We start from the raw sequence: 72,089 nt of genomic DNA on the forward strand, positions 1-72,089 counted from the left end.
TGAAAAGAGTTTTTTTTTTTCAATGACATTTTCCTCTGAATCTATTATGCAAAACGGCACTATACTCCTGCGTGCTTTGTTTGTCTGAGTTGATCTGGCAACATGTACTACAGTCGTCTTCTGTGCATCATTTGTCAACTTGCGAAAAGAGAACATGCAAATAATCTGTTAATAATTTTTTGCAGTTGCTGTAGAGGAAGCGTTCCAGACAAAATGAGTGGAGGGGAGGAAGGAGAGCGAGAAGAGGTGTTTAGCAAGAAAGAGAAGAGGAGGGTAACAAAAGAAAAACAGCTTGAAGGCAGATTAGGGGCTCCAGAAAAACGAGAGAGAGAGAAAGAGATATAGCAACCTAGTCGTGTTCATGTCAGAGGAAGTGTGAATATCTTACACTTGTGGAATAGTTCTACGCTCTTAAAAATAAAGGTGCTTCAAAAGGTTCTTCAAGCGATGCCATAGAAGAACCATTTTTGGTTCCACAAAGAACCATTCAGTCAAAGGTTCTTTAAAGAACCATCTCTTTCTTACCTTTTTGGAATCTGAAGAACCTTTTTTCACCACAAAGAACCTTTTGTGAAACAGAAAGGTTCTTCAGGTGTTAAAGGTTCTTTATGGAACCATTTAGACAAAAAGGTTCTTCTATGGCATCGTGAAGCACCTTTATTTTTAAGAGTGTAGCAATAATATTAGCAGGGGAAGCACAACAGTTTTGTCTCTCTGGATGCATAAACTTACATGAAGGCTTAATGAGTCATATCAATATGAATATTCAGACATCATAAGATGTTTGGTCAGATGCATGTGGTTAGAATCTGATCTGGTCATACAAACTCAGCTCTCAGCCCTCACTGGCGGGTTATGTAACAGCAGGTGTGGGGGTGGGAGGGTTTTGACTGCAGTGGTCCTCACAAGAATAGTAAAATCTGAAATAACCTGTTCTGTGGACCAGCCAATGGCCCCCATGAGGAAAACGCATAATGAACATACTGTTTATTAAATGTTTTAATGAAAACCTGAAAATGCACAGGTTTGTTTGAGGGATACATTTAAAGGTACTGTAGATGATAGAAAATCATCAATCATTAAAAAACATTAGATTGAAGTGGTATTCATAGTGAATTTACATTAATGACTTTTTCATTGAAACCTAAATATTTATTAAATCATATTCAAAAGATAAAAAGAGATAATTTAATAATTTATGCAGACATTTTATCCAAAGCGACTTAAAGTGCATTCAGGCTATACATTTTTTATCAGTATGTGTGTTCCCTGGGAATTGAACCCACAACCTTTTGCGCTGCTAACCCAATGCTCTACCACTGAGCCACAGAGATAATACATATCTTTTATTTCATAACCAAAAAAAGAGAGATTACATTACACAATTATTAGATTTTTTTTATTAATATAGTCAATTTTGTTTAGTATTGTTCAAATATATTTAGCTGCAGTTTAAAAGAATTTTAAGAAATTTTCTCCATTACATATGATCTTACATGTATAAATCCTTTTGTTTCATGCTGTAAGCATTCATTCATTTTATTCATTCATTTATGTGAATGGTTGGGCTTTAAAGAACCAAAAATGTCCTTCTTAATGTATGTTAATGATAAGTTAATAATAAGTTGAATGTATGTTGGGATGCATTTTTTTGTCATCATCAAATTCTTGTTTTAGTGGAATATTGTTTATTATAAAAGATTTATCCATGCTCATCCATTATAATTTTTTATTTTTTTTAATCATGTGCCCTCATAATCTTTCATCAAAATAACTTTCCTCCCCCTTGCAACGACATCTCTTTTCTGATTACGTGTTCACCAGTGCAAGGGCAAGACAATAACCTCCCCCTCCAGCAAATTGTCACTCACATGACATGACAAAATCAAATGCCACCCACGTTTTTTCTCATTTGAGAAGCCATTTCACTTGGATATATGCCAAAATAGGGAAGAAAAGGTGATTGCAACTTCTGTTTCATGCTGACTTTAATGACAAAATGTGGCCCAATTTACTTGAATTACACTCATGACAACATTTGCAAATGTGGTGGTGGTTCAAGGCTCTTCAGAACTCATACGACACTACTAATTTGCTGTTTCAAGTCACAGTCACGACACCCAAGCTGATTGATTAGCACCAGAGAGCTGTCGATGTCTTGAGCTGTTGAGGATGGTGTTGCGTCATTAGTTGACATCATTTCAACCCTTACCATGCTTGCATGAAAATGTATCCTTATAATTAGAGACTAAATATGAAAACAACTAAGTAAATCTGAAGTTCTGAAGCACAAATCTCGTAAAGATTGACCAAAATGTTTTCTGTAAGTCTGTAAATCCTTTTGTTTCCTCAAGAGTGCTCCTCGTGTTGTTTTAGATTTGGCTCCACTGTAGAACTAAAGGTGCTTAAAATATTCCGTTGTTCACTCAACTTCAATAAATATTTAAAATGCCTCAAAAACTTTTCCCTAACATGTGGATGAGCAGTCATAGGCCTTTAATGTTCTAGTATGGGATCCATTAAGCACTTAGCTTCAGTTCCAATTTCTTGTAGCCACCATGAAATTGGTCTTCAGAAAGCTTTATAAGTTATTCAGGGAGCTGCCCTGTTTGTGTACTTACACCGGAAGTTGGTTTTGCTGGTTTTGCTTCAGAACCCAACACAGAATTCTTAATTTCAAAAATCCTTAAAATGAAGACTGAAATGTATTCAAATTACTAAGGACTGCACATGCCCAACAATATGCTGTCAAAAGTCTGACTAGGAAAACTGATTATTTGGTGTTTAAATATGTTCTCACCACACAAAACAAACTGCAATCTGCAGAAACAATTGTGATCTACATCATGTTTACACACACACTACCTGGGCAAAACAAAATCGCCATTTGAATTTAATGCTGGCATATTGTATGCTTTGCAACAATTCTTTTAACCCTAACTGATACAGTGCGTAGCTTTTCATTTCTTAAACAACCAAACATACCCATGTCTATATTCCAGGATGACAAGATTCTTCAGTCTCAAATTGTGAACCAGTGGTTCAGTGAGCATGAGGAATCATTTTCATGTAAGAACTGTCCACCACAGAGCCCTGACCTTAGCCCCATTGACAGTCTTTAGGATGTGCTGGAGTCGCCTTTACAGAGTGGTTCGACTCTTCCATTGTCATACAAGATCTCAACTACAAATGAATGCAGCTCTTGATGGGAATAAATGTTGTGATGTTGCATGACATTGCCGAAACAATGCCACAACTAATGCACAATATAATGCACAATATAATCAAAGCTAAAAGCAGTACTAACAAAATATGGACTTTGTGGTGGTCAATCTTTTTGACAAATTGAGCCTGGTGAATATATGTTATGTTAACTGTGAGTATATGGTTATTTGCATTGTATTATTTGCATTTAACATTGTTTTTTCCCTACTTTCCTAGATCCTAGAAACAATATAGGCTCCTTGCCCATTTTTGGGTTGCAACCCACCAGTTGAGATTCACTGCTCCAGAGTTTCACCAGTCTGATGAACCCCAGAGGATGCCTTGAGTATGCATTCACTTTTACTACATTTATGACATTTTGGTAGATATAAAAGCCTGAGCCGTGTTTATAAAGCCATGTTTAACGTATGTGGACAATACATTATTGCACAGTTGCAATGGGCAATTAAATTAAGAATGCAAGAAGCTGCATATAAAACAGCAGGTGGAATCCAACTGGACAAATGGCAAGATGTTTAGGCATCTACAAATGTACAAACTTTGACAGTCTTGAATGCACATGTAGACAGAGACAAAAATAGATGTAGCAATGACTCATGTTAGTTGAGTGTGTATAAGGAACACTGTGGTTCATGATAGCTCAGTGTGTCAAGCTCTAACTGAACTCTTATCTCTTATGAAGTAAATACCATTACATTTCATCTCAGGGATCGATAAAGCATTTATCTATTGCATAAATATATAATGTGCCACTAGCTGCAGGGTTTTACAGAGTGGCAAAAGAAAAAGGAGAATAATGTGAGCCAATAGTCTTAGGCAACGGAATGAGTGCACTTCAGCCAAAGGAATATGAACAGAAGCTGTTTTTAACTGCACTTTCATGCTAAACCGAATGATTAGCCTCATTACCTGAAACGTCTACAGCAATCAAAATTCAGAAGTATTTGCTTAAATTAGAAGTTTTGGTTTGGAGAGGTTAATTAAACATGTCCTTCAGCCCCCCAACTGCATCTCCACATATCATTTTCTCAATATCTTTCCAGCTTGATTAGGGGGCAAGGTTACATAGCAGCCGTTGCTATGGGGACCTGATGGAGGATGAAATGAGAAAGAGGTTAAGTATAGTGTGGTTTGGATGCTGTCAGCTAATTTGTTCTCTGAAAAAGAAGAACTTTGTTTACCAGACTCAATGGGACATAAACAGATTATGTGAATGGCAAGCTCGGGTTGCTATAAACAACTGTAAAAGATTTATTGATTGCAGCACTGTGCATTCTCATGTGGCCTTGAGAACACAGTTGGAAAGTAATGTTATTGATTGCACAGTATCTTTCGGTTAATCTTATGTAAATACAGATTGACCACCACTAGCACTACTTATATTTTTTGAAGAAAATATGTTCATCTAAGCATTGAAGGGTTAGTTCACCCAAAAATGAAAATTAGCTTGTGTTTTACTTACCCTCGAAGCATCCTAGGTGTATATGACTTTCTTCTTTCAGATGAATCCAGTCAGAATTATATTAAAAATTGTCTTTGATCTTTCAAGCTGTTTAATGGCGCTCAGCGGGTGTTGCAGTTGAACAGGCCACAAGTCGTCAAATAAAGCTTGCGCATTCATAATAAAACATGTCGCAGACGGCTCCGGGGGATGAATAAAGGCCCCCTGTAGCGAATCCATGAGTTTTTGTAAGAAAAATATCCATATTTCAAACGTAATAAACACTTTTCTCTCACTTCCGTTATCTATCATACGCGGATCCGTTCCGGCGGAAGGCGTATGACGTATACGCAGCACGCGCGCCTCTGTGATGTTTTATTAACAAATTTCGGGAGGAGCACACGCAGATAATTTACACGGCCAGGCCATCATCAGTAATTACACCATCTATCCAACCAGCACAAGAGAGAACCCCTATAAATAATCAAAGCAGCCTTACCTGCATTATCTCTAGTCTTTCAGCATCCCTCCACCTCCCCGACTCCTCACCTTCAGCCCGTTCCTACCCCAGCACGGTGGGGAGCACTCTGGGTCCGGGCTTAAACCCGAGCTCGGACCCCTCTCCCCGGACAGGGGGAGTACCCCGAGCTCGACAGTTATTACCGAGCTCGGAGCCCTCTCCCCGGACAGCATGCCAAATACACATAACCTTTACTCTGTTCATTATATGTAAGTGTGAACTCGTGAAATGCTAGTCTCACGAGTTTGTTTAATAGGAGCAAAGGAAGCAACGTTTCCTTACTTTAGCAAAGGAAAACCAGTCTCCTCTTGGTTTATATCGAAAAAAATCTTTGCAAATCTTCGGTTTGTACTTCTAATTCGTGACTGGCGTTTTGTTTTGTTCTTTCTCCGCATTCGTCACTAATCACGCAACGCCGACATGCTACGTCATCCGCCGGAACTGCTTCAGTGGATGATAGTCAGCGGAAGTGAGAGAAAAGTGTTTATTACGTTTGAAATATGGATATTTTTCTTACAAAAACTCATGGATTCGCTACAGGGGGCCTTTATTCATCCCCCGGAGCCGTCTGCGACATGTTTTATTATGAATGCGCAAGCTTTATTTGACGACTTGTGGACTGTTCAACTGCAACACCCGCTAAGTGCTATTAAACAGCTTGAAAGATCAAAGACAATTTTTTATATAACTCTGACTGGATTCGTCTGAAAAAAGAAAGTCATATACACCCAGGATGCTTCAGGGTAAGTAAAACAACAAGCTAATTTTCATTTTTGGGTGAACTAACCCTTTAAGTAAAAAGTAAGATCAGGTAAGTTTAACCAAAAATATAAAATGATTTACTTGACATCTACTACATTGTGAGGTTTGCTATGAAAGCTTGTTTTCTCCGTTGAATAAAAATAAGGTAATGCAACTATTTATCTCACAGTTCTGACTTTTTGCACAGTTGTGATTTTACATCTCTCAATTGTGACTTATTTTATAAGATTTGCGAGAAAACTTGCAATTGCTAGTTATAAAGTCAGAATTGTGTCATGCACGTTGCAACTGTGTGTTATAAAGTTAGAATTGTGAGATATAAACTCGCAATTACGGGAAAAAAAAGTTGCAATTACGGAAACGGTATTCCATAGGTTCCTGACTTAAGTAAATGAGCTGATTAAATAAATATAAATATTAATAACAATTATTTGATATCACTGATGGTGATAAATGATGCTGCTGTAGTAAAGTTTTCTAGATCCATCCTGGAAATGTGATTCTCAGATAAATGGTGTGACCCTGATTGTTTTAGGCCTCATTAATCTATTCTTAGCACCTGCATGGTGAAACGCGTGAAATCTCCTATCATCCTGAGCTCGTTTCATCCATTTTATTCTGTCTATACATCTTTTTTATGTTTATTTCCTCTCTCTCGATCCAGACTCTGATTAGATGGCCGACTCATTTTGTCTCTACAGCTCAATTATACCTCTCTCATTACCTGTGTTTGACTCACTTTTTCTCGCTGCATTTAAAAATACCTGATCGCTGTATCTGTTTGCCCTTATCTGCCTTCCCCCCTCATACACACAATCACAAATATCTTCTTTATGACTAATATATAGCATCATCTCCTTTTCACTGCAAGAAACATTCACTCACACACAACCAACACTGCCTAAAAAACCTTTAGTCCATCATAACTGATACAGTGCGTAGCTTTTCATTTCTTAAACAACCAAACATACCCATGTCTATATTCCAGGATGACAAGATTCTTCAGTCTCAAATTGTGAACCAGTGGTTCAGTGAGCATGAGGAATCATTTTCATGTAAGAACTGTCCACCACAGAGCCCTGACCTTAGCCCCATTGACAGTCTTTAGGATGTGCTGGAGTCGCCTTTACAGAGTGGTTCGACTCTTCCATTGTCATACAAGATCTCAACTACAAATGAATGCAGCTCTTGATGGGAATAAATGTTGTGATGTTGCATGACATTGCCGAAACAATGCCACAACTAATGCACAATATAATGCACAATATAATCAAAGCTAAAAGCAGTACTAACAAAATATGGACTTTGTGGTGGTCAATCTTTTTGACAAATTGAGCCTGGTGAATATATGTTATGTTAACTGTGAGTATATGGTTATTTGCATTGTATTATTTGCATTTAACATTGTTTTTTCCCTACTTTCCTAGATCCTAGAAACAATATAGGCTCCTTGCCCATTTTTGGGTTGCAACCCACCAGTTGAGATTCACTGCTCCAGAGTTTCACCAGTCTGATGAACCCCAGAGGATGCCTTGAGTATGCATTCACTTTTACTACATTTATGACATTTTGGTAGATATAAAAGCCTGAGCCGTGTTTATAAAGCCATGTTTAACGTATGTGGACAATACATTATTGCACAGTTGCAATGGGCAATTAAATTAAGAATGCAAGAAGCTGCATATAAAACAGCAGGTGGAATCCAACTGGACAAATGGCAAGATGTTTAGGCATCTACAAATGTACAAACTTTGACAGTCTTGAATGCACATGTAGACAGAGACAAAAATAGATGTAGCAATGACTCATGTTAGTTGAGTGTGTATAAGGAACACTGTGGTTCATGATAGCTCAGTGTGTCAAGCTCTAACTGAACTCTTATCTCTTATGAAGTAAATACCATTACATTTCATCTCAGGGATCGATAAAGCATTTATCTATTGCATAAATATATAATGTGCCACTAGCTGCAGGGTTTTACAGAGTGGCAAAAGAAAAAGGAGAATAATGTGAGCCAATAGTCTTAGGCAACGGAATGAGTGCACTTCAGCCAAAGGAATATGAACAGAAGCTGTTTTTAACTGCACTTTCATGCTAAACCGAATGATTAGCCTCATTACCTGAAACGTCTACAGCAATCAAAATTCAGAAGTATTTGCTTAAATTAGAAGTTTTGGTTTGGAGAGGTTAATTAAACATGTCCTTCAGCCCCCCAACTGCATCTCCACATATCATTTTCTCAATATCTTTCCAGCTTGATTAGGGGGCAAGGTTACATAGCAGCCGTTGCTATGGGGACCTGATGGAGGATGAAATGAGAAAGAGGTTAAGTATAGTGTGGTTTGGATGCTGTCAGCTAATTTGTTCTCTGAAAAAGAAGAACTTTGTTTACCAGACTCAATGGGACATAAACAGATTATGTGAATGGCAAGCTCGGGTTGCTATAAACAACTGTAAAAGATTTATTGATTGCAGCACTGTGCATTCTCATGTGGCCTTGAGAACACAGTTGGAAAGTAATGTTATTGATTGCACAGTATCTTTCGGTTAATCTTATGTAAATACAGATTGACCACCACTAGCACTACTTATATTTTTTGAAGAAAATATGTTCATCTAAGCATTGAAGGGTTAGTTCACCCAAAAATGAAAATTAGCTTGTGTTTTACTTACCCTCGAAGCATCCTAGGTGTATATGACTTTCTTCTTTCAGATGAATCCAGTCAGAATTATATTAAAAATTGTCTTTGATCTTTCAAGCTGTTTAATGGCACTCAGCGGGTGTTGCAGTTGAACAGTCCACAAGTCGTCAAATAAAGCTTGCGCATTCATAATAAAACATGTCGCAGACGGCTCCGGGGGATGAATAAAGGCCCCCTGTAGCGAATCCATGAGTTTTTGTAAGAAAAATATCCATATTTCAAACGTAATAAACACTTTTCTCTCACTTCCGTTATCTATCATACGCGGATCCGTTCCGGCGGAAGGCGTATGACGTATACGCAGCACGCGCGCCTCTGTGATGTTTTATTAACAAATTTCGGGAGGAGCACACGCAGATAATTTACACGGCCAGGCCATCATCAGTAATTACACCATCTATCCAACCAGCACAAGAGAGAACCCCTATAAATAATCAAAGCAGCCTTACCTGCATTATCTCTAGTCTTTCAGCATCCCTCCACCTCCCCGACTCCTCACCTTCAGCCCGTTCCTACCCCAGCACGGTGGGGAGCACTCTGGGTCCGGGCTTAAACCCGAGCTCGGACCCCTCTCCCCGGACAGGGGGAGTACCCCGAGCTCGACAGTTATTACCGAGCTCGGAGCCCTCTCCCCGGACAGCATGCCAAATACACATAACCTTTACTCTGTTCATTATATGTAAGTGTGAACTCGTGAAATGCTAGTCTCACGAGTTTGTTTAATAGGAGCAAAGGAAGCAACGTTTCCTTACTTTAGCAAAGGAAAACCAGTCTCCTCTTGGTTTATATCGAAAAAAATCTTTGCAAATCTTCGGTTTGTACTTCTAATTCGTGACTGGCGTTTTGTTTTGTTCTTTCTCCGCATTCGTCACTAATCACGCAACGCCGACATGCTACGTCATCCGCCGGAACTGCTTCAGTGGATGATAGTCAGCGGAAGTGAGAGAAAAGTGTTTATTACGTTTGAAATATGGATATTATTCTTACAAATACTCATGAATTCGCTAGAAGGGGCCTTTATTCATCCCCCGGAGCTGTCTGCGGCACGTTTTATTATGAATGCGCGAGCTTTATTTGACGACTTGTGGACTGTTCAACTGCAACACCCGCTAAGTGCTATTAAACAGCTTGAAAGATCAAAGACAATTTTTTATATAACTCTGACTGGATTCGTCTGAAAAAAGAAAGTCATATACACCCAGGATGCTTCAGGGTAAGTAAAACAACAAGCTAATTTTCATTTTTGGGTGAACTAACCCTTTAAGTAAAAAGTAAGATCAGGTAAGTTTAACCAAAAATATAAAATGATTTACTTGACATCTACTACATTGTGAGGTTTGCTATGAAAGCTTGTTTTCTCCGTTGAATAAAAATAAGGTAATGCAACTATTTATCTCACAGTTCTGACTTTTTGCACAGTTGTGATTTTACATCTCTCAATTGTGACTTATTTTATAAGATTTGCGAGAAAACTTGCAATTGCTAGTTATAAAGTCAGAATTGTGTCATGCACGTTGCAACTGTGTGTTATAAAGTTAGAATTGTGAGATATAAACTCGCAATTACGGGAAAAAAAAGTTGCAATTACGGAAACGGTATTCCATAGGTTCCTGACTTAAGTAAATGAGCTGATTAAATAAATATAAATATTAATAACAATTATTTGATATCACTGATGGTGATAAATGATGCTGCTGTAGTAAAGTTTTCTAGATCCATCCTGGAAATGTGATTCTCAGATAAATGGTGTGACCCTGATTGTTTTAGGCCTCATTAATCTATTCTTAGCACCTGCATGGTGAAACGCGTGAAATCTCCTATCATCCTGAGCTCGTTTCATCCATTTTATTCTGTCTATACATCTTTTTTATGTTTATTTCCTCTCTCTCGATCCAGACTCTGATTAGATGGCCGACTCATTTTGTCTCTACAGCTCAATTATACCTCTCTCATTACCTGTGTTTGACTCACTTTTTCTCGCTGCATTTAAAAATACCTGATCGCTGTATCTGTTTGCCCTTATCTGCCTTCCCCCCTCATACACACAATCACAAATATCTTCTTTATGACTAATATATAGCATCATCTCCTTTTCACTGCAAGAAACATTCACTCACACACAACCAACACTGCCTAAAAAACCTTTAGTCCATCAAATTTACTGTTCTCAGTCCGTTATTATATTTTTGAAATATTATTTGTTTTCTCTCTGTTTCGTTCTGTCTTTCTCTATCTGTAATACACCCACACAGCTTTGAGATTCAATCCATTTCGGGGATCAGATAATGCAGTTAAATTGGCTGATCTTTTGGAACATGTGCTGAGAATCAAAATAAGTTTGAGAAGTCTTACAGAGCTTATTGTCACGGTTGCTTACTGTGAGGAGCAAGGAACGCAGAGATGAAGGAGATTCAGGAATAACAGTCTTTAATTAACATCCAAGGGGAAACACAGGCAGGCAGGAGACACATGTAGCACCACTAGATGTATAACACTGAACAAAGGAACCATAGAACAGACAACATTTTAAATACTAAACGAGGGTAATAGACAAGACACACCTGAATCAAATTAACACAATCAAACAAGGGAGAAACTGGGTCACGGGGAGCACATGGGGACAAAAACACACACAGACAGTCCAGGGGCATGATAATTCGCCCCCCTCCCGGATGGCGCGTCAAAGGTGGGAGGCGAAGGCAAGGGATTCTCCAGCCATGCCAACGATGGAGACGGGCAGACCCGTGGTGCTCGCACCGAACAGATGGTGGGCTGAGGGTGAGCAAAGGGGCTGCCAGACGACTGCGGTGGAGGAGGCAGGAGGAGGCAGGAGCAGGAGGGTGGGTGGGCATTTCTGAGCCTCCGGGCTCTCAGGGCTGGTGTGCGCTGCCCACACACACACCAAATCGCGACTCCCAGCACCGGGAGCGTGTCAGACAGGGGAACAACAAGGCTGGCAGACTGGTAAGTCCGAGGAAGGTGGGAGGAGAATGGGCATGTCCGCATATATATCTGCCTCCCAGTCTATTAGGGCAACTTCAAAATCCCAGATCCTTTGTAAGCTCACCCTCAGCCATGGTGCAGTGGGCGGAGCTTCTCTCCGCACTCTCCCTGTCCACGGCCTTCTCCCTCGTGGCGAGCGTTGTAGCTGGCTCTCGCACCTGGTCTGACGTCACTTGAAAAGCTCCGGCTCCGCGGCGATCCTCAGCTCTGTCGTGCCATTGGGTGATGGCTCGTCAGTCGTGGCGGTCTCGGGCTCTCCGTCATAGGTGGGCTCGGGCTTTGGCTTCGCACAGCGGGGTGATGGTGGGCTGGGCTCTGGGTTGGGCTGTGTTCTGGATCGGGGCCGGACACTCTCCAGATCAACGGGGCAATGGTAATTTGCCCCGATCCAGAACAGTGAGTTCAGCGCAGCGTCGTCAAACGCCATTAAAACGGCGAGCTGGCTGAACTCAACAGCATACTCAAAGATGGGAAGGTCCTTACGGGCAAGGGCGGTGAATTTAGCAGCGAGGGGATCCATAGGGTAAAATAAAACACTGTACAAAACACAGAAAACAAATGGAGGGGAACACGCAATATACTTATTTTTTGTTGGTCCAGTGTTCTGTCACGGTTGCTTACTGTGAGGAGCAAGGAATTACGGAGATGAAGGAGATTCAGGAATAACAGTCTTTAATTAATAGCTAAGGGGAAAGACAGGCAGGCTGGACAAAGGAACCATAGAACAGACAACACTTTAAATACTAAACGAGGGTAATAGAGGAGACACACCTGAATCAAATTAACACAATCAAACAAGGGAGAAACTGGGTCACGGGGAGCACATGGGGACAAAAACACACACAGACAGTCCAGGGGCATGACACTTATAGGCTGCTTTGGTGCATTGGCCACAGACAACAGTGCCATCCATAAAATTAACTTTTGATCATTTGTTGAACTTATTTAAAATAAGATGTGAAAAGCAATGTACACTTAAAAATAAAGGTTCCAAAATATTTCCACAGCAATGCCATAGAACCATTTTTGGTTCCCCAAGGAAGCTTTCAGTGAACAGTTCTTAAACTAAAAATGTTTTCTTAGTGTGAAGAACATTTTAATAATCTAAAGAACCTTTATCCACTGTAAATAGCCTTTTGTGGAATGGAAAGGAAATTGTGGAATTCTTCATGGAACCATAGTTGCCAATAAAGAAACTTGATTTTTGAATATATCGTAGCAGCATCTCAGTATAAATAACAGTATAAATGACAGTCCTTGACAATGGGAACTTTTAGGATGTGTTTTGTTAAGTTTACGGACTCCACAAACTTACCACATTCTTTTGATGCCAAAAGCATCACTGTATAGCACAAGGCTACTAGTTGTTTGTGAAATATTATGTCCATTAGCCTGTCCAGTGGTTCGGCCATGATTCAGTATAATAATCCATCTTAGAATCAGGTAGGCAATCAAACAAATGTCTGCTGATATTGTTCTTTGGAGATGCACATTTGTAAAATCCTCTTAATATAACCAGATTCTTCTGGAACATTATCTCATTGGCATGTCTGTACATTACATGCGTTTATAGGGCTACTGTCGCTCGCGGAGGGATAAGAAGTGCGTGCCGCGGCTCGAAGCACTAGCGGCGGAGGAACACAGAGAGGCAGAGTGGGCGCGTCGCTCTTCATCTCACCGGCATCATTCTCAGCCAGAGACGCTTTATAATCCTCTGCGCTGCATATGCTCTTCTATCATTATATCAAAGGCTGCCACATGTGCTTTTAGAAACCAATGTAGCTTGGGCCATTCTTTAAGTTTTTTCTTCATGTAGACCCCCTGTAATACATTACTATGCATGGTATCTTCAAGAATATATACATTTAATTTATAGACAGAGGGTCGTTCAAACGCTGGCCGTCGTTGTCCGTTCAAGAGCTTAATTTTTCTTCTCTCCCGCTTGACTGAAACCAAACGTAGTTTGACTGACTGAAGACACAGCGACTGACGGCTCCAAAATGGGGGTAAGAATCTATTTTAAAAGCTTGCCCATTTTGAATGCCATGCATCTTCAGAATTATTCGGGGGTTATGAGATTTGTGTGTGAACGTGTCTGTATGTATTTTGGCAAAACATTGCATTAAACGGGTGCATTTATCTCTCAATTAACGTATTGCTTACTACTAAAAACATTGTAAATGTTAAGCAAACATTTATCAGTTATACTGTGGGCGTTTTAACCCTAGACTGCGGGTTTAACATCACTGACATTGTGAAATAACGCTGCTCGATCGTTTGGCAATTGCGTCAAATAATGCTTCATTTTTGCACCCAGTCCGATGCGTCATGATGCAGTTCAATGGAACAAATGAAGAATAATGGTGAATTGACATGCACATATTGGCATATTAGGTATATACATCATAATATCATAATCTAAGTCGTTTGGAATAGATGCTAGAAATGGAATATATAGGCGCTACTCTCATTCAATGCAAAAAAGGCGCACGCACTGAGGTAAACGCAAAATTATATCAAATATCAAAATTATCATTGATAACTAATATGTTTCAAATACATACCGGTAAGATATCATAATAACACATATTCAGAAGCACTTTATGATTATAACGTTTCTGCTTGCGCCTCTGTTCGTTCTGTCAAACGTGCCATGCCAGCGCGTCAGGAAAATAACGTTGACGACCGCAGTAATGATCGTTTGAGGTTAGCAACTCGGGATTACGCCTGTTTTTAACTCGACACCAGAAAGTTTACATGGCCATAAAGTGATCATTTTTGGTAGTCGTGATTTGTACATTTGCTATACCTTTTTAGAATCCACCAATTTATAAATGGACTATGTTTGCTTTTAATGAATGACGGCAGCAAAGTTTACTAAGTAGGAAAATAAAATCTTAACCAGGTGAGTTTTCCACAATTATTTCCTGGCTATACGTCGTTTGCAAGTCTGGAAAGTCTGAGGAGAAATTCAGTCTCCTAAATGAAAGGCGTTAGCCACAGATAGGGGTGGGGGAGCGTATGGATATGGGATGACTGCGTCTGGACTGACCCGTTTCAATAGTTTCACAGCCGACTATCCAACATCTTATCACATTTATGACAAGAATTAAATCCCAAAGAGAGTCCAATTGGTCAGTAGACGCGCGGCCATCCGCGTCAAAATGGACGTCTGCTGACGACTGAAGCGCGAATATTTCTAATTTCTAGTCACACCAAGCGCCTTTCTAGCTTGTTATTTTGCGACCTTCCAATAACCAGAACTGGAAATCTGACATTCAAATGAAAAGAAACAAATCATTCGATCTGGAATTGAATGGTGATGTTGTGACGCAAAGTTCTCTTTCAAACAATACCTTTTCCATCGCACGCGAGGTTCTGTATCTCGATTTCTGTGTTGTTTTGACATGCTGATATCGGTCGTGATGCCCGGAGGGGTAACCGGGCTCGACGGTCGGTGACTGCGTCAAAGTGGAGGTTGATCAACGAGAGTGGAAATTCCCGAAGAAGTACCGCGATTGGTCTGTGTAGCGCCACGAGGGCGGCGATGACGGGAGGGCGGGGCCGTATTCGCAGTCGCTGATGATTGATTGGTCTTTGAGCCAATCAATCAATAGGTAGAGGCTGCGTGATTGGAAAGATGCGCTGGGCCAAATTGAAGGTTTGGGTACTGAGAGGGTGGTGGGGATGGAGTGATGCTGGAGGAGAATAAAATGGGCATGGAAAGTGAATGATGGGGTTACAGGAGGGTGTTACCTGGTGTCACCTTGAGAGAGGCTTGTGTGAGTCAGGAGGCTCAGGTGTTTGGGGTTGCTGGCAATTTGTATGAGGTGAATGTCTCTTGGAGACTGACTGCTTAGAACAGAATATGCATAATTTACTTTAAATTACTTTCACTCAGTAAATTTTACAAATAATTCATGTAGACAACTTGGGCAGTTGTGGTTGTGGTTCGAGAGTCAGACTTGTAACCCAAAGGTTGTGGGTTTGATTCTCATCACCGCAAGGAAATGGAGGTGGGGGAGTGTAAGTACAGTGCTCTCTTCCACTTTCAATATCCATAGTTTTTTTTACTAATAGTATTTATCAAATGTATTCCAAAAATCTTTGTTTTATTTACAACCTCAAAAAAAAAATTTTTTTACAGTGTACAGAATGTAGTATATACAGTATAATGTGTGTACAGTATTCATTTTCGCAAACATGGAACACCTGTACACACATAATAATGTACAGTTGTTCATAATACTACTTGTTGGCAGTTGTTTGTATTTATAATCAATATGAACAAAAAACCTGAGAGTAAAAATTGATTACTGTCTCTATGTAGTTCGGTAAGTATACCTATTATTGTTTACTTATTATCTCCATACAGCACTAAATGACATTCACTATGTAGGGAATAGTGAGTAAGAGAGCAATTGAGTGATTTCAGACATAGTAAGTGCAAAATATAGTATCCCACAATGCACATACAGTGTGTGAAGAGTTCATTTGCAAAAACCGATAACTCCGTTAAAAATGTTTTTTTTTTCAGAAATAATTTTTTTTTTATTGCGCATTCCAAGTAATATAAATCAAACTTCAGTTGGGTTGTTTTGATTAGGTAATAATAACTTAAACAAATACATGTAATTTACAAAATTATAGTTCATTGAAAGTATGTTTTTTTTTACATATTAAAAGTTTGTTTTATAGCAAAAGCAGATAACTCCAATAATTGTTTTTTTGCAAAAGCCGATAACTCCACATTGAATGTTTTAGAGTTTAAAAAAACACTCGTTTAATCTTTGTAATCTCCTCAGATGACAATGTAGATGCCTGACAAACGTTGTTGTTGTTGTGATCATTTCATTCAATATGTTCCTTGCAGTGTCTTTGTAATTAACTGTGAAATTTGCTAGCAATTTCTGAGTGAAAATTGATTCTACACCAAATTTCTTAACGCATAGTATGTTTTTACAATTAAAAGGTAAATTACTTTTATTTCAGAAATAATAATTGAATTAATTAAATTAATTGAATCAAATTTGAATTAAATTACTCCCGAGTTATTAATGCAACATAATGAACGATATGTTTATAGTTCCATAATGTGTTCTGTTTCACTTGCTAGTTTTTATTTATAGAATGCAGTATACAGTATAGTGCAGTATGATAATATTCCACTATAGCCAATGTTCTGAGCTTTGAAATTATGTCACAGATGGGCTGATACAGTAAGGGAATGGGGTGTGCAGGGCAGGAAAGGTGAACAGCAGGCTGTTACCTGGTGTCACCTTGAGAACAGCAGTGAGGCAGTTGTAGGAGGCGCAGGTGCTCGGGGTTGTCTGCAATTATTATGACGTGAATGTTTCTTGGAGGGTGACTCTGCGATGCCCTTGGGACATGCAGCCAAAGACACAAGCCTGTCTGAAGGCTTCAAGGGCACTGCAGGTGATTAGGATGCTTAGAATAGCAGAAATGTCATCTGCTAGTGTGAAATCGGGTTTGAAATGTGGTTTCTTTTGCTTTTGGTTTTCTAAAATTTCACTGTGGTGTCTGTCACCATTTTGTTTTGATAATAAATCACTTTTTGTTTAAGTAAAAATGGCAACAATGGGGTTTAAATAGCTGTTTAAATAATTTTACATGTTGCATGACTGATAATTGTGTATCTGTGAATGAGAAACAGACTGGTGGTGAAAAGTCTTATAATAGATGGTTGTGTAAAGGACGCTGTTCAATAGATCTTTCTCACTGAGTGATTTTGGATATGTATGTGTGTGTGTGTACTTTCCACTAAAGCACACAATCAAGCCTTATTTTTGTGTCAAAGCCCGGGGTCATATGAAGCAAAGCTATAGCAGATACGCAATCAGTCAATTTGCCAGACGCTGATGTGATGTCATATCCTGTGAGACCTTCAAGGTCAGACAGCAAGCTTATTTGATTGGCCCTCAAATGTCAATAGCAGGTTTTAATCAGTTTGTTCCATGCCAAGGTTGCTTTCCTATATATTTAGCAAACCACAGTGACCACGACTGTATCAACTGTCTGGTGTTTGTGGTGAATGAATTCACTTTAAAATTATGCATTTAAATTCGAATTACTTAAGACTTTTAGTATCGAAACGTATTATGGCATTTTTAGCGACACGGAAGTTGTAAAACATGTATGGAATAAAAATATAACGCACAAGTAATTTCTTCTCAAGTTTACATCAAGATTTGTTAGTACAATTTCACACTTCATATATTCAAATGAGCACATTTATTATTATTCTCAATTAAAATGTTCATTAATTCCCATTACTGTAATTCAGTCATTTTTACTGTATGACTGTAAAACGTATGCAAAGATTTTTATTAACTGAGCATATTTGTGCTCATCTATTTATATTTATTCATTTATTTATATGATTTTTTTTTTCATTATGGTAATAGGAATTTGAGGGGAGAGCTATTATCAAAATAATGACACAATGCAAAAAATTATTTTGAAAGTTGAACAAATTTGGTGTCAAAATAATTTTTACAGAGAAATTGCCAGTAAATTTCACGAACAATTTACAAAAATTGAACAAACAAAAATAGCAAATAACACATTGAACTAAACATGACATTTTGAAGTAGAACGGCGTAAATAGTATATTCATGCAACATGTACTCCAATAATCTTTTTACAATCTGTTTTATGTACAAGTTTGATCTTTTACAGTGTTCATCACATTTGTTATCAGACACATTTTTGCTAAAGTAATATTTCACATACAGAACAGAGACGTTTTGATTCACACCCATGCTTCAAAATCAAGGCTTTGTAAAAGAGCATAATAGGACCCCTTTAATGACAAATAAAATCTGCTAATAAAAGACAAAATATTTATGACTATATGACTATTCAGTGTTCATGTTCTGTCAACAGTAAAAGTAAAATATGAACTACTTTGGATTAAGTTCATTCAGACATTGTCAAATCTGCAATCATATTTTATTCCTTTAATAATATTTATATATATTTTTTTTTATATAATATTATCAACCAGCTTTACCATCAGAATCATTTATGGATTGCACATTATCATGTGAGCACGCTGGTGTGCTGTAATGGTGGATTTGACAGTAATGCCATCTGGTTGTGCATGCAAGCTAAAATAGGTCACAGAAGCACACATGGCAAATCGGGATGCCACATCAATGAAAAGCCCTAATGTGGATTAAAGTGCACTAGACCCCCCTCAACAGCCCCCGCGCTCACACTACCCCCCGTATCCCGCATGGGGTTCCTGTTAAAGCTTCACGGTTTCAAAGATAAGCAGGATAGTAGATGAAGCATTATCCGGCTGGCATTTCCCCTCTCATCCTCAGTCATGGAGAGCATCGGTTCCTCAGTTCCTGCCCCGTGTGTCTCTCGCAGTGCGGCAGAAGGTGCTGAGTGATGCTTAAATATGAGCCCATCTGTGTGTTCATGGTAGTATTGCAGTTTCAGCTGAGACACATTTTGTTCAAGTTCTCTGGTTTATGAAGCTGAACCTGTTTGTGTCATTTGTGGGAAATGTCCTGCTACTCTTTGTGCCTCAAAAATATAGTATGTAAAATATAGCCATTGTTTTTTATTCTTTTTTATAATGTCATCATATACTGTATGCTAGCTATGTTTTGGCAGTAAATATGCTAGAATAGATTTTATTTGACTAATAAAAAGGTTAACTATAGCTTTTTTGAAAGTTCATACTGCCTGGCTTATGTGTTTTGAATTGGTGGGTTTTTGTTAAATGTGAGCCAAAATCATCACAATTAAAAGAACCAAAAACTTAAACTACTTCAGTCTGTGTGCATTGAATTTATTTAATACATGAGTTTCACAATTTGAGTTGAATTACTGAAATAAATGAACTTTTTCACAACATTCTAATTTATTGAGATGCACCTGTAAACAACATTTATGCAAAAAATCTGACTAAGTATGTTTTTGTAATAATGTTCTCAAATACATGTCTATCTTTTGTATTTACTTATATATCAACATGTTTTGATGGATTTTAGAATGGATATGCATGTACATGACATATATGTCCAAAAATGTATTGCATGCATAAACATACATGTTTGTATGGGCTAGATATATATATATGTTAATAGATTAAATTGTTCTAATATCTAATAGGTTTCATGTATGTTTTTATTTCATTTACATTATGTTAACAAATGGGTTCCATTGCCAGCTGGCTTTATTTTAGGTCTAATTTTGTAGTTGAAAAAAATAATTCAAATTTTTTTTCCTGCAGTATGGACGGTCGGACAGCTACCGCGTGGCGACCACGCAGGAAAAAGATGAGAAGGAGTCTCCTAAAAAGGGAAAGGGAGGGAAAGACCTGGATGACCTGAAGAAGGAAGTACCGCTGGTAAGACACATCGACACATATCATACATCTTCAAGTTTTTGTATCAAACTTCAAATGCATTATGTATTTAATACTTACTATCAGTGACCTATAGGGAATAATTTTATATTCTACATACTGATTCGGTTATGTAATTTAGCCACAGTGCTTCCTAGGATGAGCAGTTCAGTGCCTCTTAAATGAATTTTAAGTGCACCATACTGTATTGAATTTCAAAAACTTCTTTGCCTTGAATCAAAAGGTTGTGGTTCAATCTTTGTGGCCGGTTGACTCTATAGAAACTCTTGTTCCCCCCCAGACAGAGCATAAGATGTCAATTGAAGAAGTATGCCGAAAATACAGCACTGACATTGTACAGGTGAGTTTCTTAAATCATGTCAACAAGCCAGATGTTTCATATGATGGCATTGTAGCGCAATATTAAAATAAATCTTAAAACCCAAAATAGTATTACAAGAATGATGTTTTTAAAAATAGTCTCACAAAAGGCTTTTTACTAGAATAAAGGCATTATTTTGAGAATAAAGTCCTAATATTTTAGTGATCAAAGTAGTAATATTTATGGAATAAAGTTAAAATTATAAGAACGTATGAAAGTATTATGAGATTAAAGTAGTAATATTCTGAGAATCTTATGAAAAGGAACATCAAAGTGAAGTGGAGTTGAACACTGGTTGTCATTTGAGATTGCAGAAAAGAGGCTTTCCTGACTGTCTGTCTGGTTCTTTCTCCTGAATAAATTAAATTTCCTTCATAATTGTGGATTTGTCTGGATGCTAAAGATAACTTGATGCCGATGCACCAAAAGACTAAGGATTTCTATCTTGGTAAATCTTATGCTAAAGTTTAGTTGAACTAAATCGTCCATGTCCTCACTGATGAGGCTACTCTGGTGTCCTATTCTTATAATTGCCTATATTGTTTTTTTGTTTTTGTTTTGTTTTCTCAAAATATTTCTACTTTTTCACATAAAATGACATCTTCTGGTCATCTCCTGGTTTTTGGGATAGTTCACCCAAAAATAAAAATAAAACAGTCATCATTTGTTCACACTTATGTTATTCCAAACCTGTATGACTTTCTTCTGTGGGACGCAAAAGAAGATATTTTGAAAAAAATCTCTTAGTTTGTTTATTACATACAATGTCAATGGAGATTTTTATTTTGCCCGCATTTTATATATTTTTAAATATTGACTCCCTTTAATCTTTAATGCCACAATGTTATTGTAAATCTTATGCTAAAGTTTAGTTGAACTAAATCGTCCATGTCCTCACTGGTGAGGCTACTCTGGTGTCCTATTCTTATAATTGCCTATATTGTTTTTTTGTTTTTGTTTTGTTTTCTCAAAATATTTCTACTTTTTCACATAAAATGACATCTTCTGGTCATCTCCTGGTTTTTGGGATAGTTCACCCAAAAATAAAAATAAAACAGTCATCATTTGTTCACACTTATGTTATTCCAAACCTGTATGACTTTCTTCTGTGGGACGCAAAAGAAGATATTTTGAAAAAAATCTCTTAGTTTGTTTATTACATACAATGTCAATGGAGATTTTTATTTTGCCCGCATTTTATATATTTTTTAATATTGACTGACTCCCTTTAATCTTTAATGCCACAATGTTATTACTTCAATTCAATTCAAGTTTATTTGTATAGCGCTTTTCACAATACAAATCGTTGCAAAGCAGCTTTACAGAAAATTACGTTTCTACAATATATTTAGTTGTAGCTTATCAGTGGTGACTATGTCAAATTGATGTACATATGGCAGAAATGTATGGTAAAATTAAGTTAATGACATAATCAAATAGACGATGAACACTATCAACAGCAATGATTATATGTTGAAATCAAACTTACAGCAAAGTTTGGTATAGTTCTGTATGTTGTTTCAGGATTGGCATCATCTGAGGTCCTCTGAGGGGTTGCATCATCTCTTCTCAGGTGTTCTGGATCCAGACTGAAGCTTGTGTAAATCCTAGTTACCACGGGATGTTAATCCCGTGGCAAAAGACAGAGAAACAAATACAAACATAATTAGCGTAGCTGCTGTTCCAACCAAGCAAAAATGATTTGTTTAACCCAAACTAATGAATAATAATGTGCATTTGATTAGATATAACTGCAGTAAAAGATTATGACTGCAGTAAAAGATTATGAGATGCATTATTTGAATGCTTGGCCAAAGAGATGTGTCTTTAATCTAGATTTAAACAGAGAGAGTGTGTCTGAACCCCGAACGTTATCAGGAAGGCTATTCCAGAGTTTGGGAGCCAAATGCGAAAAAGCTCTACCTCCTTTAGTGGACTTTGCTATCCTAGGTACTGCCAAAAGTCCAGAGTTTTGCGACCTTAGGGAGCGTGATGGATTGTAGCGTGGTAGAAGACTAGTTAGGTATGCAGGAGCTAACCCATTAAGGGCCTTATAGGCACGTAATAATATTTTGTAACTGATACGGAACTTAATAGGTAGCCAGTGCAGAGACTGTAAAATTGGGGTAATATGATCATATTTTCTTGACCTGGTAAGGACTCTAGCCGCTGCATTTTGGACTATCTGTAGCTTGTTTATTGAAGATGCAGGACAACCAGCTAGCAGTGCATTACAATAGTCCAGTCTAGAGGTCATGAATGCATGAACTAGCTTTTCTGCATCAGAAACAGGTAACATGTTTCGTAGCTTGGCAATGTTTCTAAGATGGAAGAATGCTGTTTTTGTAACATGGGAAATATGATTTTCAAAAGACAAGTTGCTGTCTAATATAACACCCAGATTTTTGACTGTAGAGGAAGTAACAGTACATCCGTCTAGTTGCAAATTGTAATCCGAGAGATTCTGTGTACTGCTTTTTGGTCCAATAAGTAATATGTCTGTTTTATCTGAATTTAATAGGAGAAAATTATTGGTCATCCAATCTTTTACATTTTTAACACACTCTGTTAGCTTAGATAATTTAGAAGTTTCATCTGGACATGTTGAGATATATAGTTGAGTATCATTAGCATAACAATGGAAACAAATCCCGCATTTTCTAATAATATTAACAAGGGGCAACATGTATATTGAAAATAGCAGAGGACCTAGAACGGATCCTTGTGGCACTCCATATTTTACTGGTGATAATTGAGATGACTCCCCATTTAAATAAACAAAATGGTAGCGATCGGGCAGGTAGGATCTAAACCATCTTAAAGCCTGCCCCTGAATACCTGTATAGTTTTGTAATCATTCTATGAGTATGTCATGATCTATAGTGTTGAACGCAGCATTAAGATCAAGTAAAACTAGCAATGAGATGCAGCCTTGGTCTTTATTTGCTTATTTATGTTTTTCCCCATAGTAAAAACTACAAAGCTTTGATCATAGAGCTAAACATTTAAATATCATCTTACTAAGACATATTATTAGGAGATATAAAGTGACAACTGATATTTAGATGCACTTTTATGTATGATATACTGTTCATTGATACTGATACACTTCTCATTGATTTATATTACAACATCAGAATTTCATCTTACTGGTCATATAAATATCAACATGTTTGCTCAGTTAGGCCTCTAAATAAAATTAAGGTGTTTCCTCCTCAACTATGGGCTCCATATTCTCCTATATCATATTATATAAGACAAAAGCCTGATGTATCAGATATGATACTCAAAAAAAAAAGTCTGATAACTTTTTTTATTTTGATGTTTTAAAATATTTTGTCTAACGCATCAGTGAACTATTTAAATAATAATAATTAATAAAAATAGATTTTTCTGATTATTATGTCAGATGTAAGACTTGTTAACTTGCCCTTTAACAGATTCGCCTCATCCAAAGCAACTTAAAGGGACAGTCAACCCAAAAATGTCATCATTCACCCTCAAACTGTTCCAAACCTGCATGAGTTTAATGCATCTGCTGGTAACCAAACAGTCTCCATTGCTCCCCATTGAATTCCATAGTATGGGGAAAAAATGCTATGGGAATTGATAGGGACCAGCAACTGTTTTTTTACCCAGGTAAACTATCATATTCTGTTACACCAAATACACAAAATAATGATCTTTAAAAAAGCATCATATGACCCCTTTAATGAGCTGATCTGAAGCACTAATATTTTAGAACAGGAACTGTGATCTCAACAAATCTCTTAAAACACAGTGCAATCGCCCTCTAGTGGCAGTGCGGTAGTGTTTGACGTGAACTCTTGAATCAGATTTCCTCTCACACTCTCTTGTCCCCTGAAGGGTCTGACTAATGCCAAGGCGGCGGAGTACCTCGCTCGGGATGGTCCCAACGCTCTCACCCCACCCCCCACCACCCCGGAGTGGGTCAAATTCTGCCGACAGCTCTTCGGAGGATTCTCCATCCTGTTGTGGATCGGAGCCATCCTCTGCTTCCTGGCCTATGCCATCCAGGCCGCCACGGAGGACGAGCCTGCCAATGACAATGTGAGAACTCACACACTCACAAAAGCATACATTTACACTAAATATGCGTTATGCTGCAGTTTAGAGTGTGCAAGATTTAGGACAATTTTCCTGTGAGTAGATAAGGCCATGTTTGTGACATAATCAGTAATCCCATTCAGTAGCAAGTCTTTTATTTGTAATCTGTGTTATTTTTGTTTTGTTAATAATGCTGTATTAAATATGATCTATTCCTTTTATAGTTCATATGGATTGCAGAAAAGCCATGGGTGGCAGAAAGCATTTTGAAGAGGTTGGGTTGAGAATAAAAAGCCTTTCCCCTCATTTTAGTTTTAGCAAATTAATTCTAAAACAAAACATTTTTGGTCTCTCTTTCACTAAATGTCTTGCACTTTGTTATGAGGTCAGGGTTGGACTGGTTAGCATCCTTCATTAGCATGAGCAAAAATGCATCTCCTAAAATGTAGGAATGAAATGTAAAATATATCATGATCCTTATAAATTTTCAGCATCATTACTCCAGTCTTCAGAGTCACATTATCATTCAGAAATCATTCTAATATGCCGATTTGCTGTTCAAGAAACTTTTTATTATTATTATTATTATTATTATCAATATTTAAAACAGTTGAGTACATTGTTTTTCAGGATTCTTTGTGAATGGAAAGATCCAAAGATTAGCATTTATCTGAAATAAAAAGTGTTTGTAACATTATACACTATATAATTGAAATTAATACTTTTATTTAGCAAGGATGATTTAAATTGATCAAAAATGATGATAAAGACCTTTATAATGTTACAAAAGAGTTCTGTTTCAGATAAATGCTGTTCTTCTGAACTTTCTATGCATCAAAGAAATGTGAAAAAATTCTACTCAGCTGTTTTTGGAGAATTTGAGCATAGTGCCTTCTATTTTGATTTGTGAGCTAAATGAGGCACAAAGGCAAACAAGGTGAATCAGTGAAATCAAGGTCAGTGACCTCCTGAGGATTTTCTCCACATTAATTTGATAACCTGTCCTTCTGCTCTCGCTCTCTCTCTCTCTCTCTCTCTCTCTCTCTCTCTCTCTCTCTCTCTGCTCCACAGTTGTATCTGGGAATCGTGCTGTCTGCTGTGGTCATCATCACCGGCTGCTTCTCCTACTTCCAGGAGGCCAAGAGCTCGAAGATCATGGAGTCTTTCAAGAACATGGTTCCCCAGGTACACAACATAAAAGTTCTTTAACATCCTCAGTTCAGACTCCTAATTCTACTTCATCCAAATTATAATTCAAAAGTGAGAAAGTTTGCAGTGCATATTTCTAGCTGTGCTTCTCAACTCAAAATAACAGTCTGAGTGGATCAAAGTGAAAACCCAAATAACCAACATACTCCAATAATCTTAATCCGTTGATTTCCTCTCTGGTCATAATCCTAATTATTATCTCCCAGCGCTGAGTCTCTGAATCCTCCAGACTGTATTAATGCTCCTCTAATCTCTCCTATCTCCTTAGACTTGTTAGAGATTGAAAATGAAGTGTGTGTGTGTGTGTGTGTGTGTGTGGTCCACAGCAAGCTTTAGTGATCCGTGAAGGTGAGAAGCTCCAGATTAACGCTGAGGAGGTGGTGGGTGGTGATCTGGTGGAGGTGAAGGGAGGAGACAGGATCCCTGCTGACCTCAGGATCATCTCTGCTCACGGCTGCAAGGTACAGTATCTACACATATTATGAACACTTACAGTCTTTCTATTTCTCATTTTATTTGTCATTTTATTATTCCATTGTTCCATTATTTCATCCATTGTTCTATCTATTTATTGATCTATCTATTGATCTATCTATCGATCTGTCTGTCTGTCTGTCTGTCTGTCTATATGACTGCCTATCTGTCTGTCTGTCTGTCTGTCTGTCTGTCTCAAACTTCATTATTCTAAAGTGCTTCTAAACTTTCAGACACTGCTCAACCAACAGCAGTTTGTTACATATATATATATATATATTTATATTTTTCAGGTTGATAACTCCTCTCTGACGGGCGAATCAGAGCCTCAGACCAGGTCACCTGACTGCACCCATGACAACCCTCTGGAAACCCGTAACATCGCCTTCTTCTCCACCAACTGTGTTGAGGGTACGGTTGTCATAGCAGCTGCATCACTGCTCCATTTTCTCCTCCAGGCTGTCTCTCTCTCTCACTCTCTCTATTATTTAATTTCCTGTTCTTTATGAACTCATCTTCTCCGATCAATTTCCGCTTTTTCCTTTCACCCTTTTTCTAATATCACTATTTTTTCCTGGTCGGTGTTTTTATTATTTTTTACCAAGAACAGCCGAAGAGGAAAGATGTTGTCATGACGACAGCCTCTCACTTCTGCGCCCCGTCTTGCCACTCGTCTACTGCCCACGTGATTGCTCGCACCCTCGTTTTTCACTCCGTTTTTCCACACATTTCACTTCGCTTTGATGGTAAAACACTAATCAATTCAGATCTGACTGAACAAATGAATAACACAGCAGGAGCTAGTGACATTTTCTTCTCTGTATCACTGCTGAATTTCAAATGAGGTTTCAGCGTTTGCTAATCCAGTCTTTCACTGGTTTTCTACCTGTGAATGATGATTTATATTCATTATAACAAATACAACTGCTTATATGAAAGCAGTTACATGTATAGCTCTCTCGGAAATGACTGATTTCTCTCTCCGTCAGTGTAAATGTGTCTGCAGCTCTTGTCAGTGGTGTAATGCAGTTGTTTTGATAGGTCAGGAGATGATGCATATGGCCACCGCTCAGTTAGGGAGCTGTCAGCAGGGACATCTCAGACAATGTCCTTCCTTTAGAGTCCAGCTCAGCTTCAGGGTGGCGCTCTCCTGCTACCATGCGGTGAATTAGAGCACAGATCTCTCCCGAGTAAAGTTAAAATGAAATCATTCCAAAACAAGACATCACATTAATATGTCATACTGGATATTATATTTAAAAAGAATAAATAAGAAACAAAATAGCTAATGTAAGCCATATTCATTTGAATTTCAAATTTTTAATTCAAAGATATATCTATTTGGTCAAATCTAATATTCAAATAATATCATGCAGTTGTGGTCAATAAATAAAAATATTTACACATTATTTTTTTTGTGGTATTTTAAAATAAACTTATGTGTTTATTAGCAAGAAATCTTTACATTTGTCAAAAGTGACAGTAAAGAAATAATGAGATTCTATTTAAAAAACGTATTTTGAACTTTCTATTCATCAAAGAATTCTGAAAAAAATTAGGTTTTCACAAGCAGTATAGCTGTTTTCATTATTGGTAATAATAAGAAATGTTTCTTGAGCAGCAAATCAGCATATTAGAATGATTTCTGAAGGATCATGTGACACTGAAGACTGGAGTAATGATGCTGAAAATTCAGCTTTGATCACAGCAATAAATAAAAAATGTAAATATATAAATAGAACAGTTATTTTAAATTGTATAAATATTTCACAGTATTACGTTTTTATTGTATTTTTATCAAATAAATAAAGACTTGATGAGCTTAAGAGACTTACTTCAAAAACATTGCAATAAAAACCCTACCAACCCCAAACTTTTGAATGATAGTGTATATATTATATATAATTTGTATTTTATCATTTGTAAGGCAAAATGGGGGATTTCATTTGCCCAGTAATAGCAAAATTAACATTACTGCCAAATTTATAACTAAAAGTTACATATTCTATGTACCACTAGAAATAATACTACTAAATATTACAGCATAGGTCACACATTTTATCCCTCCACACACTCTTTGTTCTCACATAATAATATAATATCAACTTAGATCAATATTTCTTGTTATTTATATATTTGCTAAGTTGGCAAGTGATAATTGGGATAATGTGCTCTGATCATTATAGTGATGTCCTTCTGTTCTCTTCTCCTCGGTCAGGTACCGCTCGTGGGATTGTGGTGTGCACCGGTGACCGCACCGTCATGGGCCGCATCGCTACTCTGACCTCCGGCCTAGAGACCGGAAAGACGCCCATCGCCAAGGAGATCGAGCACTTCATCCAAATCATCACTGGCGTGGCCGTCTTCCTGGGCGTCAGCTTCTTCATCCTGTCAATCATCCTGGGCTACTCCTGGCTGGAGGCCGTCATCTTCCTCATCGGCATCATCGTTGCCAACGTGCCCGAGGGACTGCTGGCCACCGTCACTGTGAGTGACCCGACTTCTCCCTCTCTTTCTCAGTGTCAGGATTTTCTAGTGTGTATTGGTGTCCCTGCTAGTGTTTAAATGCCTTTCTGTGACAAGTACGTGTTTGTTTTTGTTATTTTTCAGTATAATTTGTGACTTAATGTGTGTGTGTGTGTGTGTGTGTGTGTTTGTTGTCTTTTTTGTTTCTTTTGTCCATGGCTTTGTTTGGAATGGACATACTGCATACTAACATACTTCACAGTATGTACTACGTACTGCACAGTATGTACTGCACACTGCCTACTGAGTAAAACAACAGTAGTGTGCTACAATATATTATAATGATTAAAATCGCAAGCGGCAATAGTATGTCAGGAAATAAATTTGCACTATCTTTCAAAAGTTTGGGGTCAGTAAGATTTGTTTAAAGAAATTAATCATTTTATTCAGCAAGTCTAATGTCTATAAATGTCACTTTAGACTTAAGTTAATGCATAAATTCTAAAGTCACATTTAAAGATATTTTATATATATATATATATATATATATATGTACACACACACACACAATGGAATTCCAAACAAATAATTAGTCCAAAAAAAGTAAGAAGTTGCAAAATCACATTTGATATTTCATTTATTCATAACAGCAAATTTTTGCACATGTTAAGTAGTAGGTACATAAAAAAAATTTAAAATAAAAAAAATAGAAAGTGAGTGAATTTTTTGCTTTAGTTTCTTTCTTTTCATTTTACAGTACTAGTCAGGTACGGGTCAGGTTCATGAAAGTCAGGCTTCAATTTCTGCTACTACCATAGTTCTCTAGTTCAAGTATAGTGTGCCATTCTGAACATATTCCATGAGATTATATTTGGATACTTTAATCTGAGTGTATCTGTTTTCGTCTCCGGTTCATTTCTTCTTCAGTGTAACAGTGTAATGGTGTTAGTGAGTGTTGTGGCTTCTGGTCTGTGGTTGTGAGGTGTCAGTGAATGCTCCAGTAGTGTTGAATATCATCGTGAACTGTATTCCCTCTCTCTAATCTTTCATATCTGTGACTCTTCGTGACTCTATCACTCTCTCTCTCTCTCTCTGTCTGTTCCTCTTTTTCTCTTTTTGTGTTCTTTTACAGACTCTCACTGTTGAAATCCTAGGCCAATATGAAAATCTGAAAAAGTATTACTCTGTGGTATCTCTAGTTGCCTGTGCGAGCTAGTGGCTGCCACACAGAGACTGACGGGGCTCTGGCTGTGCATTGGGGCTGGTCTGTGCCTCTGGCTGCCATGCACAACTAGGCCTGAAACACTCTATGCAGACGTCAAGCTTGGTTTTTTGCATCACTGCATTCGGAAACGTGTAATTCATAATGCAGTGCAAATATGCATGCTAAATATGCATGCTAAATACACTGACACTGAGGACGCTGAGACTTTTTGCAAAAAATAATTTGACCGTGAGGGTAAAACATATTAATGTTTTTTGGGCCCAAATGGCAAATTTTATATTTATAAATGTTTATATAATAAATTATATATTTACAGTAAATGGTAATGGTTTTTTAAAAATGTAAATGCATAATTTTTTCATTAAGAGAAGAAAAATAAGGGTATTAAATGTATTGTTAACGCCTTTATTTTCTACTTAAAGTTTGTCCATAAAAAAAAAATTTGCATGATTAGCTCAACTACACAATTTTTTTTCTTGTAAATTGTGAAACTATTTAGCAATTTTCAACATTTATACATAATAAAAAGTCAAAGCTTTCAAAAACCTTTATCATTTATGCTGTAGCTTTTATAATTTTTGAAAGAAGTTTCTTATGCTCACCAAAGTAAACAACAGTAACATTGTGAAAATATTATTACAGTTCAAAATCAATTTTAAGATGTCATTTATTGCTGTGATGCAAAGCTGAATTTTCAGCATCATTACTCCAGTCTTCAGTGTCACATGATCCTTCAGAAATCCTTCTAATATACTGATTTACTGATAAAAAATAAAAAATATATATTTTTTTAAAACTTTTATCAATACTGAAAACAGTTGTGCTGCCCTTTATATGTTTCATTAATAAAACAAATTATGAATTTGGCCTCTCAACATTTGCATAAGGGTGCTATATTGGACATTATAAAGGCACAAAAGTAAACAAAAATGTCAATATAAAGAATTATTCATGTGATATAGGCTGAATAGAACAATTGAGAAATTTAGATTTTTAAAAGTCTCTTGAATTTTGGTTTGATTTTTCTGGTAACTGCATTTTGTATGTTCTCGGCAGCCAATAATTCACCTCAGAAAAAATATGGTCTGCACAAATGTTTTGCTTATCCTTACTGCAAGTGAACCCTTAATTAACAATATGCGTCATATATTTTTTATATCTTGTGTCATATTTTAAGGGTTTTGGATGATAAGGGCATGTCACACCTGCTCATTTTGCCATTCAATTTGACTCTCCTATTAAGTAAAAGATGAATTTGTGCGAATATACCATATTGATTTTGATTGGCTCACCTTTAGACATCAATAATAAAAGGCAGACATTGCGTAGAGTATGTTTCCGACCTCTCTGCTTCCTGCTGTGCTTGGCTTTGCTCCTCAGAGCCTCTTTTTGATTTCACACAGTTCTCTTATTGCACGAGGCTGCATTGTGCCACATAACCAACAATGTAATGTCACTAAAATTCTGTACTTCTTTTTCTCTCCACCTCTTTTTCCTTTCAACTTCTGCCTCACACACTTCCTTTTGTTCCATATTTCTGCTCCTCTGTTTCCGTTTCTCTTTTTCTGCCTTTCTTTTTGCGTCTCCCAGGTGTGTCTGACGCTCACGGCCAAGCGCATGGCCCGTAAGAACTGCCTGGTGAAGAATCTGGAGGCTGTGGAGACTCTGGGATCCACATCCACCATCTGCTCTGATAAAACCGGCACCCTGACGCAGAACCGCATGACTGTCGCTCACATGTGGTTCGACAATCAGATCCATGAGGCCGACACCACGGAAGATCAGTCGGGTGAGTCACTAGTATAAGCGCTAAGGATGCAATAAATAGATCAGTAGTGTCAGTAAAGGCATTTCAAATGTTACCAAAGCAGGGTTATTGTTCTTAAATAAAACTAACACCATTTAAAAAACAAACCAAAACCAACTTGTGAGGTTGACTAACGTGACCTGCCAGAACTGACGCTACGCTAGATTATTATCTCTAAAGTAATACTTTACCAAAGATTTCTATTGCAAATTATTGTTGTTCTTGTGAACTTTCTACTTATGAAAGAATCCTAAAAAAAAAAGTATCACGGCTTCCACAAAAATATGCCTTGTTTTCAACATTGATAATAAAAAATAAATGTTTCTTGAGCAGCAAATCAGCATATTAGAATGATTTCTGAAGGATCATCTGAAGTAATGATGCTAAACATTCAGCTTTGCATCACAAAAATAAACTGCAATATAAAATACATCACAGTACAAAACAGTTATTTTATATTTAGAAATATTTACAATATTACTGTTTTTACTGTATTTTAATCAAATAAATGCAGCCTTGGTGAGCATACGAAACATAAAAACCTTTGAATGGTAATGCAGATTTATTGTGTTCTAGCTGTTTCTAGGCTGTTCTGGCTGACTGGTTGCTAAGCTATAGATTGATACTATATTGATCCCGAGTGTGTTCTCTAATAGGTGCGTCCTTTGACAAGAGCTCTGGGACGTGGTTGTCTCTGGCCCGTGTGGCATCGCTCTGTAACAGAGCCGTGTTTAAGGCGGGACAGGACTCTCTGCCCATCCTGAAGCGTGATGTCGCGGGGGACGCCTCTGAATCGGCTCTTCTCAAGTGCATCGAGCTCTCCTGTGGCTCCGTCAAAGTCATGAGGGACAAGAACAAGAAAGTGGCTGAAATTCCCTTCAACTCCACCAACAAATACCAGGTTTGTTTACTGTTTAGTATCCGACGTGACTGAATCCAGATTCCATTAACTTGTTAACATTCAGTCAATGTAACGTTCACTTAATACTTAAAATAATATTGTATATATTTACTGTTGCAAAATAAAATTTATGTTAATATTTTAAATCAATGAGTAAGAAAATATATATATTGTAGGTCCTGTCATGATTTACTTTGTGCATCATCATTTTTATTACCGTATTAAAACTTTTTACAGTTATTATATATATATATAAAATATACCCTGATAGCACACGTACATCATGGAGACGTCTGTTTGACGTCTGCATTTACATCTGCAAGACGTATTTTTAGAGTGTTTGCCCATCTGCAATACTTCTATAGGACGTCTCCTATCAGATGTCAAATAGACGTCTATTAGATGTCTTTAAGATGTTTATGGTTTAGAATGTAAAACTGACATCTGACAGACGTCTGTCAGATGTTTGTACACAGCAGATGCTTTCCAGATCAAGAGATCTTTAGCAGACATACGTGTGCTATCTGGGTATATATATATATATATATATATTAGGGGTGGAACGGTTCAACAGTTCGGTTCGTATCACGGTTTTGGAGTCATGGTTTCGGTACGGTTTGGTATGTATAGGCAAAAACTACTGTCAAATAAAAATAAAGAAAATAAGAATAATATATCTAACTACAAGCTACAGCACAAATAAATACAATAGAGTAAAGATACAAATAAAATAAACAGTGATTTTTTAAGAAAGTGCTGTCACTTTAACAGTACGTTCAGCCGGCTATGTCTGATATAAGATACTTACCGAGACGGGCATTTTGGCATAATTTTTGTGTGCATCTGTCCATTTAAACACAATACTTCAGAGAAAGCTTAATATTTGCGCGCGTTCTTATTTTATATTATTATATTATATTATTTATTTATTTATTACAGTAAGATAGTATGTCAGTTGAAAGTTGCTTTCCGTTAAGAGAGCTCAAACATGCATTTTAGTCTGGGACAAGACTTAAACCTTGTCTTTGAAACGGGGTATTAATATATTGTTTGTATACTAAAATAAGCAGAAACATAGGCCTATACAGTATAGATTCTACATGCTCATCAAGTCAGCCCCTGAATAATTTAATTTTAAATCATTTTAAATATTCAGATCATATTCATTAATATTAATTTAGAATATAGACAAACCTAGATTACAGTAATTGTCTAGATTGGCATGTTTGATGTGCCCCATATTAAATCATTCCTCTTTTTTGCCATTTTAAAATAATAATAATAATAATAATAACAGCACATTAATCAGTCACTTTGCCACTTCTAAACACTTCAAAAAATGACATAATGCAAATCCTTTTTTCTAAGGTTAATAAACAGTCTATAATGCAATCAGCGAGCAGCAGGTCATTATTATTTATTTGAGCGAAATAACTCGATGTTTTAAACAATGTTTCTCTGTCAGATGCAGATATCATTACATTATTTATCTATCAATAAACGCACACACCTTGTCCTCTGACGCTGGCGGCTTAATGCTTTGCCGAATCTGATTGAAAAACGCACTCCCTAAATACCCCCTAAAAAGGGCCTAGCGACGCCCCTGGTTTAGCCCATCATTTTAATTATAATTTATTAAATTGATTAGGAAGGATTTTTATCTAAAGAAAACTACAGCTGTCCATTTAGTCCATTTCTCTAAGATATTTCTTTTTATTCTGATGAATGATTAAACAAGCTCATCTTTATTCACATTTATCAGATTATTCTGTTCTCATCAACACTCATTCTCGGATGTGTTTTCACACCAGCTCTCAGTGCACGAGACGGATGAGAATACTGACAGCCACTACCTGCTGGTGATGAAGGGGGCGCCAGAGCGCATCCTGGACCGCTGCTCCACCATCATGGTGCAGGGCAAAGAGCAGCCCATGGATGAGGAATTAAAGGAGGCCTTCCAGAACGCCTACCTGGAGCTCGGAGGACTGGGAGAAAGAGTGCTGGGTGAGAAATACGTGACGTGGGGGAAATGAAAATCAAACTACAGTATTGGATGTGCATGTGCTTTTCGGTTTCCTGAGACAAAAACTCTAAAATATAAATCCAAGACAAATGGAAAAAAACAAAACAGTGGATCTTCAAAAGTGTTTCTGACTGCCTTTTTTCCTCCTTCCATCCAGGTTTCTGCCACTTGTTCATGTCTGAGGACAAGTACCCCAAAGGATTCGCCTTCGACACAGACGACATTAACTTCCAGACAGACAACCTGTGCTTTGTGGGCCTGATGTCCATGATTGACCCTCCCCGAGCCGCCGTCCCAGACGCCGTGGGCAAATGCCGCTCCGCTGGAATCAAAGTCATCATGGTGACCGGTGACCATCCCATCACAGCCAAGGCCATCGCTAAAGGTGTGGGGATCATCTCTGAGGGTAACGAGACCGTGGAGGACATCGCCGCTCGCCTTAATATTCCCGTCAGCCAGGTCAACCCCAGGTAGAGCATAAAAACCCTATAAAGCCTACTGCATCATATTCAAAACTCAAATTTCTGATTTAAATGCCACTGTCCCATTTTGTATCTTCACTGATATAATTTCCTGTATACTTTGATAATATACTATGGATAAAAATATCACAGACGCTAAGGAAGCCAGTACTTAACAGTACTTAACTCATGATTTTCCTGGATAGGCATGTTTATGTTTTCCTATCCTATCCGATCGGATTACTGGTTTGGGATTAAGCTTTAACAATATTATTTTCCACCAATCATTTGCTTTTAGAAGTAGGCTAGGTTTAGGATACGGTGTATGATTGCATGATAGGAATATGGTTTCTAGGAATGACAAAGAATGCCGATTCAGGAACATTGAATCCTAAATTGAATCCTGCTTGTTTTATCTATACTTTAAATATAAAATGCTTTAATACTCTCTATAATAACTTCAAAAGCAGGTCACTGGTAAAACATCGACACTTTTAAAACTAACGGTTCTTTATTGGCATTGATGGATCCATGAAGAATCTTTAACATCAATAGTACCTTTTAAATGCACGAAAGGTTCTTTATAGTGAGAAAAGACTCTTTAGATTTTAAAATTCTCAAAAGGTCTTCAAATTAAGAATAAATAAAGGTTTATTTAAGAACAGTTTACTGAAAGGTTCCTTGAGGAACCAAAAGAGGTTTTTAAATGGAATCACTGCAAAAAAACAAAAAAAAACATTTTGAAACCTTTATTTTTAAGAGTGTACTGTAATATAGCCAAATATGTGACCCTGGAGCACAAAACCAGTCTTAAGTCGCTGGGGTATATTTGTAACAATAGGCAAAAATACATTGTATGGGTCCAAATTATCCATTTTTCTTTTATGCCAAAAATCATTAGGATATGAAGTAAAGATCATGTTCCATGAAGATATTTTGTAAATTTCCTACCGTAAATATATCAAAACTTAATTTTTGATTAGTAATATGCATTGCTAAGAACTTCATTTGGACAACTTTAAAGGCGATTTTCTCAATATTTTGATTTTTTTGCACCCTCAGATTCCAGATTTTCAAATAGTCGTATCTCGGCCAAATATTGTCCTATCCTAACAAACCTTACATCAATGGAAAGCTTATTTATTCAGCTTGATGTATAAATCTCAATTTCAAAAATGTTACCTTTATGACTGGTTTTGTGGTCCAGGGTCAAATATTTGCAACTTATTTGTGCAAATATAGCCACTTTTGTATGTCCATCAATGGAGAAACATGATTTTGCCCCATAATCGTGTAGGTACATTATCTAGCTACATGGGAAGTCATGCAAAAAAGACTGAATTCTGAATAATGTGATTTGTCTAATAGTTCCAGCTCCTTTTTATCAAAATAACAGCAGCTGTACAGTTTGTCTGATTTTGATACAACCAGAGAGCGAGTCTTCATTTGGTATTCTTCATGGGTGTGTTGTCAGGGATGCTAAAGCCTGTGTGATCCACGGCTCAGATCTGAAGGATCTCTCGCAGGACCAAATGGATGAAGTGCTGAAGAATCACACTGAGATTGTGTTCGCCAGGACCTCTCCCCAACAGAAGCTCATCATCGTGGAGGGCTGCCAGAGACAGGTGCACACCTAAATAACACACACAAAGGATTGAAATCTAACTGTAGTTCATTATTAGTCACGATTACAATATCAAGGGAAACAACTGACTTATGTTTTTACACACTCTCTGTGTCGTTTAGGGCGCCATTGTGGCAGTGACTGGTGATGGAGTGAACGACTCGCCCGCTCTGAAGAAGGCAGACATCGGTGTTGCTATGGGGATCTCTGGCTCAGACGTCTCCAAGCAGGCTGCAGACATGATCCTGCTGGATGACAACTTTGCATCCATCGTTACTGGAGTTGAGGAAGGTAAGAGAGAGAGGGAGACAAAGGATATGGGAAAGATAGACAGAAATCCAGAGATTTTCATCGATGACCCAGATTTTGATCTTTGTTCTTCATTATTAATTCTTTAATTGGAGCGCCATCACATTTCACAAATCTAGTGGTTGCTAGTCTACCTGAGGTCCATAAAACAATATATATAATATTGTATAACAATATAATATATTATATTATACAAAACAATAAATAATATTAATAAAAACTGTTTTATTATAGTATAGTATAATATAGCTTAATATTTTGAAAACGACAACAACTTTGAAGAAAACTAGGTAATATTTCAAATTAAATAGTAAACACAACTGAGAATGTCTTTATATTAACTTTTTGAAAAAAGCATATCAAATATTCTTTTTATTTGTATTAATTCAAATCAAACATTTATTATATATAACCATATTATGGTTACGGTTATATTCAATAAACATAAAAAAAAAAATCTGAATTAAAATCCAGATAATTACAGAAAACCAAAAGACAGGATTAATAAAAATAACAAGTACAAATTAATATTTGTATTAATTGTGTTATTTGTATTTATTGATTTATATGCATCAAATAGTTTTAGTATAGTATCGTTTTGAATGCTTTGATAAATAAAATCAACAAAATTAAGTTGGTGACATTTAAACCGATTAATAAACACACTGAGCATGTTTTTGTATAGTAATGTTACGGGGCTGACGAAACGTGTGGATCCATATGCAAAGCTTTTTATTTGGAGAAGACAGAGACGTGGTCATAAAACAGGCATGGGTCAGATAATGGCGGGCAAGACACAAGAATAATCCTAGGGCTAGCGAAGGTCAACGAACGGCGAACAGAATCAAAGAGGGCAAGACTAAAGGGATAAATCCAGAAAACCAGGCAAGGATCAGAAACTGAGAAAACAGGCAAGGCAAGGCAAGGCAAGGCAAGGCTAACGAGGGCTCTGTAGTATAGCTATCAACGGATAGGCGCTAAACAATACTCGGCAGAGGGAAGGGATCAGAGTGAGTGTTAAATAGTGAGGGAGTGATATGAAACAGCTGGGTGCAATCAGTGTTAACAGCTGTGTGCAATCTGTGCTGAGTGTAATCAGTGCAATGAATGATGGGATGTAGTCCGGGGTGATGTGCAACAGTGTGTAGTGCGAGAGTCAATGAAATTGGAAAGGGTGACCTCTGATGGCTAGCAGATGGAAGTTCATGGACCGGATTCGTGACAAGTAACTTTCATTAAAAAAGGCTTTTATAGTTTTTAGATTTTGAAATATGTATTAATTCATATTAAATACAATCATATGACTTATATATTTTTTATTATATGCACGACATTTCTTTGCAAGCAAAATGTCTTGACAGATTTTGGAAAAGCACAGGAACACAGTCCAGAAGAATGAGAGAAACGACTTTGACTCAGGTAATGGTGAAGTCTGTTTACATTTTGTTCTCTCCCAGGTCGTCTGATCTTTGATAACCTGAAGAAGTCCATCGCTTACACACTGACCAGCAACATCCCTGAGATCACTCCCTTCCTGTTCTTCATCTTAGTCAACATTCCTCTTCCTCTGGGAACCATCACCATCCTCTGCATTGATTATTATAGTTAACTGAAACTAAAATGAATAAAACTAAAACGATAAAAAAACAAAAACATTTTTGTTATTTTAAATAAACGTTAATAAATGTGTTAAATGAAATAAAGTAAAATGTAACAACTTTTTCACACACACACACACACACACACTCAATCTAATGTCTTTATTTCAATAATGAACATATTGGTCAATGTAACTGGAACTGTTCTTTTCTAGTTATAATTCTCACCTTTTTTCTGAAATACACTCCCTTGTTATATTAACCAATCATTACTTTCCATCTCAGGTCCCTGCAATCTCATTGGCTTATGAAGCAGCAGAGAGTGACATCATGAAGCGGCAGCCTCGTAACCCCCACAGGGACAAGCTGGTGAACGAGCGTCTCATCAGCATCGCCTATGGACAGATCGGTTAGTGAGCTGCTACATTATTAAAAAATGTATTTTAGTTCGGCTTTGGTTAAACTGCTGTAGAAAGAGCCCAACTGGTCTACTGACCCAAAATGACCTGAATAAAAGTGACTTCCTGTCATATATAGGTATGATTCAGGCTCTGGGAGGATTTTTCAGTTATTTCGTGATTCTGGCTGAGAATGGCTGGCTTCCCAGTGTGCTGGTGGGCATCCGGCTGAACTGGGACGATCGCTCTAACAATGACCTGGAGGACAGTTACGGACAGCAATGGGTAAACATGCAGAAGAGCTACACTGCATCAGATTACACAAGCTATACACATATTTGATAGAATAGCTTTGACATTTATGCATTTGGCAGATGCTCTTGACCAAAGCAAGGTACATTGCATTTTACATTTATTAATTTTGCAGATGCTTCTATAAAGAGACACACAAAAGTGTTGGCCTGTCATTGACCTTAGGCTTCCATCTTAGCTATTAATTATCTGGTTTTGACATACTGTACAAGAAAACAAAACCATACAGGAGAACATGCAGATTTTCAAGACAGGAAGTGCAACTAAGATAAGGAAGCCAAGCTTATTCATAAGGATGCATCTATTGATTGCTGTTCAAACACACTCGCAGAGATATTTCACAAGTGTTTGGCATTGTCGAAAAGTTTAAAAAAAATGATTATAGATGATTGAGATATCTAAACCAGGATTATTATAGTTAACTGAAACTAAAATGAATAAAACTAAAACGATAAAAAAACTAAAACATTTTTGTTATTTTAAATAAACGTTAATAAATGTGTTAAATGAAATAAAGTAAAATGTAACAACTTTTTTTATTGTAGCTAGGTTTAGAGGCATCATTGATGTACTAAAATAACTAAAACTAAAGCTGGAATAAAAAAAAACTATATATACATACAAAAAAAACCTGATCAAAATTACGTGAAAAAAATTACTGCCTTTAATACAAAAAAAAAGTTAAAAACTTCAACAAATCGTTTAGACCATTAATAAAATCTATAATCTCATTGATACTAAAAGAACACTGATCTAAACAAATCTAGTATGTAATATAGATGTAATATACACTACCATTCAAAAGTTTGGGGTTGGTAAGTTTTATTTGTTTATTTTTGGAAAAGAAAATCACCAGAGCTGTATTTATTTAATCACAAATACAGTAATACAGTAAAAACAGTATGTTGTGAAATAGTATTAAAACATAAAATAACTTTCTATTTAAATATTTTTAAATGTAATCACATGATCCTTCAGAAATCATTCTAATATGCTGATTTGAAACTCATGAAGCCAAATCATTATATTTATAAATGTTGAAAACAGTTGTGTTAAAGGGGTCATATGATGCGATTTCAATTGTTCCTTTCTCTTTGGAGTGTTACAAGCTCTTGGTGTATAAAGAAGATCTGTAAAGTTGCAAAGACTAAAGTCTCAAAACCAAAGAGATATTCTTTATAAAATTTCAACCACGCCTACCTAAAACGGCTCGTTCTAACACGCCCCCACATATCTACGTCACGATGTGGGAAGATTTGCATAACACCACCCAAATGTTCACGCAAAGAAAGAAGGGTAACTTTTATTCTCGCTGTAGTATTGTTGTTGCTGCTGCCGCCACCATGTTGTGAAGGCGCTGTGTGTTTCGTTGTGAACGCGAAACTACTTTGTTTGGCCTTCCAAAAGAGGACACGACTAGAAATCAGTGGTTAAGTTGTATTTACAACACTGTTCCAGATGTTGGGTTTTAATGTTTTTGTGTCTCGTCACTCCGGCCGGGACACGGCATCACAGTATGGTGAGGGGTGTAACATTTCTGTCACACGCTTGAGGTATTCGGCCAATCACAACGCACTGGATAGCTGGCCAATCAGAGCACACCTCACTTTTCAGACCGATGAGCTTTGTAAAAATCGAGGGCATAGAGGAGAAACAATAATGTACATTATGTGGAAAATAATGTGTTTTTTTAACCTTAAACCGCATAAACACATTGAATTACACCAAATACACAAAATAATGTTCTTTTTAGCAACATCATTTGACCTCTTTAATATTTTTTGTGGAAGCCATGATGCATTTTTTTTCCAGGATTCTTTGACAAATAGAAAATTCAAAAGAACAGCATTTATTTGAAATAGAAATCATTTGTAATGTTATAAATGTCTTTCCATCACTTGTGATCAATTTATTGCATCCTTGAGTCATCATGTTTTTAAAAAAATGTAAAATCTTTCTGAACCCAAATTTTGCACAGTAGTGTATGCGAACATGGAGCATATAAGAGAGTGTAATCATAAATGTAATCTTTCTGTCAGACGTATGAGCAGAGGAAGATTGTGGAGTTCACCTGTCACACGGCTTTCTTCGTCAGTATCGTGGTGGTGCAGTGGGCCGACGTCATCATCTGCAAGACTCGCCGCAACTCTGTGTTCCAGCAGGGCATGAAGTTAGTATCTCTCTCCATGTCCCATTAACACTAAGATTCCACATTTGCAGAAAGTTGAATCAAATATGAAGCAGTGACTGAAGCAGACTAGCTGAGCTAAGTGATTGTGCTTGTTCTTTGTAGGAATAAAATCCTGATCTTCGGCCTGTTTGAGGAAACGGCTCTCGCTGCCTTCCTGTCTTACTGTCCCGGCATGGACGTGGCCCTCAGGATGTATCCTCTCAAGTGAGTGTTACCTGCATAAAAAGCCAATTTATAATGTGCATCCTCATTATCATAGTGAAAGGAAACAACAGTTTAACTCATGTGAATCCTCTTTTTTTCCTCTCGTTTCTTCTCTCAGGCCCAGTTGGTGGTTCTGTGCATTCCCTTACAGCTTTTTAATTTTTGTTTACGATGAGATCCGAAAACTTATCCTGCGCCGAAACCCAGGAGGTACACAGCTTGAATTATTCTCTAAGTATATATACATATTTTAGCTATATCGCAGGCTTATGATGATATTCAGTATATAAGTATTGATATTTACGTATTTACTCTGCCATGGCTTTTTGCAGTCAGTTACATTGTCATTCAAAAGTTTGAGGTCAGAAAGGATTTTTTATTGTTTTTAAAGCCTTTAATGCTCACCAAGGGTGCAACTATTTGATCAAAAATCCAGTAAAACAGTAGGATTGTTGCCATAGGCAGAGGGTGAACCAACTCCAGGGTAAGGCTAAAAGCAGCCAAATGTATTAAACATCATAAACCCGGCTTTTTAGGCAAGGACCAGACATAGGTGTCATGTAGGCTAAAAAATGTTTAATGGGACTGAATTTGTATTTAACGTGATTACAATTTAATAAAAAACGTTAGAAATTGATAATTATATAACGTTTCCTTTCCACTGTTATTAAAACAGTGAATAAATTATATATAGAAAGTGACATTTGTAGGCTAAAAAATGTTTAATGGGACTGAATTTGTATTTAACGTGATTACAATTTAATAAAAACGTTAGAAATTGATAATTATATAACGTTTCCTTTCCACTGTTATTAAAACAGTGAATAAATTATATATAGAAAGTGACATTATCACTAACATTGATCTATCGTGAGTTTAAGCACTTTCAAAAAAACTAAACTATCGTTATAATCACTAAAGCTTACTTACATTGTTACGTACATCTGCGCTTTGCTGTTTATGATGAGAGAATTCACAGTGAATAAATTATATATAGAAAGTGACATTATCACTAACATTGATCTATCGTGAGTTTAAGCACTTTCAAAAAAACAAAACTATCGTTATAATCACTAAAGCTTACTTACATTGTTACGTACATCTGCGCTTTGCTGTTTATGATGAGAGAATTTGCAAGAGTCTGGAATTCAGTCAGTGAATGCACGCGCACACTCAACAAAACTGATGATTTTGAACGATGACTCATCTGAACGCTTCTGATTGGCCATTGCATTCCTAAGCTCAACAGATATGTGTGTTAAAATGCGCAACACTGTAAAAACGCCTAAAATGAAATACGGTGCAACATGAGATCTTAATTTAATGCCGCAATCGACACTGTCTGTTCATATTCACTTTGTTAGCAACAGATGTAATAGATTTCATTTGTTTGTGCAGGGGCATTTTTGTCCAATTTAGTGGCATTTACACACGCTCCGTCTATGTTTGTTGCATTTAAAAAAAAATCAACAGTAGTATTGTTGCAATAAAAAAAAACTGCATTTATTTGAAATAAGTTTCAAATATGTTTTTTTGTAACATTAGAAATTTATTTCTAAACTGTGTCTCACTAAATGAACCAAAAGGAAAATAATGTTAAATTTTTTCATAAAAAAATACTTTGCGAAAAAAGGCAAAATTGACCTACACACACACACACACACATATATATATATATTAATAAAATGTTTTATTGCATGGAAGATACTACATAGACACCCATGTGAACATCAAAGAGTTTATGATGCAAATGAATCATTGAATCAGTTTTGAATCGATTCACTGTATTTGACCGTTTTAACTGATTCATGATCAATTTTAGTCATATAAGTGCTGAGGAAGCATTGCAAAAAATAAAGTGCCTTTAGACATATTCCCAATGCTCCTCATATGAATATTCTGTGAATGTCTGATTGCCCAAACAAGGTATAATTTTAATATCCATGTTACTGATGCTGAATTTGAATGATCCTCTTTCTCTCTGTTTTATTTCAGGTTGGGTTGAAAAGGAGACATACTACTGAATTGTCAAATACTTCTCTCATCGATTCTCCCTCATTCCCTCGCTCTCTTTCTTCATCTCTTTCTCTTTCACATTCTACCCATTCCTCTTTTCACTATAAAAACACCAATACAGAAACAGCCATGTTACTCCTTCCTTTTACTGAAATAAAAAATAAGAAGATGAGAGGACCAACCACAGAGGAAGACGACAAACCTCCTGTTTTTTTTCTGCTCAAAGACTACAGCTGAATCTGCCAGTATGATAGGAGTAAGGTTTACTAATACTGATAAACACACTGTAACTTCTGTCCTTCTGTAACGTCTGTCCAAACCCAGCAGCTGCATTTAGACTCGGTCACAGTCGACAGGGACTCCTGTACAAACACTGCCATGCTAGATTACTGTTATCTTTACCGTCCAAAAATACAAATAACCTAAAGATCATAACTCATTTAGAATCTCGCCCTCTGCTGGGGAAAAAGAGGAGCACAGATTTCCTCACCCCAATCTGGCACCTGTCTGTCTCCCTTTCTCAAGAGTTTTTTCTTTCTGTGTCGTTGTTGTTGTATTTTTGAAAGATGTATTTATTAATCATTCATAACTTTTTTGTTTGATATTTTTTTATGTTAGAAGTGTGTCTGAGAGCTGCTTGGTTTCATTTTTCTCAGACATGACAAAGCACACTGCCACCCTTTCTCTCTCTCTTTCTCTCGCTCCTCTTTTCCCTCCCCTTTTATCCCTCCCTCCCCCCTCCCTCCCAGCTCTTGCTCCTTCTGTCCGTCTCTCTGTCCCCGTCTGTTTGTCTGTTCGTGAACGATGTGAAGAAGCCGCCCTCCTCTATCCGCCCCCGTTTCCCCTCTTCCCCTGTTAAAAAAAGAGAAAATACAATCTTTCTGTGTCCTAGGAAAAAGAGACTTCTCTCTGATTTCATTGTTTAAATAAGTGCAGAAAAAAATGGAATAAAAGCAATGTACCAATACGTGAAACAACAGCAAAAAATGAAATAAAAAAGAAGGATCTCTCTTTTCTCAGCTTGGTGTCGGTTTGTTTTTTGTGTCTGATGTCTGGCATGAGATCAAATGAAATATTTTGTGCAAATGTTCAAATCTACTGCATTTTCAGGATGCCTAAACATGCATTCACACTGTGTTTGAGTTCAAAATCAACATTTTTAATTTTTAAATATCAAGAAGTCATTTCACAGGAGAGTATTTCATGTTTTGGTGTAGTTGAATATCACCTAGAATGCATCCAGATGTCTTCAGTTTGTAATTCACATTATTCTCATTATTATTTACTCATTTCGGTATTAAGGTAATGAGAATCATCCTTTCCGGACACAATGCTTTTTAATTTAATTAAAACTATAATAATGTACAACAATACTGCCATGATATGCTACTTTTAATACTGATATAATGCTTTACAATTTCAATAAAATACCGTTTTGCAGCATATTAATGAGAATTTGGGGTTAAGAATTTGTGATTAAATGTTATGAAAATAATTTGATAAAATGGATTTTATTTTCTTTATTCACTCATTTGAGAGGATTTGTGTGATTCAGACAGTTAATTGTGTTTCTAGTCAAATACTGATATAAAACGTTTTCAGATTAAATCAAATTTATATTTTTGCAGTTTGTATGGAAATTTCGGGGTAAGAAATGTGATTTAATGTAATGAAAATAATTTGATAAAATAGATTAATTATTTAAGAATAAATTATAATTCAAAATTACTTTTTATTTATTTTACTCTATTGTTATATTATATTATAATATGAAATATGACCTAGGCACATTCTGGTAGGATTCAGCCAGGAAATTGTAGTCAGCTAATAAAAAGAATACTAAAAACTACTCGCTCGATTAACATGGCCAGTGTGAGAACTTTTACCTCTGTAATGGCTTTTCTCTGAACTCTGCAAGTCTGTTAATGGTTTTACTGTCATTAATTCACTCTCGCAGGTTTATAACCTTCTTTCTCACAGCTTTTATGAGTTTTGGCGCTGTGACATTTATAGAGGTGGCTTCTCCCAAAATCATATCACAGCAATAAACACATTAAACACATCTCACTCGAAATCACTCCCTAATATTTTAGCAACATTCATCATTTTGAGGAAGTTGTTTTTCAATAACGTTTCAAAACAGCAGGTGGTCATAAATTTAATTTGAGATAAAATTTCCTGTAAATAAATAAATAAAATAAAATTGCTTTTTCACAGACGTATCACCTAGAGGTGTGGGTCACCCCCTTTAAAGACTGTCTGCACACACAGATAGAGACCGAGGGCCTATAACAGCTTATATATTTATACAAGCTGTTATATATATATATACAGTTTGGGGTTTTATATGAAAGAGAAAGGAGGAGACGGGCTGCAGTAAAGTCTTTGATGAATTCCCTGGTTACATTCGGCCGCTGTGCAGCTTATATATTTATACAACCTGTTATATATATATATATATATATATATATATATACAGTTTGGGGTTTTATATGAAAGAGAAAGGAGGAGACGGGCTGCAGTAAAGTCTTTGATGAATTCCCTGGTTACATTCGGCCGCTGTTTCATTTTGATGATGAAGAGGGCTCACACACACACACACACACACACAAAACCACACCTCTAAAAACAGAATTACAAACATGCCTTGAAGCCAACTCTCCAAAATAACAGAAATATGTCTCCTCATTATGAAACACACACACACACACACACACGCTCCCCTTGTCAGCTGTCCTGCCCGCTTTAATCTTTCTGCTCAGTGCAGCCCACCAATCTCTCTCTCTCTCTCTTTCTCTCTCCCCCTTTCCCCCTCTCCCTCTCTCGCTCCACTGTTCTGTGTGATAGAATATCGATCGCTCGCCTCGTCTCAGCAGAAAGGGGGAAGGGAGGGGGCAATGGTCAGATGTGCTCCAAGGTTGTCTCCTTGGCAACTGCTGGATAGGTCACAGGGTTGCCATGGCGCCTAGGTCGTCGGGGTCACCCAGAGGAGGAGGGGTCACTGGGCTGACCAGTAATGTTTGGGTGATGAGTAATTGTGGACATGCTCTGTGTTTGGGTGTGTGAATGCAGGTGGGGACAGCAGTCATGTTCATACCAACCATGTTTTGACTGATCTCTATACTTGCATACACACACAATACAGACTACATATGATTACATATGCCATAAAATGGTGCTCTTTGCCACAACAGAGCAGTCCAATTCAAATAAAGAGTGTGACTTTTGTGTTTAAATTCTCTAATAACAATATCAAAGGCTTGTGTGAGTTGCTATCAGTTGAGGTTCTCAGCAATCAGCTTATGTTCTTCAAAACCGCTTCGCTAATATAAGAATTTGAGGAACGAAGTACACAAGATAAGGGCTAAAGTACAAGGGAAGACGTTTTCACATATTGTATGTATTCTTTAGGCCTATGTATGTATAAACACTGAGATATACTTGTTAAATATAAATCAATAATACATAATGTATCGACACGGAAAGCCCTCGGAAAGCGGTTAACTGTTGCTATGGTTACCTTCTGAGGCGAACGCCGGCCGGAATTTTCTGTTCGTGAGCATCCATATAAGTGCGCTTTAACTACTTTTTTCTAACTTTTATGATCACTAATAATACTGAAATCAACTTTTAAGACCCCCTTAACATTTGTTTTTACTTAATGTAGGGGATTCAAACCTTTATTCGCCCCCGTATAGTCTTCACAAGCTAGTTTGGGTGAGACTGACCGTTCATAGCGTTGACCCTTGCAGAGAACCATTCACACCGCTAGATGGCGACCAAACTCGCCAAATCATGTGATTTCTTGTTGATAATTATTTGAACGTCGAGTTGACGTTCAAGATTGGGTTCAGATGGTTTGGTTTCTTCAGATCGAAGTTCATCCTTTCAACCAGGTGATAATGTTACACACTTATGCTTATATGCACATTATATTTGTTTATCACACTAATAGTGCTATACTGGCAAGATTTAATCTTAAAAAGTTATTCATTCCAGTCAACAAGACGGAAATTATATTGTCGTTAGAAACTAAACCAATAGATTGGTTAGCACTTGGATAATGAAGCTCTTACCTGAATAAATACCGTTTAGATTTATATTTAGGTTAATATTTACATTACATAAAATTTGTGTCAGCCGACGTTTTCTCTTCAAAACGATTGTTGACAAAAAACACAATTTGAGATTGTGTTTTGTAGCTGGTTTCTAACTTAGATGATCCAAGCTGGTTATTGGCTAGTTGAATAACCACCATTTCCCAGAGTCAACATTAAACTGGTATAACCATCTTGAAGCTGGTTAGTTAGTTAGTAAAAAAATGACAAGCTAGAAATTAGATGCCATGCTGCAAAACACAGCCACCATCTTAATCTGTATTACCTGTATTAGTCTTTGTATAAAGCTTTGGCCTAAAGATCCAGTAAGAAACTAATACACAAGAAATTAATGTTGATTATTCAGTATCTGTTCATGCTAAATCTTAGTGGCTTAATTAAGTTTTTTAAGTGTTTCATATAAAGCCGTGTGTGTGTACCTGGTATTTATCACGTTATGGGGACCAAATGTCCCCACAAGGATAGTAATACTAGTACATTTTGACCTTGTGGGGACATTTTTGAGGTCCCCATGAGGAAACAAGCTTATAAATCATACAGAATGAGTTTTTTTGAGAAAATAAAACTGCACAAAGTTTCCTGTAAGGGGTAGGTTTAGGGGTAGGGTTGGTGTAGGGCAATAGCACATACAGTTTGTACAGTATAAAAACCATTATGCCTATGGAATGTCCCCATAAAACATAGAAACACAATATGTGTGTGTGTGTGTGTGTGTGTGTGTGTGTGTGTTTTCGTGGAGGTAGGCTAAAACATGTCAAGGTGTATCTGAATGCTTTTAAACAGTCAGCTGGTCTGATATTTGATAGTTGGAGTTTGTTCCAATGAGGAACCAGGATAGAAACGGATGGAAAAATCTGGACTTGGACGAGCAGGAAATCTTCGTGTCGAGGGGATTTAAGTGACCAGAAGTGGCTGATCGCAGTGACCAGACTGGGGTGTACGAGTTTGATGAAGGATTTTAGGTAATGGTTCTACGGGCCATTGGCAGCATTGCAGGCTAGGACCAGTGTCTTGGGTTTAATTCTTGCAGTTACTGGCAGTCAGTGTAGAGAGCTGAGCAAAGGCGGAAAATGAGAGAATTTCCAGAGGTTAAATACAAGTCGAGCGGCAGCATTTTGGATGCGCTCGAAGGACCGTGTAGCAGATACAGGTAGACCAGAGAGGACCTGAGGTGCAGTAGTCTATCTGTGATCGAATAATGCCTTGAGAAGCACATGATTAAAGGGATGATTGATTAGTGTTATTTGAGGTATTCAATTCCTTGCATTTTCTTCATTGACAGCTCTGAACCATAAAAAAAAGTGTATAATAAAATTGATACATAAATTTCTAAGGCTTTTAAATTATCAACATGATCAAAACTTTCCTGAAAAACCTGTTGTAGACAATCTGCTACACATCTTCTGTCGTCCGATTGATTGTAGCTATATGTTTTTAACAGGTAAAAGGCCTTTTAGTATCATTTCATAATTCTCTTTAGCTCATGGTTCACATGTCTTTTTTGCTGTGAAATCTTTACTGATTTGTATAAAGTGCTTGTAATACAACTTTTATTTTGCTTGTAATATTTCAGGATCACAAATACTGGACTGAAGCAACTTAGGTTTGCTTAATTTCCATGCATTCATTATTTATTTTAAGAAAAATGTATTATCAAATATGTTACATTAGGCTTTTGAAGAACGTTTATTTCGTTAATCTCTCAATTAGCATTGTATTGCATTGCATTATGTTTTACCTCCCACAAACTAAAAATTTTAATATTATCTTAAGACGTATTATTGGGATAAATGATAAATGTGATCAATTATATTTATATGCATTTTATGTAAGTAGCCTACACTGTTATAAAGATCTCAATGATTTACATTACAAGCTATAATACTTTCCTCTTTTGGCCTCTCCAAAATAACAGAAATATGTCTCCTCATTATGAAACACACACACACACACACACACGCTCCCCTTGTCAGCTGTCCTGCCCGCTTTAATCTTTCTGCTCAATGCAGCCCACCAATCTCTCTCTCTCTCTCTTTCTCTCTCCCCCTTTCCCCCTCTCCCTCTCTCGCTCCACTGTTCTGTGTGATAGAATATCGATCGCTCGCCTCGTCTCAGCAGAAAGGGGGAAGGGAGGGGGCAATGGTCAGATGTGCTCCAAGGTTGTCTCCTTGGCAACTGCTGGATAGGTCACAGGGTTGCCATGGCGCCTAGGTCGTCGGGGTCACCCAGAGGAGGAGGGGTCACTGGGCTGACCAGTAATGTTTGGGTGATGAGTAATTGTGGACATGCTCTGTGTTTGGGTGTGTGAATGCAGGTGGGGACAGCAGTCATGTTCATACCAACCATGTTTTGACTGATCTCTATACTTGCATACACACACAATACAGACTACATATGATTACATATGCCATAAAATGGTGCTCTTTGCCACAACAGAGCAGTCCAATTCAAATAAAGAGTGTGACTTTTGTGTTTAAATTCTCTAATAACAATATCAAAGGCTTGTGTGAGTTGCTATCAGTTGAGGTTCTCAGCAATCAGCTTATGTTCTTCAAAACCGCTTCGCTAATATAAGAATTTGAGGAACGAAGTACACAAGATAAGGGCTAAAGTACAAGGGAAGACGTTTTCACATATTGTATGTATTCTTTAGGCCTATGTATGTATAAACACTGAGATATACTTGTTAAATATAAATCAATAATACATAATGTATCGACACGGAAAGCCCTCGGAAAGCGGTTAACTGTTGCTATGGTTACCTTCTGAGGCGAACGCCGGCCGGAATTTTCTGTTCGTGAGCATCCATATAAGTGCGCTTTAACTACTTTTTTCTAACTTTTATGATCACTAATAATACTGAAATCAACTTTTAAGACCCCCTTAACATTTGTTTTTACTTAATGTAGGGGATTCAAACCTTTATTCGCCCCCGTATAGTCTTCACAAGCTAGTTTGGGTGAGACTGACCGTTCATAGCGTTGACCCTTGCAGAGAACCATTCACACCGCTAGATGGCGACCAAACTCGCCAAATCATGTGATTTCTTGTTGATAATTATTTGAACGTCGAGTTGACGTTCAAGATTGGGTTCAGATGGTTTGGTTTCTTCAGATCGAAGTTCATCCTTTCAACCAGGTGATAATGTTACACACTTATGCTTATATGCACATTATATTTGTTTATCACACTAATAGTGCTATACTGGCAAGATTTAATCTTAAAAAGTTATTCATTCCAGTCAACAAGACGGAAATTATATTGTCGTTAGAAACTAAACCAATAGATTGGTTAGCACTTGGATAATGAAGCTCTTACCTGAATAAATACCGTTTAGATTTATATTTAGGTTAATATTTACATTACATAAAATTTGTGTCAGCCGACGTTTTCTCTTCAAAACGATTGTTGACAAAAAACACAATTTGAGATTGTGTTTTGTAGCTGGTTTCTAACTTAGATGATCCAAGCTGGTTATTGGCTAGTTGAATAACCACCATTTCCCAGAGTCAACATTAAACTGGTATAACCATCTTGAAGCTGGTTAGTTAGTTAGTAAAAAAATGACAAGCTAGAAATTAGATGCCATGCTGCAAAACACAGCCACCATCTTAATCTGTATTACCTGTATTAGTCTTTGTATAAAGCTTTGGCCTAAAGATCCAGTAAGAAACTAATACACAAGAAATTAATGTTGATTATTCAGTATCTGTTCATGCTAAATCTTAGTGGCTTAATTAAGTTTTTAAAGTGTTTCATATAAAGCCGTGTGTGTGTACCTGGTATTTATCACGTTATGGGGACCAAATGTCCCCACAAGGACATTTTTGAGGTCCCCATGAGGAAACAAGCTTATAAATCATACAGAATGAGTTTTTTTGAGAAAATAAAACTGCACAAAGTTTCCTGTAAGGGGTAGGTTTAGGGGTAGGGTTGGTGTAGGGCAATAGCACATACAGTTTGTACAGTATAAAAACCATTATGCCTATGGAATGTCCCCATAAAACATAGAAACACAATATGTGTGTGTGTGTGTGTGTGTGTGTGTGTGTGTGTTTTCGTGGAGGTAGGCTAAAACATGTCAAGGTGTATCTGAATGCTTTTAAACAGTCAGCTGGTCTGATATTTGATAGTTGGAGTTTGTTCCAATGAGGAACCAGGATAGAAACGGATGGAAAAATCTGGACTTGGACGAGCAGGAAATCTTCGTGTCGAGGGGATTTAAGTGACCAGAAGTGGCTGATCGCAGTGACCAGACTGGGGTGTACGAGTTTGATGAAGGATTTTAGGTAATGGTTCTACGGGCCATTGGCAGCATTGCAGGCTAGGACCAGTGTCTTGGGTTTAATTCTTGCAGTTACTGGCAGTCAGTGTAGAGAGCTGAGCAAAGGCGGAAAATGAGAGAATTTCCAGAGGTTAAATACAAGTCGAGCGGCAGCATTTTGGATGCGCTCGAAGGACCGTGTAGCAGATACAGGTAGACCAGAGAGGACCTGAGGTGCAGTAGTCTATCTGTGATCGAATAATGCCTTGAGAAGCACATGATTAAAGGGATGATTGATTAGTGTTATTTGAGGTATTCAATTCCTTGCATTTTCTTCATTGACAGCTCTGAACCATAAAAAAAAGTGTATAAGAAATTTATGTATCAATTTTATAATGAAAAAAAGTGTCTGAAGGTTGCTCACAAATTAAAGGTTGGTAATGACAACTCTTTGTGTGTCTGCTTGGGCTCAAATTCAGGTCCTCATGTTAGTAACATGAAATATTTCATCTAGTTAACGCTGGGTTTTTGCATAGTCCCGCACAAAACCCCAAATATATCACGTTCGGTTGCTCCTCCGATTTCTCGCCATGTCACGCCCATTGATCTTCCACTTTCTCCTGATCTCTCTCTTTCTTTCTGGCTCACTCTTTCTCCCTGAAAGAGCCAGATGGGGTGAGCGTTTTTTATTCTCAGAGGCCCTCCTGCACGTGCCTCCTATTCAGAGCCTTAAAGCGTTTAATTCATGAGGGCTTTGATTCTACAGAGAAGGGGCCTCTACATCCCTCCCTCCGCCTGCGTTCTTTCGCCCCTCTCTCTTTCTCTGATCCAGTCTTACACCATCTTATTTCTTCCTCTGTTCGCTTCACTTTTTTCCCCTCGCAGCTCCTTTATTCACTCCCCTCTTTTCTTTCCTCCATATATTGCCTACCTGTCTCTTTTGCCATTTACTGTTCAGAAGTAAATTTCTTAATAAAAATATATTTAAAAGCTCTTCATAATGCATTCGTTTGGAAGAAAATACAATAATGAGAAGTGTGATAATATATGTTTTGTTGTTGATCAAACTAATCACTCAGATTTTTTCAAATGCACATGCAAACAAAGAAATTATACTGTTTTTTTGTTTCATAGACATGCATAGAGTACGTGCAGGATTGACCCTCTCACTCGCTGATAATTACACATTGAGTTAGTGACCATTACCCTGTCAGGTGCCTGTTTGATAAAGCTGTGATAAACCTTTCTCCTGTCCTTGCTTTGCTCTCTCCCTGTCTTTCTTTGTTCTTGAGCCGGTTTTCTCCAAAAGCTTGGGATTCTGGGCTTCTTACCTTTTTAAAAATTTAATTTGGAAATTTGGACCTGCTGGCTCCTGAAAATGTTCCCATCTTTCACACGACTAGTATACCGGCATTGGTCACAGATAAATATTGTTTTAATAGTTTGAATAGGAAGTTGGACATTTTTTCAAAAACACAAATGTAATCATTCAAATGATTTAAAAGGTCCACAGAAATCATATACAAACCATTGACATTCAGAGCAGAGGGCTTCACCAAATTATTCAAATGAGTTTGTTTCTCAATGGCTATTTTAGTTTTTTAATAACTGTTTTAATAATTGTTTTTTTGTGCTCAATAATAGCAAATGTTTACATCAATGACAGAACTTCTTGAGGCAGCTATATCAAGGTGCACTTTGTTTGAAAATGGCAAGTCAGACAAAGGTGTGGCCTATGCATGTTTTAATGAAAAAAAGTGTCTGAAGGTTGCTCACAAATTAAAGGTTGGTAATGACAACTCTTTGTGTGTCTGCTTGGGCTCAAATTCAGGTCCTCATGTTAGTAACATGAAATATTTCATCTAGTTAACGCTGGGTTTTTGCATAGTCCCGCACAAAACCCCAAATATATCACGTTCGGTTGCTCCTCCGATTTCTCGCCATGTCACGCCCATTGATCTTCCACTTTCTCCTGATCTCTCTCTTTCTTTCTGGCTCACTCTTTCTCCCTGAAAGAGCCAGATGGGGTGAGCGTTTTTTATTCTCAGAGGCCCTCCTGCACGTGCCTCCTATTCAGAGCCTTAAAGCGTTTAATTCATGAGGGCTTTGATTCTACAGAGAAGGGGCCTCTACATCCCTCCCTCCGCCTGCGTTCTTTCGCCCCTCTCTCTTTCTCTGATCCAGTCTTACACCATCTTATTTCTTCCTCTGTTCGCTTCACTTTTTTCCCCTCGCAGCTCCTTTATTCACTCCCCTCTTTTCTTTCCTCCATATATTGCCTACCTGTCTCTTTTGCCATTTACTGTTCAGAAGTAAATTTCTTAATAAAAATATATTTAAAAGCTCTTCATAATGCATTCGTTTGGAAGAAAATACAATAATGAGAAGTGTGATAATATATGTTTTGTTGTTGATCAAACTAATCACTCAGATTTTTTCAAATGCACATGCAAACAAAGAAATTATACTGTTTTTTTGTTTCATAGACATGCATAGAGTACGTGCAGGATTGACCCTCTCACTCGCTGATAATTACACATTGAGTTAGTGACCATTACCCTGTCAGGTGCCTGTTTGATAAAGCTGTGATAAACCTTTCTCCTGTCCTTGCTTTGCTCTCTCCCTGTCTTTCTTTGTTCTTGAGCCGGTTTTCTCCAAAAGCTTGGGATTCTGGGCTTCTTACCTATTTGGAAATTTGGACCTGCTGGCTCCTGAAAATGTTCCCATCTTTCACACGACTAGTATACCGGCATTGGTCACAGATAAATATTGTTTTAATAGTTTGAATAGGAAGTTGGACATTTTTTCAAAAACACAAATGTAATCATTCAAATGATTTAAAAGGTCCACAGAAATCATATACAAACCATTGACATTCAGAGCAGAGGGCTTCACCAAATTATTCAAATGAGTTTGTTTCTCAATGGCTATTTTAGTTTTTTAATAACTGTTTTAATAATTGTTTTTTTGTGCTCAATAATAGCAAATGTTTACATCAATGACAGAACTTCTTGAGGCAGCTATATCAAGGTGCACTTTGTTTGAAAATGGCAAGTCAGACAAAGGTGTGGCCTATGCATGTTTTAATCATTTGTTATGAATATGTTTCTGTAATTAGCACCATGTTTATTTAAATGTATTATCAATGTATCTATTTCAAATGACAGAACATATGAAGCATATAACTACGACCAAAATGCACAACCCAGTTTCAAAATACACGTTTTCCCTCCATTTTGATGACCTCTCCACCTGCCGACGGGACCCAGTGGGATTATTTAGTGTCGTTGGGCTTTAATTGATATTGAATGTGGTCAATATTTATTCGGCTTCAGTTAACGCGAAAATAATAAGGCCTTATGTTCGCGACCGGTGTGTTCCCGGATTGAGAGGCCGATGCGCCGTCGAGTGGAAATCGATGAACACACTGAGTTAATTATGAGAAATCAATTAAAAGGATGGAATTGTGACTTTTATAAAGAGCGAACAGCCATCGGGATTTCGACAGGTCGAGAGGGGAGCGAGAGACACTTCCTCCGCGCGCGCGTGTTTGAGGTCTGGAGCGCGAGGCTGGTATCTCTCTATCTGGACTGGAGACATGGAGAGTGAGACAGACAGACAGAGAAAGAGAGAGGGAGAGACATGCTGACCCCAACTACAAAGATTCAGTGAAAATCTTCCAGGTTTAAACGCCGTCTGTCTGTCTTCAGGAAGCTGTATTGGCAGCGTGAAGGGCTTCACGATGAAACGTATTATTTAAGTTATAATTAAATGATTTATATAGGGCTGTGCATTTAGGAAATCTTAGAAACTGGAGCATTTTGTGTATAGATATTATAATGCTTAATTTGTCAAAAAGAACCCTCTTTTACCTTACTTCACCGTACGTAACCATGCCTGCAATATGCTTAATCTTTTATCTCACCCTCTCATTCTTTCTCTTTTCCTTTTGGTATCATTCACCAATTCGTTGAAGGGTTTAATCGTAAAGTTAGTCTAAAGACATAATTTGAGGGTTAAAAACACGGGTAGGCCTATAAGATTGTTTTTACGTTTTTAATATTTTCAGAGACTAACTAGAGGTTTGCCGTTGTTAAATGAATATGGAATTTAGCAACAAGACATTTCCATTGCTTGTTTGCCAGAAGAAGAAGAAAAAAAACATTCACACACATGTATTTTTTTATGTATATATATATATGTTATAGTCTATTTATAGTTTTTATGATTTGTAAGGTTTATCATTAGGCTATTCCGCAAATGCAACATGCAAACTTTTCTTCTTCACTTGTTTATTTCAGAACGGAATAAACAGAAGTCGTTGAAGTCGTAGCATATTTTAATGGTGTCCGAATATTCCAGTGTTTAATCTAATGTTTTCTGTAGAATTTACTTTATTAATTTCCCGTATGTTGCAACAACTTGGTTATTGTGGCATTTAGTGCAGCGCTTTAAGTTTTAAGGATCGTCGAATTTACAATGGAAATGTAGTTTATTAGTCCTGCATTGCTTACAATATGCACTGCCCTTTATGTATTGTTTTCACGATATAACATTTATTCATGTATTACTAAATGGTTAAAATGTATAATATGGCAGCATTTGCATTTATTGTTTAATTATGCATTGACATGTTTGCATTTTTGCATATTCAAAATGCAAACGTGCTATCCATAAAACTTGCAGATTAAAACGAACAGATTAAAAGCGTGAATTTAAAATAAACGCAAATTTATGTAAAACGTGAATATTCATTTTAGTATCATAATGCCTTTGAACTTCAGTCGTCAAATTTCGATTAGGAACTAAAAGAATCTTTAAAATAGCTTATTTTTTTACAAACGACAAGAACATTTATATATTTGAGTTTATAAATGCAAATAGCCTATGCATTCATTAAATAAATGCATGCTAGTTAGACAAACGTGCGCACGTCGGGTGAGAGTGATGCATGTACATGCTTTGATCATTTATGTTATGAATAAATGTGTTTAATGTTAATGTTTATTTAGATTTATGATAAATGTACCCATATCAAATGACTGAGCAACTAAAAGGAAATCCATTTTTGACAACTGAACGTGCAGGTGTCGGTAAAAACTTCAAATGGAAGATGTGAAATCCTGCAGTGGTCATGCATTTGATTTACTCGGCACATCATTTTTGTGGTGTCACAGTGTTTTAGTATTGAAATATAGTTAATGCAATAATTTATTATAATATGCATGCACATGCTTAAAAAATAAATGAATATTTTGACAATTATTATCTTAATTATTAATGTAAAATAAGTGAAATCACGCAAAATGATTGCATAGTAAACTAAATGATTAATACGTTTAAAATAATATTAATTTTTCCAGATATTTAACAAATATTAATACTGGTATATCGGTCGCATTTTATGACTAAATGGAAGGATATGTCGCTGTGAATCTTATGTTTTTGTCGTGAAGGACTCTGCAATTTCGTTGTTTTCCCTGATATTTGAGAGTATTTCGCTCACCTCGGCAAAAAGCTGCAAAATAGTATCGATATTTCAACTTAAACAACAACTTTTGGTCCAAAAGGCTTTGACGATCAAAACTAAAACAGGAGAAAAAACAACCCTGACATTAACGCTAAAAAATACCATTTGTCCACACAATGTGCAAAGCTGTGCAAAGCCCATTCGCTCACGACCTCAGTGTCAAAGGGCAGCTGGTCAGTCATCGCGCATCGGCTTCTGTCGTTATTGCTCTATATTTCATTAGTGAATAAGCACATGGCCTGCATACACATTCAAATAATATATAATATTGCAAATACAGAGATATAGACTTTATATTGGAATAACGTAAATATACCTAATTGATACCTATTTTTGAATGAGATCTTAACCTAGACTGTTTAAAATATTGTAATTTGTAGCCTATCACATATAGACTAAATACAAGTTTTATTTTCCTATGTAATTGTAGAAAATAAAATAGAAAGAGAAAATAATGCATGAAGATAAACATTTTTATATAAAATATTATGTTTTCCTCCAAAATAATGCATTTGATAGATGTTAAATAATGATATCTCATGGTTGGATTTACTTTCAGTGAATTTTGCCGGACACATGAACCATGGAATGGAAACAGTGTGGAAATGTTTGGTCTGTTTGTAATCAATAGCTTTGATTCTCTAGTCTTGAGCTGATCATTGACTTTTTGATGTGCCATCATAAGGAGTGTCAGTGAGGTATTGACCTCCAACATTGATGCATAGCAGCGTCTTCATTGTGTGTGCTTTTTTATTACAGACCAAATCTAGTGTGTGCGTGCATGTGTTCGATTTGTATTAAGACTTTGCTGTATTACTTAAAAAAAAAAAAAGGAATAGATAAATTCAAACAAATAGTATCTGAATGGTTCATTTTTAATAAGCTATGATATTATTGTCTATCATTGCCTATATATATTTATGCTTTAGAACATGTATCCATGTTTTTCTACGAGTAAAATGATTTGATTGTTTTGCGACAAACACATATACGCATGCACACACACGCACGCTCTGTGCTGGTTGGTTGTCCAGGTTGGAATGCGGGCAAGTGATCAAGTTGAGGGGTTGAAGGTCAATTTCATCCCAGACGAATGACCTCATTCGCTGGAGGCTGACCCCTGTGGTCAAACTGGTAAGGGGAGGAAAGAAAGAGATAAATAGAGAGAAAGAAAGAAGAAACGATTGGCATTGGGGCTGATCATCTAACAGTCGTGATGTTGTCGTCTTTGGTGTTGTGTGCATTTTCATTGTTTTGGTCAGATTCTGCCATTGTCCTTTTAGATTAAGTAGATTTTCACTCTTTCTCTCTTGTTCGCTCTTATGAATTAACACCTGACCTTGACCACTGACACTGAACCTAACCTTCAAGAGTGCCTAAACATCAACCCCCATGACCCCAAAATACACACTCACACATACACACACGCACACACACACACGCACATTAAGAGAGAGGAGAGAAACAACCACACCCACAGATGTCCAGCTAGAAGCCTGTGTGAGGATGTTAAGTAAATGTCACATCATGAATTGCACTTCAATCTATGGAGGTTTGAAATATTCCTGTATTTATTGAACACAAAATAGAGATGGCTATGTATATATAAATATATATATATATATATATATATATATATATAGCTTTTTATATATTTATATATATATATAAAAATTGAGGACTGCAATAGTTATGACTCCACATAAATATGATTCTTTTTCACAACATGTGCATGTTGTCATCAAAAAGGCCTGTAGTGTACTACATGTAGTGTAGTGTGTGTGTACATGTGTATATGATATTTAACATTACATTTAACATATATATATATATATATTGTATATAGTATATATTTATATGTATGTAATATTAACATATATATATATATATATATATAACATGATTAATGTATGTATTAATGCATGTATTTTATTCCTGGTTTTATTGAATGCAATAAAAGACAGATGGTGCTTATCTGGTGTTTTTATTTTATTTGGAAAAATTTGCAATAGTTACGTATTTATTTATTTATATTTTATAACCTCAATATACAAATAAGAAATAAGCAGGTAGACACAAACGAGGGAACGCAAGGCCAGAAAAGAAAAAAAAAACTACTCTCAGAATTCTCCAGACGAAGTATTTACACTCCTCTAGGTTTTGTTACTTCTCCTCCCCCAAACACCCCTCTCTTTTTCTTTCTTTCTCCATCTTCCTGCTTAATCCCTGCCTACTTCACCACATGTTTTCTAATCCCAAATATCAGAGGTATCCCCCCCTCGCCTTTGAGCCCCTAATGCTGAAACCTCCTTTGATACAACCTTCTTTGCTTCCTCTTCCCCTCTTTTTTTCCCCTCATCTTATCACTCACTCACACTCCCTGCGCTTGTCCTCTCGTGCCTTGTGTATTGTTTCGCTCACTTCTTTCTCTTTTGTATTTAGTTTCCATTTTGTTTGTGCAATTTATTTATCTGCAACGACATATACATTTTTAAGATACAAATGCAATACAATTTTTTAAATAAATTAAATTGATGGTAAATCTCTTGATTATTTCCCATATTTTTTTTGTTTACTGTATCTTCATGTCAAAGGAGTGTGAGAATATGTAGTGTCATGTGCATGTTTGTTCACGTTGCCAAGTGTCATATCAATAGGTTAATAGGCATAGTGTCACTGATTAGTTGGCGCTTCACCAATCCATACACTAGTCAGGAGTCATAGACCCTTCCGCATTGATTTCCCCCTTTGCCTTAAGAATGAGGTAGAGGTTGGCATGGGGTTCAGCTATTGATTGACCCCCAATCACAACCCACCCGCTCCACGTCAACCTGTTCCACTGTAGCTTTCATAGGGCGAGCCGACAGCGCTTTGCTTTGCTTCCGATTGGCTTGGTCAAGGTGCGTCTGTAATTGGGCCTTGTTTTGATTGACAGCTAGATTTACATGCTTACCCATGGATGAGCACCCCTGTGTTCGGCCATCTGATAGGACCGTTGAACCAACTGCTACGTTCGCGCATTAAAAACATGGCTGCTAACCTTTGACACCCTAATTTGCTTAGTCACCATTTAAAGTTGTGTGATGGTCCATTTAGGTTGGCCGTCGTCCATAATGGAGTCCTCTCGCCGGCACTCGTTCGTTATTTGTGTCAAATAATTCATCCATTCGCTTCTCCCGTCCGTGTTTTCTGTCTTTTCTTCTCTGTTGGATAATTGCATGTCTGTTTTCGTCCTCAATTTTTCTTCATCTCCACCCGTTTCATTGACTCCATACGTCCCTTTTCCTCGCTCACTTCCCTCTATCAACATTTGGCTTTTCAGCTCTTTTCTCTGCACTTCCTGATTCCCAGCTGTAATCTCATCGGCGTTCTCCTTTTTCCCCACTCCCTCTCTCTTGTCTTCACTGTGTAAGCAAGAGAGTAGAGGTTGTTAAACATTTTTCTTCTCTCTTAATTGTTTTGACTTGTGCCATCGGCATCCCGATTAGGGCCCATTGATTTCCTAGTGCTAAGTGCATTGATTTCTACATTTCTTATTGATCTCGGTTCTAAATCTACCCACACACAGTCTCAATGCACAAGGCGAGACAGAGAGAGAAGAGACAGGAGGGGAATCTGTTAAGTGTGTCATTGTTAGACAAAAAAGGAGTTCGAAACTTATTGGAATGACCTGGAATTATTATTTATATTTGTCAACAAAATTCTCTTTGAAAATATATGTATGTGACAGATTAACTGTTTGAAAATTTTAAATGAAATATTTTATTAATTAATAAATATTATAATTAAATATCTCATTAATTAATACTATTAAATATAGTGAAAACAAATGTTATATTAAATAGAGATTTTTTTATTAAGATTTGTAAGATTTAATACATAAACACCCATTTTTAACACACAAACAGTGGACATAGCACACACTTATTCACCCCCACGCACTCTTTACCTTTTGCCTCCGCGTAGCCACACACACTTACACACACTCGGCACCCCATAAAGATCACAGACGGGGTATTGGGGCTTTATCCTCTTCCACTGTAACGGTGGATCACATATTCAGCAGGCCTCTGACGGGGCAAAATCAGCTCCCCCTCTCAAGCTAGTCTGCGCGCTACTGATAGCCCCTTCCATGTCATAGCATTAGGCCGCGGCAGGCCGCTGCGGGCGAGACACATCGCCAGCACTTTGGGGGTCGATGTCTTTTACCAGCACTGACTGCTGGATCTTCAGCTGCTGTCTCCCAAGTCTTTGATCGTGTTAAAACTAGCATAGCGTGGAATGATGGTAGAATCTGTATGAAATGGAAAAGACGTTTTGTGGCGGGTCCTGTAAAGGATGCATTAATAAAAGAAGAAATAAAAAAATCTGGTTTGTGAATTTTAGCTGCCATAAGCAAATGTGTGAAATCGAAATATTGTAAGAGTGTTTGGCAGGCTATGCAAGAAAAGCAACAAAAGCGCAAATGGTGTAAGCAGCCTAGGCTGTATCTGAGATTAAAAAGGACATTTGTTGTGGTATTATTCCATTTAAGTAACTATTAACTATTGATAATTCATTATCTTATTCTTCTCCCTTCATCCCAGATGTTAAAGGTGCAAAAAAATACTAATATGTCAAAGAGAAAGTATAGGGCTAATGATAAATCCGTTATATACCAGCATATAAAGAAATACAAATCCCAACATTCCCTTGCATTGATGAGCAGGCTATCTGTCAATAAGACAAGATCTGATATCGATTGGTGATAAAGAGAAGACAACATTAGCACCGTGCAATTTTTACCCTGTGTGTGTGTTAAAAGAGAGCTATGGCGCAGAGGATGGATTTGTATTAGGGGTATTGGCAGACTTGAGCTGGATATTGACGATATGTCAGCACTGATCATTAGATCAGCTGAAGAGAGAAAGTATGCGAGCCCCTGCTTGAATCACTTCTAACTCCATCGTTCAGGAATTAAGTAGACATTGGGTCAAATAGTAAACGTTGACTCTTTTTAGATATTGTTACTGTGTTTAGAGGCATACATATGCATAACATGCAAAGATTGCTTATAGAAGGTACATTACATTCTGTATGTGGTTGTGTAAGAGAAATCTGGGGTTGTTTTGTATCTGTCATGTGTTGGTGAGAAGGAATGATATTGTATACAAGGGTTGCACCACAGTGGGAATGTGTCCTAGCCACGGTATTAGCTGCTCGTTACAGCAAGACGGGGTGTTGATATAATTGTAAGCTGGTATTGATTGGGGCGCCTTGTTATTGATGAGAGAGAATTTAATTCAACCAACGCATTTGTCAACATGACATTGCCATTTAACAATGAACTCTTTCACTATCGCTGTCTGGTTCGCCCACCCAGACACACACACACAGGAGGAAGTTTCTTTTTATGTGTGCGCTGGGTAATGATTATTTCTAATGATCTTTTTTTTAATCACAACAGGAAGTTAAATAATGATAATGATGCCAGAATTAATATCAATTCCTGTCAAAAAATGTGCACAATTTTATCAGTGACTTTATTTTGTTTACTCTTTATACATTATAGTAGGTGCTCAAGCTATTTTAACTAGTGTCTTGCATGTAGTGATACATTTGGAATAGTTTTTGAGTTTTGTGCATTTGATTTTCCCTATTTTTTAAATGATGGCATGCCAATCGTAATGCCTATTCGATACTGTAGTGGACTATGTGCTGACCATTGAATGTAACGAAATGGAAATGTCATATTTGGAAACTGTGTTTCAGTCTGCACACCTTTCTTCCTTCTCCGCGCTATAGACGCGCAAAACACACTATATTCTACAAGAAATAATTGCTTTTGTCTGGAAGGAGTTTGGATGGGGGGTTCGCAACGCGTGCCCTTTCAGGCGAGGGGGATTCGTGAAGGACAACTTGTCGCTTCTTTTTTTTTCTTCCGTTCCCCCCACTCGCTCGTTGGACACGCGGATGTCATCTGTCAAATGGAGGGGGTGCTTGGGGACAATAAAGCTCAAGGAACCATTGTGAGTCTGTTGTGTTGCAGGAAAATGATTTTCTGAAACAAATAAAATATGCGTGTGTATGTTGTGTTAATCAAATAGCCTAGCTATTAAGGCATATTTCAAATCAGTTAAGTAAGTGTGTTTTTTATGATTATTAAGTATTTTTCTTATGACACGCTGGCCAATAATTGATCTTGGCTATATCACCTCGGATATAGTAGAATAGATAGACAGGTAGATAGAGAGAGACATGAAGTTTGGGGCGAATGTGAGGGTGGTGGGGGGATCAGGAGCAGAGCTTTCGATTTTTCCGTATTGACTGCGATGTTTAGCGTATAGATTTTTCTATTTAAAAAATCTATGTCGGCAATAATCTGGAGTGTAAGTGCGCGGCATAGATTGTAGCTTTATTTCTGACAGCATTCAGTGTGTCGAAAAGAGGGAATTGAAAGGTAGAATGGGAGAGAGAGAGAGAGACCCTAGACTAGTAATAGACCAAATGAAACTTTTGTGAGGTAGCAATAATCGGGTTCTGTTTGTTGCTTATTCACAGTATAATCCGCCACGTTAAATAATCACCATAACATATCAATGGTTTCTCCGTAGACTGGTCGCTTATATCGCCCTTGTTTTTTCCACAGACATATACCTGCATGTAGATAAGGATATAATCACATGATGTAAGCCACTCGGTGAATGTGTGTAAGCCTATCGATCAGCGGCCCACCGCGATCATCAGAGTCATCATAATGAAGGGTAATCAAGCGATCAATACGCAGGATAGCTTGCCTTATATGGGATTAGTAAAAAAAAAAAAAGGGGGAGAGGTATGGATGGAGGGAGAGAAAGGGGGGCGGGGGGGGTATAGCGGCTGCTCCTCTCGTTTCAGTGTTGCTTTCGTACCGGGAGGCGGACAGAGCTCGCAAGCTACCGGGTCCTAGATAACGGGACTATCGTAACGGACGCACACGCACTCACAGACGGATGGTGGTGGGACAGAGCCAAAGAGCTGAATTCCTCTTAACGGGTACCGTTATTTGTTTTCTTTTCGTTCAGTTTTAACATTTCGTGCACAAGCAGTGTTGCTCCTTAATTTATTTATCGATTGATTGCGTTTTAATTGCCGGCTCGTGAGTGGAAACCAAGGGGGAGCGCATCGAACCGCTGCGTAGCCTTATACGTGCGTGATTATTTAAATATATTAAGCGATTCTATTATATTTTATACTAAAATTAAAATGCTGCTTGAAATGCATGCAATGTGCGCGAGATAAACCAGACAGTAGGAGAGCTAGAAACCAAATAGAGAAACCAAATATTCCTGTTAAACCTTTGCAAACCGTTTTAAAGCCAGCAACCGCGACTTGATTGTAATGTAACCAAATAGTTTTTGTACTAAAGTGAACACGATTTTGACTCGAGATTTGTTTAAAAAGCGAAACCAAAGTGGAACCGGATCGCGACGCGCGCAAGGCCATTGTGACGTTTACCGACCGCACACCTGGTCTCGCGCGGGATACGCAAAGCCCAGGAAACGTTATGACCGTTAGGACAACAAGTGAGTTTTGAATTTTAAAAAGTCACAGTTTCAGCCAACGGTTCGTCGTTTGAAAGCGTAGGTCTTAAACGTTCTGTTATTCTAATTTGTTGGATAATTTAAGGGATTTTTGCCAACAGAAAGACAAAACAAACGTTAAGTGACCACAAAAACCATTTTTATATATTCCGATTATTAGTAAAAAAAGAAGGGGAGAGGGGGAGGTATGGATGGAGGGAGAGAAGGGGGCGGGGGGAGTATAGCGGCTGCTCCTCTCGTATCAGTGTTGCTTTCGTACCGGGAGGCGGACAGAGCTCGCAAGCTACCGGGTCCTAGATAACGGGACTATCGTAACGGACGCACACGCACTCACAGACGGATGGTGGTGGGACAGAGCCAAAGAGCTGAATTCCTCTTAACGGGTACCGTTATTTGTTTTCTTTTCGTTCAGTTTTAACATTTCGTGCACAAGCAGTGTTGCTCCTTAATTTATTTATCGATTGATTGCGTTTTAATTGCCGGCTCGTGAGTGGAAACCAAGGGGGAGCGCATCGAACCGCTGCGTAGCCTTATACGTGCGTGATTATTTAAATATATTAAGCGATTCTATTATATTTTATACTAAAATTAAAATGCTGCTTGAAATGCATGCAATGTGCGCGAGATAAACCAGACAGTAGGAGAGCTAGAAACCAAATAGAGAAACCAAATATTCCTGTTAAACCTTTGCAAACCGTTTTAAAGCCAGCAACCGCGACTTGATTGTAATGTAACCAAATAGTTTTTGTACTAAAGTGAACACGATTTTGACTCGAGATTTGTTTAAAAAGCGAAACCAAAGTGGAACCGGATCGCGACGCGCGCAAGGCCATTGTGACGTTTACCGACCGCACACCTGGTCTCGCGCGGGATACGCAAAGCCCAGGAAACGTTATGACCGTTAGGACAACAAGTGAGTTTTGAATTTTAAAAAGTCACAGTTTCAGCCAACGGTTCGTCGTTTGAAAGCGTAGGTCTTAAACGTTCTGTTATTCTAATTTGTTGGATAATTTAAGGGATTTTTGCCAACAGAAAGACAAAACAAACGTTAAGTGACCACAAAAACCATTTTTATATATTCCGATTATATTTAGACCGCTTGAAAGATCCCGACTATCCGTCTGTGTGTCAGTCCGAGATAGAGTATCCCTGAGGAAGAAGTAGCCTAGCTAATGACTGAGAGGCACAATACCAAAAATGTAAAGATAGCTTAAGAAATGTACTTAGGTTATACATTTTAAACCAAATAGTTACTATTAACCTACCAAAAAGAAAAAAAGAAACAACCTCAAAACACAATAAGCAACCAAAGAAAAAGAAACTCAAGACAAGCGCCAAATACAAGAGGCCATAGAAGAAAAGGACAACGGATCATGTTTGTTCCTTTGCCGGTGCCGTTGGTGTTTCAGAGAACCGCTCCTGATTTCAGCGCCTGGCGACTCAAGTCTCCGCTGCCTCTGCGCTCCGGTAACTCCGGTAAGAGATACCTTTACCTCCCTCTGGTTAATGTCGGTAACAGCTTTTCTTTTTATTCCCCCTCACACTGAAAATAAAAAAAAATCTAAACGTGGAGCCGAAACACCTGTTCAGCCCCAGACAACCGTCTGAATGAAATCCATATTTTTGTATTTATTAAAAATCACGTTCAGGTCATTTTAGTTCCGTTTGTGTATGCATATATTTTATAAAAATGTGCCACTTTGAGTGTGCATTAGTGAAGGCTGGTTGAGTTAAAAAGACGTCTGCCCATAATTGCGCTTGTTTGAATGGTTCGTCTCGGCCTCTTTTGGCTGCTTTCATCCTTCTGTCCTCTCCGTATCTGCTTCTCCATCTGCCGTCTGACTCTCTTCTCACGACCGGTTCAGGGAATATTCATGTTAATTTATCGATTCCGCCGCAATCGATACACGCAGACTGCGGGGGAAAAGACGGAGCGAGTGCGTGAATTTAACGACAAGTTTGAGAATGATGAGACCGAATGTCACTTTATTTGTTAATAATGCTTTTGACGATTTTAAGTGCTTTTACTTTAGGCATAAATAACGTAGGCTAATTAGCTTAATTTAATTTTAAATTACAGTCATCACTATCTGACTGTACTTAGCTAAGAAAATATTACTAAAGCTTTGGAATACAAGACTTTTTAATAGACTTTGCATAGTTGTTTTCATGTTAGGCCTACAAATAAACAACATATGTGCAGTTATTTGTGGAGCTGCATGTAAATTAACTCATTTCGCAAAATTATTATAGAAATTAATAGTAGGCATATTTACATGAAAAGTGTAACATGACCCTTTAATGCGAAGTGTTACCAAGAATGTAGGTTTGAAATGAAAGAACAACGTATTTTTCCTTGTATAAGGAGTGTTGGTTCTGAAGTAGCCTACTGCATTAGTGAGGGGCGCAGTGTCTGGCGTTCAACGAAACGGAAATTTTCCAACCAGCAGATGGATTAAACGTATGCGCCACTTCTAGATCATGTGTCACCTTAAACATGTCATACACCAGCACACAATGACTGAAATGTAAATAAGGAACTTAAAAACTTCGCGTTGGCACCGCTGCCTTTAACTCTGTTTCATATAAGAACTAAAAAGTGGATACACCATAGGCCTTACTGAAAGTGGACGCCATATTTATTTATTCATGTATTTGCTTGTTTGTTAATGAAAACGAGGCTGAGGGACACAGGTAGAATCAGCTCAAAAGGTTATGCCCATATAGTTAGTTAAATTTTCATATCACCAGTTTTCCAGAGTTTTGTAGATTGCCTTTTTTTTCTTTGTTGCATCTGCAGAACCAATTCAACAGACCTCACAGCTTCTGCTTCATTCACAAAAAGTAAATATGGCGTCTGCCCTGATACCCCAAGTCTTTAAAGGGATAGGTCACCCAAAAATGAAAATTTGTGTAGAACACATATGATGATTTTTAACTTTAACCGTTGCAGTCTATCAGTCATATAATGCATGGCAATGGTAACAAAATCTATGAGTAAAAAAAACGTGCACAGACAAATCCAAATTAAACCCTGAGGCTCGTGACGACACATTGATGTCCTAAGACATGAAACGATCGGTTTGTGCCAGAAACCGAACAGTATTTATATCATATTTTACCTCTAATACACCACTATGTCCAACTGTCTTTGGGCGTGCGCACGGCATCCGGTGCGTGAGGAGTGTACGCGCTCTGGCATAGTTTACGCAAGCGCAGGAAGTGATCTCTCGCGCGTATACGTCACTCATTGTTTGCACAGTCATTGTAGGTGCGACGGCTAATCAAAATGGTACCTGCTTGCACTTATCCAGGTTTGTTCAAACCGACTTGAAACTAAAAGATTACGTTCTCTCGCGCGAACTCATTCGGGAGTGGTGACTTTCCACGTATTCCCAACTTCTGAGCCTGCTCGCCTGAAGTTATGGTTGATTGCTCTTCGGCTGGATATCAACACACCCATTAACGTAAACTATGCCAGAGCGGGTACACACCTCACGCACCAGATGCCGTGCGCGCGCCCAAAGACAGTTGGACGTAGTGATGTATTAAGAGGTAAAAAATTATATAAATACTGTTCGGTTTCTGGCACAAACCAATCGTTTCGTGTCTTAGGACATCAATGCGTCGTCACGAGCAGCAGGGTTTAATTTGGATTTGTCTGTGCATGTTTTTTTACTCTCATAGATTTTGTTGTCATTGCCATGTATTATATGACTGATAGACTGCAACGGTTGGACTTAAAAATCATCATTTGTGTTCTACTGAAGAATCAAAGTCACCTACATCTTGGATGCCCTGGGGGTAAGCAGATAAACATACAATTTTCATTTTTGGGTGAACTATCCCTTTAATTACTTACTGGCGCCTAAATGAGCAAAGAGCCAGACATTAAGCTTTCATAAGCTGCACCACATAATGGGCCCACATGGTGATGTGCTTTCTTTAAATGCAGGTAGGTTAGTGTTAAAATTGGATTGGCCTGCTTGTTTTTAGGCCAGAAGTCTAGTGAACTGGAGGATATTTAGGGAGGAAAAGAGAGAGGGGGATTTCAAATCATTCCTGAAAATGAGAGACATTGATTCTTAAATTTACATTTAAAAAACAATGGTAAAAATAAATGAACGGCGAGCCTTAAAAATTACAGTGAACAATTAATTGTGCAGCAAGTTCATTTTGAACAGGTACTAACAATGTTTTCATGTTTTTATTGATGGATGCGTTATTGATTTCAAATCTAACTTGAACTTGATTGTGTGTGTACTTGTGTTCAGTGTTTGCTTACACTTGTGTGTTTGTTTTGTCTGTTCTGTGTGGTAATGAGCATTTTTAATGTCTGGTGATGAAATAACATTATCACTTGATGTGTCACATTCTATTTTTCTTATATTTAAACTGACTTTTTCCCCTAAATGGAAAAAAAATGAGCTGAATCTATTTGGCGTTCGGCTTCCACTTGGTTTTAAGACTTTAACCTTTTCGGCTTTTAAAATTATGCCAAAGGTTAAACCTTTCACTTCTTTGATAATATAAGACTCAAAATGGACACCAGGTGCCACAGCTGACATTAAATGCTGCAGAGGTCAGAGTGACAAGCGGAGCAGCAGTGAGGATCTTTATGTTGTGTGAGGGAAACTACATTTATGTTCAGCCTTATTTACAGATGATAGACACTATCGAGGGCATTGGTTCAAAGTTTTTACTAGGTTTTTCCAAACCGATGACCATGAAGATATCTAACAGTTTTCACTCTGTGTGTTTACTGTAGAATCTTGGCATCAGGGAGATTGGGATAGTCTGCACACTATATTTATAATGTAGCTTTGAGTGCCTAGGCTGCTGGGAAGCATTTATTTTCTAGCAAATGCTGCACTGTTATTGATGCATCAGTGTTTATTTTCGTAAATGGCAAAGTTAATATTGCGAACATTATCTTGCTATGGCTAATTTGACAATCTGCCCCGTCAGATATTTCACACATTTTCATCACATTGTGTAACACACTCTTTCAAAGAAATGCTATGCAGAGCACCCAAAACACTGGATCTGTAATGTCAGCTAAGCTTTGGTTAAATGTTGCTAATAAAATCAATGCCCTCATTAATGCCTATCTGTAAGTAACACTGTACCTTCCCTCACTAAGCATCTACATTTATATTGGCTGTGTACGAGATGTACAGTTCAGCCCAAAAGTCTGAGATAACATCAAAAACATATAGTTTTTTTATTAAATTAAACCTGTAGATAAAAGTTTTAGAATTTCACAAATTAATAAATAACAGTTGGGAAAACATATTCTGTACCATTCTGTTAAAAATATAAGAAATGCATTATGTTGGCCCTGGCGACTGGTGGAGTCCATGCAGCTCAAATGCATGTAATCATTAAGGTAAAAAGATAACATACAAACACTAAAAAAATGATCTAGCACTAAAATAATACTGATAATATAATTTGTGATACAAATTAGAAAATGAGAACCATTTCCACTAGTTATCTCAAAATTTTGAACCCCGTTGTATTCTGTGTTTTAGCTCTGTAGGGAGGGAATGCTTATAGAGGTGTTTAACAGGTCAACCATTATTTTTAGGCCTTATTTCCCTGGTGCTGTGATTAGGAACCACATTGTTGTACTGTAGTTTTTTGTGCAGTCTCTAAACCCCTTTCAGGGTCACTTTTATGGAATAATAGCCTTATACAATAAATATATCCACAGCCTAATCACTGCAGCAAAACCACAAAATAGTTTTATGCTGCTGTATAAATCCAAGTAGCTGCTCTTTAGGAGAATATAGGGGTGTGCTTGAGGTTAAAGGTCAAATGCGATAAGTCAAGTCTATGGCTCCTTCGCATGTCTGTCTGCGCGGGCAAGCTGTGTTTACACTGATTCAAATTTACAGTTTGATGCGCCGCAAAGTGTTTTAACCTCAAACAGGTATTGATAAAGGAAGATCAGCCCTGCCGTCCGCAGCCAGAGAGCGCGTGTGTGTATGTGTATATAGATCGGATTTGAGCGGGAACGTCAGCGAGTCCCAGTGCTAACATGATTGCGAATGACCAAATGTCCAGCCGGGTTTGTTAGGGACATAATGGGGAATCAATAGACACAACAGAGATGTCAATACAACATGCTTTATTGTATTAAACCACCTCTCTCTTCCCCATCCCGACACCTAGGCTTACCCTCCACACACACAGATGCACGCCAACACACACACATCTACCGGGTTGCGTCTTTTTTTTTCTTTTTTGATGTTGCACTTACAGGAAACTGAAATCATTTGAAGTACTGCACTCATTGCACTAAGTATCTCTGAACACATACACACACATGCATTAAGCCAAACGCACTCACATGCACACGAGAGTTCCCTGCTGAGAGCCTACCTTTCCGATCGGAGCCATCTCTGTCCCTCCATCCATCTCTCTCTCCCTCCTGAGTATCCATGGAGACATTCATAGGCCATTAAGCAGATGGTAATAAAGGGATGTAGGTAAACACTCTCTCCCCTGTGCCGGCCCTCACCTCTGCGATGGAGACCACCATCAAGACCACTGCCGACTAAATGGACCTCATTCGGACTCCAATACCCCGTATCTGACAGGGCCAAGTGTTTTTTTTTCATGCTCTGGTGTGTGTTTGCGTAACCTGGTGTGTAGGTGAGGACGTATGTGTAATGATCGCTGGAGGGACAGTGTGTTGGCCGATTTCTGATAGCTCTTAACACACTGAGCGCTATTACGGCCCGACTGTGTGAAATGGGATCCGGTGGTCATATTGTACAGGCGGAGCAAGACATCGCAATCTCTCTTTCTCTCGATGGACCTTTATCAGACTCATAAACCAAATTACATGGTACGGCCATGTTAATACACTCTCGCTGGTCAACTGTGACCTGTGCCTTTATGCT

At 37.5% G+C, this 72,089-nt stretch overlaps 2 protein-coding genes across 2 annotated transcripts in view; both read left to right on the forward strand.

The window, feature by feature from the left end:
* Positions 1–13,305: 13,305 nt before the first annotated feature.
* atp1a3a (ATPase Na+/K+ transporting subunit alpha 3a) lies at positions 13,306–44,723 on the forward strand. Its single transcript, XM_016231038.1, has 21 exons — positions 13,306–13,659; positions 19,923–20,039; positions 20,338–20,397; positions 24,286–24,489; positions 25,558–25,671; positions 26,022–26,156; positions 26,463–26,580; positions 28,388–28,656; positions 31,451–31,649; positions 32,324–32,568; positions 34,380–34,572; positions 34,749–35,061; positions 36,527–36,677; positions 36,799–36,967; positions 38,443–38,589; positions 38,861–38,992; positions 39,121–39,266; positions 41,333–41,463; positions 41,587–41,688; positions 41,807–41,898; positions 43,684–44,723. The coding sequence occupies exons 1-21, from the start codon at positions 13,654–13,656 to the stop codon at positions 43,710–43,712; spliced, it is 3,072 nt and encodes a 1,023-aa protein (XP_016086524.1). The 5' UTR covers positions 13,306–13,653; the 3' UTR covers positions 43,713–44,723.
* Positions 44,724–66,551: 21,828 nt separating this feature from the next.
* LOC107549828 (POU domain, class 2, transcription factor 2-like) overlaps positions 66,552–72,089 on the forward strand; it is a 52,978-nt gene continuing 47,440 nt past the window's right edge. Inside the window, exon 1 of the mRNA XM_016231001.1 lies at positions 66,552–66,654. Within this exon, the coding sequence (XP_016086487.1) occupies positions 66,552–66,654 (103 nt within the window). The remainder of the gene's footprint in view (positions 66,655–72,089) is intronic.

The sequence above is a fragment of the Sinocyclocheilus grahami genome, unplaced genomic scaffold (assembly GCF_001515645.1).
Source record: "Sinocyclocheilus grahami isolate Dianchi unplaced genomic scaffold, SAMN03320097.WGS_v1.1 scaffold382.1, whole genome shotgun sequence".
Classification (NCBI taxonomy): domain Eukaryota; kingdom Metazoa; phylum Chordata; class Actinopteri; order Cypriniformes; family Cyprinidae; genus Sinocyclocheilus; species Sinocyclocheilus grahami.

Bases quoted from the DNA above. Each gene is read 5' to 3' on its own strand.
- atp1a3a (XM_016231038.1), top strand. The intron at 20,040-20,337 runs GTAAGACACATC...GTTCCCCCCCAG, and splicing joins TGAAGAAGGAAGTACCGCTG to ACAGAGCATAAGATGTCAAT. The intron at 36,678-36,798 runs GTGCACACCTAA...TGTGTCGTTTAG, and splicing joins TGGAGGGCTGCCAGAGACAG to GGCGCCATTGTGGCAGTGAC.